This window comes from Physcomitrium patens, chromosome 8 (genome assembly GCF_059467195.1).
Source record: "Physcomitrium patens ecotype Gransden chromosome 8, ASM5946719v1, whole genome shotgun sequence".
Classification (NCBI taxonomy): Eukaryota; Viridiplantae; Streptophyta; class Bryopsida; order Funariales; family Funariaceae; genus Physcomitrium; species Physcomitrium patens.
In genome coordinates this window covers 8,009,031-8,081,119 of record NC_143417.1, presented here as the reverse complement: position 1 = coordinate 8,081,119, position 72,089 = coordinate 8,009,031, and the positions used below count along the sequence as shown (strand labels likewise).

At 33.3% G+C, this 72,089-nt stretch overlaps 6 protein-coding genes across 19 annotated transcripts; 3 read left to right on the top strand and 3 right to left on the bottom strand.

The window, feature by feature from the left end:
- The first annotated feature begins 11,800 nt into the window (after positions 1 to 11,800).
- LOC112285320 (large ribosomal subunit protein uL14x/uL14z/uL14y) lies at positions 11,801 to 13,218 on the top strand. Its single transcript, XM_024526025.3, has 4 exons — positions 11,801 to 11,851; positions 12,259 to 12,543; positions 12,847 to 12,888; positions 13,022 to 13,218. Exons 1-4 carry the CDS (start codon positions 11,839 to 11,841, stop codon positions 13,102 to 13,104), a joined length of 423 nt encoding a protein of 140 aa, XP_024381793.1. The 5' UTR covers positions 11,801 to 11,838; the 3' UTR covers positions 13,105 to 13,218.
- An 18,589-nt stretch (positions 13,219 to 31,807) lies between these two features.
- Positions 31,808 to 33,225, bottom strand: LOC112286175 (large ribosomal subunit protein uL14x/uL14z/uL14y-like). Its single transcript, XM_024527836.3, has 4 exons — positions 33,175 to 33,225; positions 32,483 to 32,767; positions 32,138 to 32,179; positions 31,808 to 32,004 (listed from the first exon to the last, which is right to left on the bottom strand). The coding sequence occupies exons 1-4, from the start codon at positions 33,185 to 33,187 to the stop codon at positions 31,922 to 31,924; spliced, it is 423 nt and encodes a 140-aa protein (XP_024383604.1). The 5' UTR covers positions 33,188 to 33,225; the 3' UTR covers positions 31,808 to 31,921.
- A 541-nt stretch (positions 33,226 to 33,766) lies between these two features.
- Positions 33,767 to 35,688, bottom strand: LOC112286174 (ADP-ribosylation factor-like protein 2). Its single transcript, XM_024527835.3, has 5 exons — positions 35,352 to 35,688; positions 35,098 to 35,208; positions 34,696 to 34,858; positions 34,336 to 34,416; positions 33,767 to 34,193 (listed from the first exon to the last, which is right to left on the bottom strand). The coding sequence occupies exons 1-5, from the start codon at positions 35,414 to 35,416 to the stop codon at positions 34,056 to 34,058; spliced, it is 558 nt and encodes a 185-aa protein (XP_024383603.1). The 5' UTR covers positions 35,417 to 35,688; the 3' UTR covers positions 33,767 to 34,055.
- A 129-nt stretch (positions 35,689 to 35,817) lies between these two features.
- Positions 35,818 to 38,500, top strand: LOC112286171 (DEAD-box ATP-dependent RNA helicase 41). Of its 2 annotated transcripts, none has more exons than XM_090252452.1 (4): positions 35,818 to 36,510; positions 36,639 to 36,815; positions 37,062 to 37,469; positions 37,753 to 38,500. In XM_090252452.1, exons 1-4 carry the CDS (start codon positions 35,818 to 35,820, stop codon positions 37,780 to 37,782), a joined length of 1,308 nt encoding a protein of 435 aa, XP_090108578.1. In that variant the 3' UTR covers positions 37,783 to 38,500. The 2 variants fall into 2 exon arrangements, with proteins under 2 accessions (XP_090108578.1, XP_024383590.1); XM_024527822.3 differs by having other exon boundaries at positions 37,692 to 38,500.
- Positions 38,501 to 39,309: 809 nt separating this feature from the next.
- On the bottom strand, positions 39,310 to 42,413 carry LOC112286172 (uncharacterized). Of its 4 annotated transcripts, none has more exons than XM_024527823.2 (3): positions 42,272 to 42,413; positions 41,036 to 41,293; positions 39,310 to 40,659 (listed from the first exon to the last, which is right to left on the bottom strand). In XM_024527823.2, exons 2-3 carry the CDS (start codon positions 41,250 to 41,252, stop codon positions 39,467 to 39,469), a joined length of 1,410 nt encoding a protein of 469 aa, XP_024383591.1. In that variant the 5' UTR covers positions 41,253 to 41,293; positions 42,272 to 42,413; the 3' UTR covers positions 39,310 to 39,466. The 4 variants fall into 4 exon arrangements, with proteins under 4 accessions (XP_024383591.1, XP_024383593.1, XP_024383595.1 ...); XM_024527825.3 differs by having other exon boundaries at positions 41,036 to 41,296; positions 42,272 to 42,411; XM_024527827.3 differs by lacking the exon at positions 42,272 to 42,413 and adding an exon at positions 41,648 to 42,155.
- Positions 42,414 to 42,574: 161 nt separating this feature from the next.
- On the top strand, positions 42,575 to 45,558 carry LOC112286173 (DNA topoisomerase 6 subunit A). 10 transcript variants are annotated; one of them, XR_002970950.3, is made up of 4 exons: positions 42,575 to 42,708; positions 43,308 to 44,739; positions 45,160 to 45,226; positions 45,381 to 45,558. XR_002970950.3 is itself a non-coding variant. In XM_024527829.3 (3 exons), exon 2 carries the CDS (start codon positions 43,395 to 43,397, stop codon positions 44,691 to 44,693), a length of 1,299 nt encoding a protein of 432 aa, XP_024383597.1. In that variant the 5' UTR covers positions 42,575 to 42,708; positions 43,308 to 43,394; the 3' UTR covers positions 44,694 to 44,739; positions 45,112 to 45,558. The 10 variants fall into 10 exon arrangements, 8 of the variants coding, with proteins under 8 accessions (XP_024383597.1, XP_073391874.1, XP_090108579.1 ...); XR_002970949.3 differs by having other exon boundaries at positions 45,112 to 45,226; XM_024527829.3 differs by having other exon boundaries at positions 45,112 to 45,558.
- Positions 45,559 to 72,089: the final 26,531 nt, after the last annotated feature.

Genomic DNA, 72,089 nt, shown 5'->3' with positions numbered 1-72,089 from the left:
ATATTTTAAGTTACATTTTATTCAACTTTTCTACTTGATCTTGTATTTTCTTTACAGATTTATTTATAATAAGTGCTTCAACATTTTCAAGTGCTTCTACTATGGTTCCAACTATTACTAGTGCATCCCAATATTTTCAAGCTCTTTTATTTCCACCACTGACTGTAGATGGAAATAATTATCTTATATGGATAAAAATCGCAAAAGCAAACTTATTTACAAAATAACTCTCGAATGCCATTATGTTTGAAGAATCTCTTACAATAAGTATTACTATTCTTTTTGCTATTCGTTGGAAAGCACTTCTTCTCCTTTGTCATCATCTTGTACCTACATTACAACATCAATATTTAGAAATGGAAGATCTTGTAAAACTTTGGAAGAATCTCAAATCCAGATTTTATCATCAAAAGACCATTTTCCTTCCACACGTATGTCATAATTGGACATATTTATGTATCTTAGCTTTTCCAAATTTAAATGCTTTCAATAATAAAATGTATAGTATTATCTCACAATTAGGATTATGTGGATAAAATATCTCTTAAGAAGAAATGATTGAAAAAACTCTCTCTACATTTCCTCTTTTATTTGCTATGTTTGCACAACAATACAGGAACATGAAATTTTAAAGTCATTTTGATCTCATGTCCTATCTACTTCTTGTGGAGAAGCAAAATGAGCTATTCTTATGCAATACAAAAGCTTGTCCTATTCGAACTATAGTTCCAAAATCTCATGCACTTAATATTTCAAAGTCTAAGAAAAATTATATAAATATAGAAAACATACTTATAAGTATCAAGGTAGTTATCGTCATGACCATTTCTACCCATATGGAAAGAATAAATGTTCTATTATTAATTTTAGTAGAAAATAAAAATCAGAGATGTATTCTTACTATAAGTATGGAATGATTGGACATTTAGAACATGTGTGTCGTACTTCACAATATTTTATTAAAATATTCTAAAAAAATAAGAAACTACGATCTCAGGCTCATGAAGTTTATACCATGGATGGATCGATAGATTCAATTAGTATTGATGACTTAGAAGCTTATATGAATGACAAAACCTCTAATGATGAATCAAATGATGCGCTCATTAATTCTGCAACAACACATACTATCTTGCAAGATAGATGATTTTTTATTAAAAAATCTTCAACTTGGAAAACTAAAAATATGATGACCATGATTGGAACAAATGCGTTTTGTTTTCAAGAAGGCACAGCAATAGTAAAATTACCTATGGATCCTATCATAAAATATAAACATGCAATATTTGCACCCTCAGCACCTCAAAGTTTGATCAGCTACTGAGAAATGCATATTAATATTTATCACCTCTTAATTATCATTTTAAATAGAAAAGAAGTTTTGATTCTTGCAAAGAACCATAAAGTTGTTGAAAAAGCTTTTGCTACAGAATATGGTTTATATCAAATTATGATTTGGCCTCCTATTATATTTAATTTTACATCATCTATCACAAAGAATCATGTTTTTCTTTGACATGGACGATTGGGACATCTAAGATCTATATTATTTAGAAAGAACATTCCATATGTAACAAGGTACAATTTAAAGCATGCGGATGTAGACTTTATGGAATTATGTCGTACATACATGCAAGGTAAAATGATTACTTGGCCTTCAATTTGGAAACTCCCACAAGAATTACCACCAATGCTTGAAAGATTGCATGGTGATATTTGTAGTCCTATTAATCCAATATCGGGACCATTTTGTTATTTTTTAGTCTTTATTGATGCATCAAATAAACAATCACATATCTCATTATTATCAATTCAAAACATGGTGTTTATTAATCTTATATCTATGCTTATTCACTTTTGGATACATTTTCTTGATTATCTTATAAAAATATTAAGTATAGATAATGCAAAAGAATTTGCATTTTTAGTCTTTTGAAGACTATTATATTACAAACAAGAATTGAATTGATATATTGTGTTCTACATGAATATACTCAAAATGGACTTACAGAGTCATTTATAAAGCATATACAATTCATTACTCGGCCACTCCTCTTTCACACAAATTTACCTACATCTTTGTGGGGTCATGCAGTTTTACATGCTGCAGCATTAATACACCTCCGCCCTTCTTTTCTTGAAATTATTTCACCACATGAGCTCATTTTGGGTCGTGTTCCAAATGTATCTCACTTATGAGTATTTGGTTGCCGTGCTTGGATTCAAGTACCAGAACCTCAACGGCATACCATTGGAACACATTGACAAGATGGCATATATATATTGGTTTTGATTCACCAAGCATTACTCATATTATTGATCTATCAACTGACACATTATTATCTACATGTTTGCAAAATTGTTGTTTTAAAAGAAAATGTATTCTCATTTCTTAAATAAGGAATATTCAATCAACAAAGAAATAAAGTATTCATATTTGAAGCACCAAAAATATTTACAATTAATCCCATTCCTAGGACATCTTTGATAGAAACTAAAGTTGCTAAGATTTTGCATCTAAAACATATTGCAGATGAAATATTTGATTGATTCAGTGATGCACCTAGAATTACAAGTGTTCTTATTAACGAGGCTCAGAATGCACTTACTCAGATTACAGTGCCATTGAGTACAATACCTCAAGTTATAACAACAACAACTAAAAGAACTCGTGGACCAGATAAGCAACTGGATAAGAAGAAAGCTATAAAATTAATTAATCGTGATATTATTTCTGAAGAAATTGCCACTCATCCTGCGGGACTACTAATTCATGATGATATATCCATGTATAATGTACCTTCAATTCCTATGAAAAACAATCTTGGAATTAGAAGGAATAAGAACAAATTGAGTAAAAAATTATCTATTTTGTATTATACTACAGATGATATTTGAGATAGACTATCTATTATGGTAGATGAATCATTTGCATATATGATTATAAAAGCCCTTTCTTGCAATAAAGACAATCTTGAACCTCAAACCATTGAAGAGGCGATGCGTCGCTCTAATTGGTCAAAATAGAAAACTGCTATTGAAGAAGAGTATGCTTCTTTGCATAAGAGGAAAGTCTTTGGTCCAATTGTAGACACTCTTACATCTTGCCCTGTAGGATATAAGATGGTATTAATATGCAAGTGAGATGCTCAAGGTCAAATAACCTGCTATAAAGCTCATCTTGTTGCTCAAGGATTTATTCAATAATTTGGCATTGATTATAAATTCACATATTTTCTAGTCATGGATTCAATTAAATTTTGATATATTATTGGAATTACACTTCATGCTATCCTTGAGATGCATTTGATGGATGTAGTAACTGCATATCTATATGGTTCTCTTGATGCAAATGTTTATATGAAAGTTCCACCTGGCTTAGAAACAGGAACTCTAAATGGACCCGCTTCAGGACAATATCATGGTATTAAATTAAGTAAGGCCTTGTATGGTTTAAAACAATCTGGACACATGTGGTATCAATGCCTTTGAGATTATTTAATTACAAATAAGTTTGTAAGTCATCCACTAATTCCCTGTTTATTTATCAAACGAGATAAAACTAGTTTTGTGATCATCACTGTATATGTTCATAATCTTAATCTAGTAGGTACTACATTTGCATGTGTTACAGCTATTAACCTATTTATCTGTGAATTTGAGAAAAAAGGCTAGGAAAAATAACTTTCTGCATTAGTCTTCAGATTATGCATCTAACAGATGGTAGTAATTTTTTCTACCAACTAACGTATATTAGATAAAACCTGTGAAGATTTAATATGATTGATGCTTATCTATTGTCTACACCAATCGTTGGATGTAGTCATAATGGTCATGATCCATACTATCCATGTAAAGAGGAGAAGGAAATATTGGGAGATCAATATCCATATCTTGTAGCAGTTGGAACACTTTTATATTTAGCTACATCTACAAGACCAGATATTGAATTTGTAATTAGTGTTCTTGCAAGACATAATGCACGTCCAACTCTACAACATTGGAATGGCATCAAATATTTATTATATTATTTAAAAATTACTGAAGACTTGGGATTATACTACTTACAATCTGCAGATCCAAAATTGGTTGGATATTGTGATGCATGATATAAATCTCATACTATAACAACTAAATTTCAAATAGGATATATATTTTTAAAATATGGAGCTACAATATTATAGAAATCAATCAAATAAATAATAACTATAACTTCATCCAATCATGTAGAAATTATTGCCTTATATGAAACATCTCGAGAATGTATTTGGTTACGATCAATTGATAAATTCATTCAAACAACCTATAGATTTTTATATGATGATTCTCCAACTATCTTGCATGAAGATAATAGTACTTGTTTTGCACAGATGCAAGTTGATTTCATTAAAGGTGACAAGATAAAGCATATTGATCTAAAGTATTTTAGTTATATCAATGACTTGATTACTGATCATGCACTTATAATTAAGAAAATTAAATCTATAAATAATCTTACTAATCTCTTCACCAAAGCTCTTCCATTGTGCAACCATCATCGACTTACTTATGATATTGGTATGCAGCAACTTACTTTTTTTGAATAAGAAAGTTAATGAGCTCTTTAAACAATTAAAGAAAATGATGTTATATATTTTTTTCTTCATCTATGGTTTTGTCTTTAAATACAATAAGATTTTCCTAGATAAGGTTTTAATGAGGCAACAATTGTTGATCTTGCAAGATCACAAAAAAGTATAGATCATAATTCTATACAAATTTAATATTATGTAAATATTATGATGAGTGAGGAGGAGTGTTGAGAGTATTAAATGTAGCCAATGTTCTCCATAATATTTATTATAGACTACAGTAAATGCTGTAGCTACAGTATTTAGAGTCTAGAGGAGAAGTATTGTTTATCTTCTCTTCTTTCTCTTCTTGTATACAAGACACAACTAGATCAATAGATTTTTGTATGTGAAGCTCTCTCTCCTTAGAAATCCTCTTGTATGTATGACTTACTACTACTCTTGTGTCTTTCTAAACATTCTCAACAATTTTTAAAGTTCTTTCTTTTTTGTTTTGAGAATCTCAAATATCTCTATGAACCTTCTTTGTAATATTTGAAACTTATTAATAGATCAAAAGTATATAATAAAATAATATAATAAAATATCAATTATAATCTCTTTATTATGATTTTTTATGATATTTATAATATATTTTTGGTTATTTTAAGATTTTTTATAGTAAGTTTTATTTAAAATTATTTTAATTTAATAAATATATTTTATTTCCAACCAACTTATCTTTTTAAGATATAAGTGGCTAATTAATTTGCCTTTTCATACTTACTTTTTTTTAATCCTATTAATAATATTTTTTTCTTCTTTTTATATAAAGGTTTTTCTTCTCTTTTTTATTTTCTTTTCTTCTTCTTCTTTTTATATAAAGGTTTTTATTCTCTTTATTTATTTTTTCTTATTTTTAACTTATTTTTTTATTTATTATTTTTTATTAATAATTTATATGCAAGATTATTTCCTTTGAAGAATGTAAAATCTTGAATATAATTCTAAGGTTAACAAACTTGTTGATCAAGAGTTAAAACTCCAACCAAGCTCTACCATCCATAGAATCAAGTGGGCACATTTTAGGATTGTGGTTTACTTAATATGACTAATTGGTTCATAATAGTCAATTTTGCCCTACACTTTGAGAGTATCAACAAAATTTTGGATAGTAATAATCTTATGTTTCCTCTTAAAGAAATCAAGGAAATATAAGGTCCAATTCTCACTTACAAAGGCATAATTAATATAATCAAGATTTTAATAACTAACCAAAATAAAAGTAGGGGATACATCATCTTTGTAGCAAAAGAAACCTATTTAATAGTTTTTAGATAGAAAATTGAGTTGTATACAGAAATTGTAGACATAATCACTCTACAAAGGTGTGTAGATAATTTAATAAGATAGTTCCATTAAATTTTCCAAAATTATCAACAACAAGCCTATGAGAATTTAAAAGAAACAAAGAATCTTATTTCTAATAATATATTGAAATCTCTTAATTTATTTTATGATTATAATAGAATTAGAATTAATATCTTGTATCAAGTTTAAATATCAAAAAAAGATTTATTTTTCTAAAATTAGATCAAAATGAATCTAATTAATAAAATAATAGCTAATATTTAAAAGATTTATGAATTTAATTGATAGATGATGAATTACTAAATTACAAGGCTTTGGTGATAGAATACAAAGGTTTATTTATATAGTCTTACAAGAATTTCAAGGACATACATTTCAAAGTAGCCTAACATTGGATTCTATTACTTTTAGATTCAATTCTAGTTAGTGTAAAAGAAAGGAAGATGAATCTCAATTTATAAATTATAATGAAGGTAGAATTAGAAAAAATCTTACAAGTAAGATTTATTCAACTTGTAAAAATCATAAATTGGATCTCACATATGGTGTTGATTAAGAAGAAAAATAAAAAAAATATTTTAATATACATTGATAATAAGAAGTGTAACAAGTACATTCAAAAAGTTCACTTCTCTTTTTATTTTATCAATACTATTTTAGAAGATGTAACCAAGTATAAATTATATATCTTCATCAATGGAAATTTAGAATATAACTAAATCTCTATAGCTCTTAAAGATCATTATTATACTGCCTTTACTATACCTTGAAGCACATTTGTTTATATTGTCATGCCTTTTAAACTTTATAATACTCCTCGGACATTTGAAAGGGCAACAACATATGCATTTTTTGATTTGATATATAAATCAATGAAAATATTTATTAATGACTTTAGTACTTAGTCTTTCAAGACAATACATTATGATTGTATAAGGAAAAAATTTTAATAATACAAGAAAGCCAAATTTTCCATTAATCCTGATAAAATATTCTTAATAGTTCAAAAGAAGATCTTACTTAGATATATGGTATCAAAAAGGGATACAAAATTGAATCCAAATAAATTCAAGGTGATTATTGAATTAATTCTACCTTCAAGTATTAAAGAGATACAAAGAATCTTAAATCATATAGAATGGTATTGTGAAGTGATATATAATTATATTACTATTTATATGCCTATTATTAGATTTTAATAAAAAAATAAAATTTTTCAGTGGAGTAAAAAATATCAAGAGGCTTTTGATGTATTTAAAAGAAGATTGAATATCTATCCTATTGTTAGGCCATTTAATTTGTCAATATATTTTTATATGCTATATAATATATATTTTGTAGGTATAGGAAGTAACTTGTACCAATTGATATGAAAAAAAAGATAAAAATTATCCTATAGCCTTTGTTAGTAGACAATTAAACCAAATTTAAAAGAATTAGACTACCAAAAAATGAGATTGCTTACCTATAGTTTTTTAAGTCAAAAACTTGAAATACTATCTTCTTTTAAACCTAATAGTAGTTTTTGTAGACCACATAGGAATTAACTTCTTTATTAACAAGGAAGATTTGACTAACAAACTTATAAGGTAGATATTTCTACTAAAAAAATTTGATTATATAATAGAATATAAGTTTGAAAGGATGCATATGCAAGCCAATCATTTATTAAGATTGTTGAAAAAAAATTGGTGTAGCCTCAACTAATGATATATTAATTGATGACAATATTTTCATTATTTCAACCATGCCTACTTGGTATGAACACACTACTAAATTCTAAACTACTTAAGACTTATTTTTTATTCATTAAAGATAGAATATTTAAAAAATTATATTAATAATAGGTATTTTGCCATAGTAGAGGAAAAATTATATTAATGTGAGATAAATGAGATGTTGATAAGATATGTAATAGAAGAAGAGATTTTAACCATTTTATTGGCATGCTGTGATAATACATATAGAGGTCATTTTTTGAAGACCTTGATAAAGTAACAAATTCTTAGAATATAATATTATTAGCTTATTTTATTTTAAGATATCCATAAATATACTAAGACATATGATGCATGTCAATAATATGCTAGAAATTACTTTAGAATGAACTTAAATTTTCAAGTGTCTTTATCTTTAGTTCCATTTGAAAATAAAGCATTGATTATATTACAGAGGTTCATTCAAATTCCACTAGGGGAATGAAATACATCCTAGTAGGAATAAAATATCTTACTAAATGGATTGAAATAAAGATAGTTCAAGCCAACAATACCAAACAAGTGGCTAAATTTTTGTAAAAATAAATTTTTATTAAGTTGGAATATTTAAAAATCTTGATTAATAATAAAGGTAAATATTTTTTTAAATGATGTGATAGAAAACTTGACTTCATGGTTTAAAATTGATCATAGAAATATTATTCTTTTTTATCCATAAATCAATGGTCATACAAAAAGAATTAATCAAACTTTGATCAATATCAAGACTATTATCACTTTTGTACAACTAGTACTTGACAATTGACACTTCTATTGCATTCTTTTGTCTTAAAATAACTTGTGAGTTATTTTAATGATTCATACAATAGTTAGGCAAAATAGATGTAAGAAATTTAAGATAAAATGATAGTTAGGGATGAAGGAAAAAAGATGATATATTTTCAAACTAATTGTATTTATTTCTAATATAATTAAATTTTATAGTCTTGTATTAAAGATGATAGCTAGTAGTTATTTATTCTTGAATTAATCAAGAAGTAAAAAAAAAGTGAAAAAACCATTCATGAAAGATTTATTTTTCTATTCAAAATCTTCTTTATTCTTAACTAATTCTATCTTTTGAATGAAATCCTTGGATTTTTTAGAAGAAGTTGTTGTAAAGGAACTAATAAACCTCTGTACTACTTTTTTTTTTTTTTTTGTTCCTATTCTAATTTTTGGAGCTCTAATTTTTGTAATATGGCAGTTGAAGCCATTGTTTTCTCATATTGTGGTTGCTATTATAGTGAACATCAATGCTGATTATAATGTATTCCTTATTCTCTAGCAATGGTGTTACAAGCCTACTTAGGTTATTATTGTTAAAGACACTAGGATTTTTATTTTATTTTTTTGTCTTCTTTTATGGACCATAATTTTTGAAGAGTGTAGCAACATTGTGTGAATAATTTGTATAGTACAATGTTACTTATTGTGCAAAGGTAATATCTCTCCTTGTCAATGTCAAAGACAAAACTTATCTTTATCTTCTTATTTTTGTTTGAATCAAAGACCCTTCAATATTTCTGGACTTGTAGTAATATTATTGCAAATTCTTTGTGGTAGTCTATGATTTTATTCTCTTAGCATTGCAATAGAGCATTGATAATCTTTAAAGATAATTTTTTTTCTTCTTAAGCAAAGTCTTAGCTAAATAATTATATTTTGGCCATTTTACATTGTTCAACTACTGGTATCAAATAAATCTTAATTGATATTGTTAATGGATTTGACTTTTGTTCTCATATCTTTAGTCTTGTTCAACTAGAGTGATAAACTATCTTTTATTCTCATATTATGGTTTTGATATTATATATATAGTATTATTCTCATCTTTCTTTATATTTAAATTTCAACAATACTCAAGTGAATTAATTTTTTGTGTAGCAAAACTTGATATTGCAACTAAGAAGTTTGAATACACTGATGGTTAGTGCTCTCTAATTGTGATAAATCTTCTTAGTATTGGATTTTAGCTTATTTAGTGGCTTAGCTAGAATTATAGTTTGAATATCTATTGAATTTTCTTCTTTGTCAAATTGCAACTATGGAGTTGTCATTAAACTTTGCTATCTTATTTTCTATAATTGTAGCTTTATTAAGTAGTATGTAGTAAATCTCAACTAAAATCCATTTTATCAATAAAATCAATTATTTTTTTTATTCTTTCTTTTCATAGTTGACTTTTGTTTTGTTAATTATATTCTTCTTCTTTTGTTGTTAACATGTTGTTGTTAAAGATCTTAATTCTTTCTTGAGATGCTATCTTCTTGTAGACTTGGCTTGCATAGATATTAAATTTTTTATTTGGATTATTTTTATTTCTTAATTTCTATCATCATTGTGACATTCTCAAAAATCTTGTTTCTTATTTGTTAGTCTTAAAGTCACTATTCTTATTGAAGATTGTACTCTTTATTATTAATTAGGTTTTTTCTAGTGTGCTTGATTTTTTTTATTACAGTCAATGCTTTTATTGGACTTTATTTTTATTTTTTCCTTCCTTCTCTAGTGGCAGCTATGTCATCTCTCTTATAAAAGTTCTATAGGATAGTATTTTCCAACAATTGCTTCTAGGTTTTATTTGTTGTAATTATCCATAACATTGGTTTTTCTTGCTCTTAAGTTTTGTGATTGTGGCATAGTAAAAGATCAAGGTAGTTAATATAACTATCACCTTATTTTGATTTTTTTCTCTTGCTACAACCTTGGACCTTCGAGTCGCTGATTGCAAGTGATTTTCATTATTAGCGGCTTCACTCTTTTTAATTGATGTTGTTGCTTTCTCATGCCAATGCTCCATAGCCATGGATTGAACTCTAGATAATTGTCATAGCTTATTTTTTTTTCCTTGCTATTTTGTTGCAAATTCGGACATGATATCTATATTGATTGCATAGTATAAAAATGATAATGTTGCCAAATATATATAGATGAAGTTATATTAATAGATGACGTTATGTTAATAGTTGGATGAACTTATTGATAAATAAAAAATATGATTTAGATGAATTTTGATTGTAGATGAATTTTTATCTATAAATAAATTCTTATTTGTGGATGGATTCTTATTTATGGATTAAAATTCATTTACATATGATAATTTATACTTGAATGAATCTTGATTAATAGATGAAAATTAATAAAAAAAATATATAAAAAATCTTCAAGGGTTGAAAACTTAGAAGTAATTAACTTGGCATGTATGGTAGTTTGTAAAGTGTTTTAGTGATTAATGGAATTAATTGAAGGGACTTAAGAAGTCATTTAATGAAAACTTGAGGCAAGAATCACATACAATTAAAATGTAAGATAATTAATTGTCGTAGACCAAAATAAACTATCAACTAGTAGGGATTTGTTTTAGTTCACAATTAGTAATAGAAAATTGAAACAAAAAAATGCATAAAAAATAATTACTATGTGCACAATATTCTAAATTGTATAAAATAATAAAGTATCTAATTTATAAACTAAAAAGAATAAATGTCTAATAAAAAATGAATATTGCATAATTTTTAATACAATATTTTTTCACTTGATCATATCTACATTTCTCAAAATTGATTGACATAGTTGGGAGCCCATGATGTCCATTGTGAAGATGATGTTAAAGCCAAAGACCTTCAGGCCAAGAATTGTAGCACCAAAATTTGACCAACTCAAGTCATGTTGCTACAGCATAGAGACAGGGTCAGTGGAGACCAGTGATTGTCAAATAATGAGAGAGAGGGTCAGGGGATGGCTGATCAGCAAAGAGATTTGTATAATTGACCATATCACAACAAACCAATGGAGTGTGTATTCATTTACAAATCCATACACAAGTTCTAATATTGCTCACAACTTTCTATCATTAACACCAAACGAAACCAGCACTGAAGCCAGTACAAAATAAATATACACATGCCAGCCGAGACCATCACAGAAGCTTCACCATAAGGTTCTACAGCAGGGTTCATATTCCGAGGAAGTGGTCGCTGATGGATGGGGATTCCGTTGGTGTTCCGCTGCGCTTCATTCATCCACAACTTTAGGTCTGAAGGTTAGGGTTTCTGATGGACCCCCAGACGGGGGGGTTATGAGCGAGACGACGCTCTTTCCAGGCCCCTCTTCGGTTGTCGTTGTCCTCTCATCTGCGGGTTCCGCTGCCAACAACCATGTCGAAACGCGGTATGCTTTCCCCTCTACTCCTTCTTCCGCTGTCTAGCTCATTTCTGCCTTCGTTTTCGCAACCTGGAGCAATCTGTAGGAATTTATGCGTGCGAGAGAAGTCGTGGATGGGAGCGATTGTGAGCAGTTTAGGATCAGGATTGCGGTTAGTGTGGTGCATGGTGATGGTATAGCTGCGTCGATGGGCGCGGCAGCTACATTTTGAGCGATTGAGGAGGTGTGTGGGAGGGGGAGCATGGAAGCGTGTAGGGTTGTGGCCAGGTTGAAGGTGATGGTTTCACTGGCAGTGGCTGGCATGGTGAGGTGTGAGGCGATGGAGTGGTTTCGTTGCATGAGGCGGTTGTCGCCTCAGGTGTGGGGCGTGGAAGTGTTGTGTAGGGTTTTGAATATGCGGTGATGGTGTGCAGGGAGGGGAGGTGCCTCCGGGAACAAGTTCCGGATGTCCCTGGGTCTTCCGGTGGGCGCGGTGGTGAATTGCGCAGACAACACGGGTGCGAAGAATCTGTACGTGATTTCGGTGAAGGGAGTGAAGGGGCGGCTGAACAGGCTGCCAGCTGCAGCAGTAGGAGACATGGTGATGGCCACGGTGAAGAAGGGAAAGCCGGATCTGCGTAAGAAGGTGATGCCTGCTGTGATCGTGCGTCAGCGCAAGCCATGGAGGCGCAAAGACGGAGTGTTCATGTACTTCGAAGGTATGCGGAGTGAGTGGGCGTCGGCAGTGGTTTAGAGTGATGTAGAACGGGGAGTGGCATGGTGAGAAGGATTGGGTTGAGTGACGACGCTTAGAAAGTGGGTGGGGGGTGGCAGTCCGGGAGAGAGATGGACGCAGGCAGGGGGAGGGGGAAGTGCACAAGCGCGGTGTCTTGCATGGTGGGGGGGTTCAGAATGTGAGGTGGGAGGTATGATGGTGAGCGGGGCTCAGATGGTGTTGTAGGTTGTGGTGGGATGGATAATTGTGGAGAGCTAACGTTGAGGGATGGTTTGGGTTTGTGCAGACAATGCTGGCGTGATCGTGAATCCGAAGGGAGAAATGAAGGGTGAGTGTATGCAGCCGGTGCATTGATGGTGCAGTCTGCAGATTGGGATGGGCCTAGGGGGGGGGGGTATAGCTGTAAGGTGGAGGGTGGATTGGCAGAGCTGATGAGGGTTGTGCGTGGTTGTAATGTGCAGGTTCTGCCATCACTGGACCGATCGGGAAGGAGTGCGCAGACTTGTGGCCGAGGATTGCGAGCGCTGCCAACGCGATTGTTTGAGAGGGTAGTTTGGGAGTAGGCAGTGGTGCGACGTGTGTGGCGAGCAATAGAAGGCCTTTGTATGGCGGCAATTTTGTGAAATACGATGGACAAACGTTCATGTTTCTTGGTGAAGATGTTGTGATTTGGAGTGGTGTGCACGACGTGTGGATGGGGTGTTGGACGTGTGGAAGTTGTGTGTAGCGTGTGCAAGCAAGAGCTGGATTGGGGAGGGAGTGGAAGTTGGGGGAGGTCTTGAGTGAGAGTCACATGAATGAAAGGAGTGTCGATGTCGTTGCAATTTTGGACGCGCTTGGGCACGGTAGTTTTGCTCACAGTAGAAGGATATAGGTGGTAATCGGTGGGGATTGAGGTTTTGTTTGTATATATCTGGATGGTGTATGAAAAGGAGAAGCTGACAATGGATCATGAATTTGAGCGGAAGCACTGATGAGGACAATGGTTGTAGGTAGGGTCTTTTATTTGTCTTTCGCGTAGCACTCTTTTACCCGTGTAGGATGGTTTATGGTTTACTTGACTGTTTTTATTGATTATTTTCAAGTTGGTTTCTTGAGGAATATTTTCTCTCTGACTTCTTGTAGCTTTCTGGGTTACTTGAAGCTTTTTAGATTATCTATTGTTGTCCCATTTTAACAGTCATTATAAATTGTCAAGGCTAAGTTGGAATTCGATGGGTGAGAAGCTTGGATTTAATTCTAAGCACCGACATTGGGTTGTGTAGTTTTGTTTTCTCTCATGTAATGCAAGAAGAGACGAATTATCATTTATGCTTATTGCCGTGTCACTAATCAAGACAAATGGGCATGTCACAAATCCTCGAATTGGATGAGTATTCACGAGGAATGTGCTTCTGCACTAAATCGTTTTGCTCTGAGCACTTCTGTAGAACATTTACAATCCACAAATTTTATGAATGGCATAATTGTGTATTTTACATGTATTACATACATGGTGGCATTAGCAAAAACTGCGGTGGTATCAGCACTGCGCTACTTAAAATATAAGTATAGAATTGTATAAGTATAGAATTATATTTTAAGAGAAGAAAAATAGAATTGTGTGTGTATTGGTCAATGAAGAATTTGGCCTTATTTTTATAGCGAGTCCTATTAATTTTTCTTGTTAAATTTAAAGTCGAATTAAAATCATTATTTAATTATTCAATTAGGAATAATGAAGAGGCATTAGATGATCTTGTTGTACCTTTTTTGAGTTGAGAAATTTAAGGAAGAGGATCCATCAATGTAGACCATTGTTTTTGCTCCACACAAAAGTTGTTTGATGTTCTTTTCCAGTTGCAGGCCAACTTATAAAAATCTCATAGCTTAAAATGCGAAGATTTAAAACCATATGCATCATAAAAGTTTAATTTAAATAAGAGAAGGTTTTAATTTTTAAAATTAAAATCTATTGAGTAACCTTATAGTTTAATTTTCCACATTATTTGGAATATGTTTCTAAGAAACAAAGGCAATTTGGTCTTGGATTATTAGTTCAAAGCAAGTGTATTCATTTGTAATTTAGAGCTTTTGTATAAATATTACATGTAGTGCTTAATAAGATTGTAGATTTGTTATTGCTAAAAAAATCTTTGATAATTAGAAATATGATTGAGCCTGTCACAATAATGTGGACAATGCATCTCTATCCATTGATTCTTAAAAGAGACTACAATAACTTGTCTTAATTTTTATCTAAAAAGTTTGAAAATTAAATAACTGTTTTTATTATTCCTTAAATAATTGATGGTGAAAGTACTTGATCAAATTATTACCATTAATCCATAATAAAGGTAAAAAATATTGAAGGCTGAATTAAAATTAAAAGTTGAAAGTTAAAAATTTAAAATTTAAATCTAAAATAAAAGTCAAAAATAAAAGTTTAAAGTAAAAGAGAAAAGAAGATTAAAGGTTAAGTTAAAAATTAAAATCTAAAAGTTGAAATATGAAAGTTAAAAATTATTGTAAAAATAAAAGTAAAAGTGAGATTGAAGAGAGATAAAAGCAAAGGTACCTTGATTACATCCAAGAATTGAAGGCAACAACCCATTTCTACTCCAAATTCTTTCAAAATTTGTTATTAACTCCAAATTGAATGATTTTTAGTTTGTTGAAAAGGCGCTCTTGTTCTAATAAATTTAAATTCAATCCAGTACTTAAACTACAAGAAATGCTCCTTCAAAATTAAATGACTAAGACTACCACAACAGGCAACCTCCCTTTACTTGAAAATTAACCAAAAATTCAATTCATTCAAATTTAGTGTAATTTATGCCATTAGAAGCTCAGCTTGAAGATGTACTTACTTCCAAAATTTCACAATAATCCAATTATGAAGCATTGAGAAATGCCTTTTCAAAGATGGGTAATCTAAATTGTCAAGGGAGCCCACCCCTACTCACTCAAAATTCCACCAAAATTTAGCCCTTACTCCAAATCAAGTGATCCTTATCTTGTTGGAAAACTAACACCAAAAGCTATAACCACAAAAAAAATTTACATCAAAAATCAAAAAATAGAATGATTGATTGAGGGAAATCCAAGGCTCTTGAATCCTTGGGATATTTGGGAGGTCGAAGGAGCTATCTACCACAATGACCTGTATCTTAAAATCCAATGACCATCATTCACTACTCAAGATCCATACATACACAACCACAAGTTTACAATGAGATTAAAAATCAAAAAAAAAATTAAGATTAGATTTTAGGGCCAAAATTCGGCATTGCTTTGTCCTTCATGAAAAGAGGAGAGAGAGAGGGCTTAGAGAACCAAGCCACTCTTATATAATTGAGTGGTGGATTGTGAAAGGGCGGCCACATCTCCACCCTTGATTTCTAAGATCCATAATATAGATCTATGGACTTTATTCATCTAAAAACTAATTTCATTACTAAGACTAATTGCTCTTGTAAGTGGTCAAGAAAGTACCTTTTGATAAATCTTACTTCACCATTGTATTCAAAACATCTTTTATGCTAAAATTGACTACTTGTATGCCTCAATTTATACTCAATTGCAATAATCATAAAAGTTTTTACATACAAAGATTTTGGCAATTCTTGTAAAATCCTTCAAAATGAGAATTTCATTGCTCTACTTGTATTTTGAAGGAGAGTACTAAACTTGTTTTCTTCACTCCACAAAATGAATCTGGTACCACTATTGCATTAAAAAGGCTTCCATTAATTAAAAGAACTACTATACAGCTTGAATTTGTTGAATTGGAGGAAATTTCAAAACTGTCATTACTAAACTTCACTAAATCTTTTAAAAAAATTATAATTCTAACTCATTCTAAATCATGTGAAATGATTGTAGGTGAATTCATAGGCTTTTAGTTAATTTTTATAGTAGTGACTAACAACCATTAAATTATTTAAACTAACTAAGTTACTATTTTAATTTTTTAATTCTTATCACTTTGATCCTAATTAATTTACCTCAAGGAATTAGACTATAATTTATACCATTAAAGGTTGTAATCCTAAAAATTCTATAAAACTAAATTTTATTTATATAAATCCTAATCTAACATGTTCAATTATCATAAAATAAAGAAATAACAAAAATTTAGATTGTGGAGCATAATTGAGTGCTCACAGATGCTTATTATAAGGAACAACCACAATTTAACCTGAGTGATAAGATATAGTTACTCCATTGTAATACCAAGTCTACTTGTCCTTGTAAAATGTTAGACTATTATAGGCTTGAATCTTTTTTTATTAATGAATTAGTCAATTGTGATGCTTATTGATTATTCTAACCAAGTCTATGAAGATCCATTCCATATTCCACGTATCTCTTCTTGAGCCATGTAAGACTAAAAATATCTTGGAAAAAAGACAAATGCCATCTCTTCCTATAGAAGTAGATAATAATCAAGAATTCCATGTGGAAGAAGTCTTAGATTCAAGGCACTGTCAAAATAGGTTGGAATATCTTATTCATTGGTTCAAATATGATATAAGTGAATGTATATACAAATATTACAAATATAGTAAAGAAAGAATCTTACAAATATAGTAAAGAAAGTTGAGATTTTTTTATTGATGATATCTATCAAAATCAAGATTAAGAATTATAAGATCCATGAAAGATGATAACTATTCTTTGTGGAACTTGTTCTTAGAAGGAGGAGTAATATCACGGATATATATATATATATATTTATTTTAATATTTATTTATATAATTAAATAGAAGTAGGTAAAAATAGATTTATTTCATAATATTTTTTAAACGCTATTTTGACTTTACATGTATTTGTATTTGATTGAAAGGTTAGAAACTTAGTCAACAAGTTATTTATGTATTAATAGTTTGCAAAATAAGCTAACTATGTGGTGCACACATAGAAAACTTATCTTACAAGATATATGTCTTGCAAAGTCAACACGTTTTGGAGGTCCTATATGACATTGCCATGTAGCTCTTAGTTAAGAGTATATGTAGAAGGAAGATTGAAGCCTTTTCTATTCTTATCAATACTTTTTTGGTCCTTAGTCTTATTTCAAGACTTTGTAGTCTTCTTGTCTTTGGCAATAACCATTCTACTTTAATATTATATCTTTTCATGTTTTTTTAATCTCTTTGAGTGATACAAGAGTATATTGATATTTTAGTACTTTAAAGTTTATATCCTTAACAAAAATTAAAATTTAAGAGTTGACTTGAAGATAGATTTTTAGGCATTGGTTTCATATCATTTGAATGAATATTGAGATTTTGAAGGATTTTTAAAGCTAGTGATGTTGTTAATAGAATGAAGATTTGAAAAATAAAAATATGTTTATAAATTTGAAGATTTTTTAAGTTTTGTAGTATTTATATAGATGAAATTTGGGTAGTATATTGATATGTTGGTTATAAATACGTTTGCAAATTTTGAGATCAACCAAATAGTTCGATTGATATATATGAAGGTTTTTGTAGATTGAGGTTTACGAAATTAGAATTTAGAAATTAGTGATTGTTTCTAAGATCTATAATGTCAATTGAATTGAGGTGAATGTTTTTGTATAGATACCAGATTCAATTTTTAATACTTGAGTGAAATTTAAAAGCAATTCAATAGTTTAAGAAGTTATTATTAGTACTAAAAGTTTAATATTTAGGATGGAATAAGAGACTATATAACATCCAATTGGATTATCTTGTATTTCTCTCAATTGATAAGTGTAATTTATTTCATCTTTCTTATACTTGTTTCTAACTAAAATATTTAGAAGTGTACAATTTTTGAATTGATATTAATAGTTCGATTATTAGTTGTTGAGGTTTCAATTTGCTATAGGATTTTTTAAGAATTTTTTGAAGATTTATAGTTTAATTAGAATTTGCTTAGAATTTGATTTAAGATTTGCCTAAAATTTAGGATTCATTAGGATTTTATTGGAATTTAACCTAAGATTTCATTAAGATTTAATTAGGATTTTAATTAAGTTTTGACCTAAGATTTGGTTAAGTCTCAATTAAGATTTCAATTAGGGTTTGATCCAAAATTTGATTAAGGTGCATTAGAGTTTTAATTAAGATTAAATTAAAATTTGATTAAGATTTATTTAAAATTTCTATTTTTGATATTTTTTTTGCATGATTATTATTATTTTTAATAGTTTTATTTCTAATATTTTTTCAAGATTACTTTTATTTCTTTAAAGTTTTATTTTTATTTTTCTTTAAGATTTTTTGTTATTTTTTTTATATTAGTTTAGAACTTCTTTATGTTTTTTTATAACTTCTTTGAAATTTATGTTGGATTGATTAAAGTTTCATAAGGATTATTAAGATTTATTTAAAATTTATTTGACATTCTATTAGACTTAATATGATGATTGGTGCATTTCTACTTACCTTCCATAGCTAGGTACTTGATGCATTTTCAAGCAAGAATACATGTAATACAATAATATAATAATATTTAATGTAACAAGATCTCTTTCTAATCTAATTATTTTAAGTGTATCATGATTTGAAAAGTATAATCTTCAAATAGATTAGATTTTTTGTAATCTTGATTTTTTTTTTAGTTAAATCCAAAATTTCATTAGTCAAATAAAAATAAAAAAGTCTAATAGATCTAAATCTTTACTAATAGCTACAAGTGTAGGCAAAGAAAGGTCATCTTTTGTTATATATGCCACACTCATTTCTGATGGTAAAAAGATGTTAAGTAATATTTCTACTTAATATCAAGATTTTTAAGACTTTTTTGAAAAGAAGAATGTAGATATTCTTCCAAAACATTGATCCTATGATTATTCAATTGATCTTCAAGAAAGATCTTAATTGCCATTTGGACCAATCTATATCTTATCACAAAATGAATTAGCTATATTAAAGGAATATATTGATAAGAACTTGGCTAAAAACTTCATATACCATTCAAAATTTCCAATAGGAGCTCTTAACTTATTTGTGAAGAAAAAAGATGTTTTTTTGGATGTGCATAAACTATTGAGCACTTAGTAAGATTACCATCAAGAATAGATACTTCCTATCTCTGATTTTAAGACTTTTTGACCAACTCAAATAAGCAAAGATCTACATATAAATAGATCTACGAGGAGCATATAACTTAGTCCACATTAATAAAAGAAATGAATAGAAGACTAGTTTTAAACTAAATATGGATATTTTGAATATAATTTCATACTTTTTGGACTTACGAATAATTAGTTATTTTTTAACATCTCATGGATGATATTTTTTGTGACTTTTTTTAATGATTTTGTTGTTTGTTATTTAAAAAACATTTTAATTTACTCTAAGAATAAAAAAGAATATAAACTTCATATTTATTATGTATTATGAAACTTAAAGATGCAAGATTATATACCAAGATGAAAAAGTATGTATTTCATACTACTTAAGTTGACTTCTTAGGATATATTATCTCAAACAATGGTCTTATGATAGATCCTTAGAAGATTTAGACTATCATAGATTGGAAGATCTCAAAAATAGTCAAAGATATGCAATGTTTTTTGAAATTTGTAAATTATTACTAAAACTTCATGAAATTTTTTTCTCAAGTTGTAGCCCTATTTATATGTTTAACTTATAAAGCCAAACTTAAATGGAATATATATATATATATATATTATTTGATACTTTGAATAAATAATTTACTTCTACACCAATCTTATATTGTGTCAACTTCTCTAAGAATTTTTTTTATAGAAGTAGATATATTAAATTTTTTCTTGAGTGCAATATTGTCATAAATGGAAGTAGATAAAAAATCCTATTTAGTAGCTTTTTATTCTAGAAAATTTTTAGTACCAAAGATCAATAACAAGATCCACAATAATAAAAAAAAAAAAAAAAAAAACTTCTTGTAATTATGGATTTTATTGAAGAATGGCATCATTATCTAGAAGGTGCTTTCATTCCAATTACAGTGTATATAGATCACAAGAACCTCAAGTACTTTATATTAGTGTGAATGTTGAATCATTGCTAGACTCATTAAAGCATGTTATTATTGAGATTTGATTTTAAGATTACATATTGATTTGAAAAATAACAAGGTTTATGAAATACGCTTTTTAAACATTCTTATCTTGCATCTAAAGAAAGAAATGTAACTTTTTATGAACAAAAAATGGTCATCTTGAAGTCGAAGTAAAATCATCTTTTAGTAATAAAATCATCAATATCTCTTGATTCAATCTTTGTGAAGCAAATTCAATCAAGTATATTCTTTAATCTTCTTATTGATGATATTTAGAATATTTCTTTTCAGTCTCATGATACTTCCAAGTTCTAGTTCAAAAAAAACTTATTCTATTTCAAAAATCACTTATATATTTCACAAAAAGAAGCATGATTATATGTTCTTTATATTATCATTAAGATGATTGAATAACTCTTTTGCCATTGTAAGATTTTGTATATAATAATTTGATATTTTTTTTATTCTATAAGTATATTTATTTGTCAATTATCATTATTATCCACAACTTAATATTCTTGACTTTTCAAAAGTTGATAATCTTATGATAGAAGATTTGGCAAATTGTTTGTTAGAATTACATGGAACAATTAAGGCACAGTTAAAAGAAGCTCAAAAACAACAAAAAATCAATATAAATACCTATTACAAGAAACAACCATAATTCAATAAGAGTGACATGGTATAATTACTTCATCACAATATCAAGACTATCCTTCCTTGTGACAACTTGGATTATCATATCCTTAGATCTTTTCTTATTTGTATATAGGTCAATTGTGTTGTTTATTAATTATATCAATCAAAGTCTATGAAAATCCATTCTATTTTTTACGTCTCTCTTCTTAAATTATATAAGTTAATAAAAAATCTTACAAATATAGCAAAGAATATTGAAGATTTTTATCAACAATGTCATTCAAAATTAAGATAAAGAATAGCAAATCTTTGCTATAAAAGAAACAAGATACAAAGAAGATAGCATATTTTCTTTTATTCTTGTTTGTAGCTTTTGTGTATTTATGGATCTAGAGAGATTGAAAATCAACAACTAGCACATTCAATTCAAGAGCTATTATTTGCTCACTTATACAACAAGACACTGTAATTGTCACAACCTTCAAGAAAATGTAATCTAGATGAAGATCTTCAAGAATGACATATCTTTCTTCAAATAGATGGTGAGTTACAACGTATTTTGGTATTATAACTTTAGAAGAGACATGTCTCTAATATTTTTCCTCCTTTTAGATATAAGTTTTACAAGTTTTATAGATACTACTTTGAATTTATATGTGTTTATAGATTAGAAACTTAGTCAATAAGTTAGCCACATGTCACACAAGTTAGTAGCTTATGGAACAAACTAACTATGTAGCATATTGTAGAATAAGTAGTTATTTGCTGATTTGTAGATACTTAGTTTATAGTGTAAACAGGGATAGATGACTATTGGAAAGGTAGTTCAGTAGTTAAAATAGATGAATAGTTAGGAAAAGCAGTTTTTATTAGAGATGTAGCAGTTGGTATCTCGTAGTAGGATAAGGAGGATGAGAGAGAGGAAGAAAGGGCCATTACTGTGATAGTGTGAGCCGGGGTAAGCTTGGTGCTACCTCTTTTCTTTTGTTGTTATGTTCTTTGAAATAAGAGTATTGAGAGTTTCTGAATATTGTGAAGTGAATCATGGAATGAAAGTGTGAATGGAATTATATGTTATTGAATGAGAAGAAGAGAGATTGAATGCTGAAATCTGAATGTAGTTCAGCAGAAAGAGTGAATCTGTGGTTGTGTGAAACACTGTAATGTGAATGGTAGTTCTGTGTGAAGAATTCCAGTAATTGGAATGAGGATAATTGTGTGCTGAAGCTGTGATGTTGAGGTATTACAGTTGGAGATTATAAGAGTGAAGATATATTGGTGGAAATAACAGTTATTGGTATAACTGAATTGTTGTAAGGAAGAGATTGATAAGGTGAAAGGAGAGATTATAGTTTCCTTGTGTGCTTAGACAATGGAAATAGAGACGATACATTGGAGGTAATTAATTGTGTGACCCTAACGTGAACGCTCAAGCAACTAGTCACTCTCCGTGTTCGAATTTCCCTATACAGATTTATTCTGGGAGGTTTCTTTCAGAATAAGTAAAACGAGTAACCACACATATATATAAAAAACTTGTCTTGTAAGTAAAGACATATGTCTAACAAAGTCAATATGTGTTGGAGGTCTTATAGAACATTGCCATATAGCTCCTAGTTAGATAATATATAAAGATGCAAGAGTGAAGCCTTCTTCACTTTTGTCAACACCTTTCTAGTCTTTAGTCTTGTTTTAAGACTTTCTAATCTTTTTGTCTTTGGCAATAACCATTCTAGTTTAATATTATATCATCTTTGAGAGATTATCTAAACTTTTTGAATAACACAAGATTATCTTGATCTTTTAGTTTTTCAAGATTTATATCCTTGACACTTTATAACTTTCTTCAGATAAAATATTTAGAATATTTTGAAAAATGGTTCTTACTTCCAATAATATCACTAAACATTGGAAGTCTCTTTTATGGTCATAATATCAAATATGTTGTATTTCACCATCTATTCAAAGAAAAACATGTCATTTGTGAGAGTCTTCATCTCTATTGTGTTGTCTTAAGGTTGTGACAATCTTAATGTCTTATATAGTAGCTTAAAAAATAACAATTTTTAAATTAAATTCGTTGGTTGTTGGTTTTCCATCTCTTTAGTACTACAAATATATAAAAACTACAAAAAAAGATAGAAAGAAGAATGTAACCTTTTCTAAATCTTATTTTTTTTATAATAAAGATTTGTTATTCTTTATTTATTTTTTGATAGTTGTTATCAATAATAAAAACATCAATCTTTTTTGATTTATTTTTAAGATTCTTAGTTAATTCTTATTTATATTAACTAATATTATATCTATAAATATAAATAAGATATTCTAATCTATTTTGGTGCCACCTTGAATCTACGACTTTTTTAATTTCAAACTCTTAATTATTATCCTCTTCTATAGCAAGAGGTAGCATTTGTCTTCTTTCTAATATGTATATATTATCTTGTATATCTCGAAAAGAGGTATATGAATATAAGATGGATCTTCATAGATTCTAATAGGTATAATTAATAAACAATTGGATTGATTTGTTCAAAAATAAAAAATAATTCATATCTATAATAATTCAACTTATCACAAGGGCAAATAATCTTATTATTACAAAAAAGTAACCATATTTTATTTCCTATATGGAATTAAAGTTTTTTTTACAATAAGTATCTATATTGATTTCTTGAAATTCCTTTAATTGTACCTCTATTATTGAATATAGCTATAATGAATTATTTTCCAAATCATTTGCTTCAAGATTATCAAGTTTTGAAAAGTCAAAAATATCAAGTTGTAATTGATAATCATAATTGATAAAAATAAATGTATTTATTGAGTAGAAAAATATATAATATTATTATAAGCAAAAAAATTCAATAGAAAAGAATTATCCAATTATGTTTATAATAATTGATGATACTCTTCAAATATTTTTTAAAAACTTGATTTATTTATTTTGTTTCTCCATTAATTTGAAGATAAAAATCTAAAAATAATTTTATATCTATGTTCAATATCTTAAAAAGAATTTTCTAAAATCTAAATATAAATTGTGTCCATCTATTTAATATAATATTCTTTAACAATCCATAATAACAATAAATATTTTCAAAAAAAAGTTTAGTTGTTTCTTTGCTTATGATAGATTTTATATATATATAATAAAAAATGTGTTATATTGATAAAACAATCTAAAATTACAAATATAAAATTATATGTATTTGAAATTAAAAGATCCTTGATAAAATCTATAGAAATAAAAGACCATAATTATAAATATATTAATGATAGTTGAAGAAGTCGATAAGATCAATGAAAAAGAGTTTTTGATCTTAAAAAAATATTATAAAATTGTTCAAAGTCTTTAATTACCTTCCACATTTGAAATTATTAAAAATCTCTAGATATTAGTTCTAAAATCTTATTATATCCATATTGTATTGTAATTAGAAAATTATGATAAGTTTAAAAAATATATGATTATTCTTCACCTTCTAGAATATATAAATACTTCTAAAAATAGAATAGATTATTTTTGAATTAAAACTTAGAAATATCATAAGATATAAAAAAATCATTTTTAATATCATAAAAAAGAAAATTAAAAGGCATATTCAATTGAATTTTCTTAAGAAAGATTAAATCAATAGTTAATATTGATTTCATTGCTTAAAAATGAAATTGCTTTAGCTTCAAGAGGATCATTTTTTTATTTATCAAAAATTATATGTCTTTTTTTTTTTGTAAGATAAAAATTTCTAAAAAAAATGCTTAAAAAACTTTGTTATTTTTTTGGTCAATAAGTGATCTTGAAATCAAAATTTAATAAAGAAATGCTCTAATGAGCTTAGTAATGATTCAAAATATGTGCTAATATGAAATATTTAAGATTCTTGTGATTTGTATATATAGTGATTAGATTAAAAGTGCCTTTTACATAATGATACCATTCTTGAATTGAATCCATAATTATAAGAAGATCATTGTCATGGATCTTGTAATTGATTTTAATTGCTGAAAATTTCTTAGAATAGAAAGCTACTAGGTGGAATTTGTCATTTGTTCCTATTTATAAAAATATTATACTTATAACAAAGTTTGATGCATCTATTTCTATAAAAAAATATATTAAAAAAGTCAATACAATATAAGATTAGTACAAAAATAAATAATATCTTTAAAACTTCAAACAATATTTGATTTTCTTTAATCCATTAAAATTTATCTTTACAAATCAAAGATGTAAGTAGAGCTACAATTTGAGATTTTTTTTTAATAAAGATCTAATAATAATTGGCAAATTCTAAAGAACATTAAGTATTTTTTTATTATTTTTGGAATCTTCCAATCTATGATAGTTTGAACTTTCTTAAGATCTATGATGAAGCCATTATTTGAAATAATGTATCTTAAGAAGTCAACTTGAGTAGTATAAAATACACACTTTTCTATCTTAGCATATAATCTTATATCTCTAAGTTTTTGTAATACACTATGAACATAAAGTTTATATTTTTTTATATTCTTAAAATAAATTAAAATATTATCTAGATAATAAATAACAAAATCATCAAGAAATTCTCAAAAAACATCATTTATTAAATATTGAAAAGCATTTAGTGCATTTAGAAGTCCAAAAGGCATGGTATTATATTCAAAAATATCTATACCTAGTTTGAAACATAACCTTTTATTCATTTCTTTATTTGATGTGTATTATATTGTATGTTCCTTGTAGATCTATTTTTGTATGGATCTTAGCTTGATTTAGTTGATTAAGAAGTCCTATATTAAAGATTAAGGATACTTATTTTGGATGGTGATCTTGTTAAGTCATCAATAATTCATAAACAACTACAAAGATCCATTTTTCTTTTTTTCTTTTTTGACAAATAAGATAAGAGCTCTTATTGGAGATTTGGAATGACATATGATGTTTTTAGCCAAATTCTTGTTAATGTAGTTGTTGAATGCAATCAAATTTTTTTATAATAAGCTATAGATTGGTCTAAATGGTGATTGAGCTCTTTCTTGAAGCTCAATTGAATAATCATAAGAACAATGCTCTGAAAAAATATCTCCAATTTCTTCTCAAAAATAATGTGATAATCTTGATATTGGCTTAGAATGTCACTTGAAGTCTTTCTACTATTAGAAATAGATGTGGTATACATAACAAAAGGTAATCATTTTTTTATAGCATATATGCAAATTTTTGCATCTATCAATAAAGGTTCGGTTGTATTGGATTCATGAATTTTTACTTTGCTAGTAGAATTTCAGGTTATACTGTAGGAAAAATTAAGGTTAGAAGAAATTTAGTCTTTTTGCAGATTATACTTTATAGTAACAATAATTCTAAATAATTAGGTTAGAAGGAAATCTTATCACATTAAATATTATTAAAAGAAATATTTTGATTTACTGATTATCAATTGATTTAACTTAAAATAAATTTATTATCATTTACAAATAAATTAATAAATTGATATCTTATTTTTATACATTTTAAAATATAGAATATATTTATTAATTATATTTATAACATATATAAAATAATACACTTTATATGGTATAATATATAATTAGGATTTAATTATATTCTTAAGTAAATTCTAAAAAATATTTATTTCTTTCTTAAGAATTAAAAAAAAATTAAAATATGAAATATAACAAGTAATAAAATAAAACTCATGAAAATTATTAAAAAAATATTTTTAATTTAATTTAATATTCAAAATACATCCTACCATTTAATTTTTTTAATTAATATACTCACATTATTTTTTCATAATTTTCATTTTTTGCAAGATATATTAATAATGAAATGTAAAATAAAATTTAAAATAAATTATGCTCATTTCTATTAGAAAAATAGAATTTTATTCTGTTTCTTTAAAAAATGAAGGTAAAAATGCCGAAAGAATTATACGATTAACACCTTATCTACATATATATATATATATATATATAAGGTAATTTAAATACCTTGAGTATTAGGTGCTTGGTTTGCAACTCGCGTGGCCCAGAGAACGGAATGTCGGGGACGTCGACGAAAATGAAAACGAAAATGAGGACGACGAGGACGACGGTGGGTTCGGTGGTACAGCGCGTGGTGAGGGCTGAAGCGAAAAGAACGGATGGAGGAAAAGAAAGGAAAGGGAAGGGGCCAAGCCGAATGGAGGGGCAGGCCCTGGGAAGGAGGCACAACACAGCCTAGCACAGCAGAGGTGAAGACCGAGAGAGAGAGGGACAGAGACAGAGAGCGAGAGAGCGGGAGGGAAGGAGGGAGAGAGAGAGGATTGATTGAGAGACTGCGGAGGGAAGCAGCGGGAGAATCAATCGTGCCCACAGCTCCACAGCGCAACAACAGCATATATACCAGGGAAAGGGATAGGAAGGAAGGGATCAAACCACACCACAGACTGTAAGGGAAGGGAAAAATAAGGGAGCGCGGGAGATGTTGTGTTGCGTCGTACTCTGCAACGGAAGCGTCGGAATCAGACCAAGAGGAGGAGAGCAGGGCCCGCATTCAAATCGGAACCGCACCAACACGCTGCTGCTCTGAGCCTCCCTCTCCCTTCCTCTCCCCCCCTCCCCGTGCGCCACCCTATCCTCCGCACGCACTCACTCACTCACCTGCCCTTCTTCTTCATCTGCTTCAGTTTTTGGGTTCTCTTTGTTCCTTTTCTTGTGACGTTTTTTCCCCCTTCTCCACCTCCGGCGTGCCCTTTTCTTCCATTATTAGTTTTTCGTCCGCTCTGCACTGCCCTTCTCTTTCTCGTTTTCTTTAATCTACCTCTGTCCATCCTTTGCTCTTTTGCCTACCTCTTTGCATTTTCGCTCCTTCTACGTTCACTGGAGCGGCATCATTAGCGCTGGATTTACACAGGGGCAGGCACTATTTTGAATGAGGGAGTCAGGGGTTTGAGAGCAGGGTTTGCAAGCCACACAGTGTACAAGTCGCATTAGGGGTGTGGCTTTTCCAGGGTTTCTGGAAAGAGGCCATGGAGCCGAAGAGGCGAGGGTATCGAGAGTCGGAAGGCGGGGGAGCAACTGTACCGCTGTCCTTCATGACACCCCGGAAACGGAGTGCCAGCTCCAGTTTTCTTGCAGGGCCTCGTGTCCTTGGAGCTGACACTGTGTCTAAGCGAGTGTCCATGTTGGGGAATGTTCAAACTATTGTCGAATCTTTTGTGCAAAGGGTGAAAGAGTCAGGTCCCGTTGTGGCGGCTTCTACTGCAACGGCTATGGTCGGAGTGGAAGAACAAGAGCCGTTGCAGTGGCGGGGGGATCCCATAACCACACCAGCACCTGACTTAACCTTTGGTATTCATGGTGAAGATGAGGACAACAACAGCGCCATGGCGGGTCTTCTGGGTGACGAGGGTTGGAGTATAGAACAGAATGCTCCTAAAGAAGTCTTTCTGCCAACGTTATTGAAGGCATACGACATCGTTCACGCCAAGTATTCACGAACTAAGGCCAGGAAGATCGATATTGAAGCTCAATTCGAAGAGCAACGACTTTCTCATGAAAGGTTTCAACAAGTGGCAGATGGATATATACAGGACTTATGTTCCGAAAATCAGGAGCTCAGGAAGACATTAGACGCTGCTGAAAAGAGGATGAAATGGTTGGAGTCGCTATACCTTAAGAGCCAGAAGGACGATATTCAGGGTTGCGAAACAAGTGCGGAGGTAGGATTACAGAAAGCCGGTTGTGAATCTGATGTAGCCGCATCGCCGGCGCGCCCTTTAACACCCACAACTAACAAGTTAGCGGCTGAAGGTGAGCCTGCTCACCTCGAGGTGCAACTTCCATCGCAACAGGTGAGCCAACTGAGAACTGAGGTAGCTGAATGTCGTGTAGGAAACACTGAGCCTCATGAGATTGTGCGGGATAAAGAGATTGAGGAAACTCAGGATATTGGGGGACACCAAAAGATTGCACGCACTGAAGACAATAATGAGCTTCAGGTATCAGCTCCAGAGAATGAGGGACCTCGAGAGAATGTGTTGGACCTTTTGGAGCCCAGCCGCTCGGGAGAAGAGCAGGTCGTTAGTACTCAGAAAAGCGTAGCATCTGTGTTACCTCTGGATAGCTCACTCAAGAACGCACGATCTCCAAAAGGTTCCGCAGCTGCGGACCCAAACAAGGCTATTGTCATTTTTCCTGACCCCATTAGTGAGTCCCTCCCACATTCCAATGAAGCTCAACTCCAGGATTTGCATCGTAGAGAAGATGAGCTTCAAGACTTGTACCGTCACCTAGTTGAACTTCAGGAACAGCACCGAAAGAATGTCGAACTCCTGGACCTGAATCGGAAGGAAGTTGAATTCCAAGATCGTCGGCGTAAAGAAATTGTACTTCAGGATAGGCATCGTAAGGAATTTGAACAACAGCAGCGGCACCGCAAGGAAGTTACAGCATTGATTTCAGAGTCAGAGATGTTACAGAAGATTCTAGGCTTTTTCCTTGATATGAAAGTGGTGTCCGATGAGATTGCTAGGAAGCAAAGGGGGACACCGGCATTGATACTTAGCCACTCCTTTACTGGTTTCAGATTTAGGCTTGAAATTCTCAAGGATCATGATGTTCAAGAGGAAGTAGGCAAGGAACTGGAGCTTTCCTACAGGAACTTGTCATTGGGGACACTAGTGAGGGTAGCTCCATGGTGGATGAAGGAAGAGCTTGTATTCTCTGTTGATCAACTTGTGAACTTCGTGAGAAAGTTCCAGGAGACTGTCACAGGCTGCAAATGATAAGCGCTGAATGGATCACGAGAATGTGTGCTATAGAAATGTACATAGTCATTTCCCCAGTTAATGTAATGAGACAACGGGGCCCAGCGGTGTTGTTAAATAGAACAAACATCAATTTCATCTCGTGAGTTGACGAACAAAAGTGCAAAATGTGAGATTGGTTGCCTTCGTTATGCTATGCAGTGGTTTAATATATTTAAGTGACACTGACGTGTCTCTCAGACTGGGTCAAGTGCATTGAAATTCTGGCAATCCGGGTTGGTACTCATCCATTTCACAGCAAACAACGTCGTTGACCAGCTTACCGAATTATTTGCCAAACCGGGGAGGGAACGAAAAGAAAGACAAGAAAAATTTCATCCTTAATTCACTTGCAATTGATGTGGCTCTTAAAAGACGCTCCTGACCCTGTTGGAACTTAAGCTTTGTTATGTCATGCTTAGTTGATTTGCGGGATGAAAATCCATTTCTCTAATTTTGTATTATCAAACATTATTGAACATATTACAATTACTTTTCGACTCGACTAAGTTATGAGAGAATCACATGCTTAATTGCCCCTGCTGGAGCATCAGTTATTAAGTTTCTCACATGTAGGCAACGGGAATCCTCCCATTGTTTCAAATTACTGGAGGGCTGGTATGAGTTAGCATACCCCTCAGCCGAGCACTTTCCGGATCAAGGACAAGTTCACCCACAACACCCTCGAAGATCGAGGCTTTGGGCAATTGCAGGCAAATTCAGGATTTTCTCCGGTTGTCCAACAGGAAAGCTGGAAGACTACGAGTCATTTGATTCACATTATCGGAATGTGATATGTGTGAGTAGAGGACATACGCGCGTTTCAATGAGGAAGGACTCCCGTTGAGTACACGAAATAGATGTGCAGTGATTATCGAAAGTTGGAAAGAGAGGTCCCCATCACTATTATAGTCTTCTGGAGATTTCTATATTTCAAAGAAAAGAGACGGTTACTCTGTTTGAATATTTCAATTCCAAGTCGATACAATATGGTTACTTCAAAATGACATCGACAGCAACATAATCCAGGTGCTCTAACTCAGGACTGAAGCAGACAGAGATGCTGATGGAGCAGTTGTCTTCATAAAATCGTAGGGCTGCTCTATTAACAGCAAGGAATACTAGGGTATTAAAATATTAATATGAAAATGGTACAGCTGCTACTCAAGACTATCTACCTCTTTAAATATTCGCTAATGGCTGGTTGCCACATATGCTTTGAACGAAGCAAAGATAGGACACACATAGTCGTCGTATTTTGTCCGGAACCTCATGCGTAAGGTGATAATCTACATAATTACACAGCATCCTTAAATGCCCAGGTGACTTTAGAATCCCAGAAAGGAAAATAAATTCACAATCCACATGCATCGCGCAATGGCAATAGAAAAATAGAGTGAAAAAATAACTCATGGAAATCGGACACCGTAATAACATTAATCCGACATAGGTAAACGAGTGCTACGCGAAAGACAAATAAAAGACCCTGCCTACAACCATTGTCCTCATCAGTGCTTCCGCTCAAATTCATGATCCATTGTCAGCTTCTCCTTTTCATACACCATCCAGATATATACAAACAAAACCTCAATCCCCACCGATTACCACCTATATCCTTCTACTGTGAGCAAAACTACCGTGCCCAAGCGCGTCCAAAATTGCAACGACATCGACACTCCTTTCATTCATGTGACTCTCACTCAAGACCTCCCCCAACTTCCACTCCCTCCCCAATCCAGCTCTTGCTTGCACACGCTACACACAACTTCCACACGTCCAACACCCCATCCACACGTCGTGCACACCACTCCAAATCACAACATCTTCACCAAGAAACATGAACGTTTGTCCATCGTATTTCACAAAATTGCCGCCATACAAAGGCCTTCTATTGCTCGCCACACACGTCGCACCACTGCCTACTCCCAAACTACCCTCTCAAACAATCGCGTTGGCAGCGCTCGCAATCCTCGGCCACAAGTCTGCGCACTCCTTCCCGATCGGTCCAGTGATGGCAGAACCTGCACATTACAACCACGCACAACCCTCATCAGCTCTGCCAATCCACCCTCCACCTTACAGCTATACCCCCCCCCCCTAGGCCCATCCCAATCTGCAGACTGCACCATCAATGCACCGGCTGCATACACTCACCCTTCATTTCTCCCTTCGGATTCACGATCACGCCAGCATTGTCTGCACAAACCCAAACCATCCCTCAACGTTAGCTCTCCACAATTATCCATCCCACCACAACCTACAACACCATCTGAGCCCCGCTCACCATCATACCTCCCACCTCACATTCTGAACCCCCCCACCATGCAAGACACCGCGCTTGTGCACTTCCCCCTCCCCCTGCCTGCGTCCATCTCTCTCCCGGACTGCCACCCCCCACCCACTTTCTAAGCGTCGTCACTCAACCCAATCCTTCTCACCATGCCACTCCCCGTTCTACATCACTCTAAACCACTGCCGACGCCCACTCACTCCGCATACCTTCGAAGTACATGAACACTCCGTCTTTGCGCCTCCATGGCTTGCGCTGACGCACGATCACAGCAGGCATCACCTTCTTACGCAGATCCGGCTTTCCCTTCTTCACCGTGGCCATCACCATGTCTCCTACTGCTGCAGCTGGCAGCCTGTTCAGCCGCCCCTTCACTCCCTTCACCGAAATCACGTACAGATTCTTCGCACCCGTGTTGTCTGCGCAATTCACCACCGCGCCCACCGGAAGACCCAGGGACATCCGGAACTTGTTCCCGGAGGCACCTCCCCTCCCTGCACACCATCACCGCATATTCAAAACCCTACACAACACTTCCACGCCCCACACCTGAGGCGACAACCGCCTCATGCAACGAAACCACTCCATCGCCTCACACCTCACCATGCCAGCCACTGCCAGTGAAACCATCACCTTCAACCTGGCCACAACCCTACACGCTTCCATGCTCCCCCTCCCACACACCTCCTCAATCGCTCAAAATGTAGCTGCCGCGCCCATCGACGCAGCTATACCATCACCATGCACCACACTAACCGCAATCCTGATCCTAAACTGCTCACAATCGCTCCCATCCACGACTTCTCTCGCACGCATAAATTCCTACAGATTGCTCCAGGTTGCGAAAACGAAGGCAGAAATGAGCTAGACAGCGGAAGAAGGAGTAGAGGGGAAAGCATACCGCGTTTCGACATGGTTGTTGGCAGCGGAACCCGCAGATGAGAGGACAACGACAACCGAAGAGGGGCCTGGAAAGAGCGTCGTCTCGCTCATAACCCCCCCGTCTGGGGGTCCATCAGAAACCCTAACCTTCAGACCTAAAGTTGTGGATGAATGAAGCGCAGCGGAACACCAACGGAATCCCCATCCATCAGCGACCTCTTCCCCCGGAATTTAAACCCTGCAGCGTGTTATGTTTTAAGGGGCATGGCAATTCACACTCATGCAACTGTCTAAATAGTGCACACGGATGCCAGGGGGTCTATTCGCTGCGTGTGCCCTGCATGTGGATGAATGGAATTCACAAAATGGCACTGGCATGGCATTGGTTCGTAATGCTCGAGGCATTCATAGCAGTCGAGACGCAGTCCGCAACCTGACCAGGAGACACATTGAAAGTCTCAGAATTCTCATTTTGCTGCAGGGATGCTGAGTCGGAAACCCTCGTTTTGATGGGGTTCGGTTGTTTTGTGAAAACGTATTAAAATGCTTAGCATAAGCATCTCCGACAAAAACGATTGATGATAGTTGCATCATGATCCTGAGGACGTGAATTTTGAAGGAAGAATTAGGTCTTGATTTCCATACTTCTCAAATACTTCAGTAATGTGGACCGTTACGGTAACTAGAAATCTTCCGGACTTGGTTCTATCTAGATAATGTGGCACAATCTTCAAGGCTGCTGCAGAGGAGTTTGTAAATGATATGAAGGATGCGAATGGTGTTTCCTGATTGGCATTGCCAGCATGTTGTGATCCTGATTGATGGTTGTGAAAATATTTCACGTATGCCATCGATGTTGTGTCCCACGTTAGGCTGAAATGCTAGTGCTATGTTGACAAGTTAATCTAGCATGTAAATGCGAGAGGCAATATCAGACACTAGCCAATCGAAGCCAGTCAGCAAGCCCTCTCCTGTTACCGCACTACAAGCCACAATTTTCCAGTGTCGGCTTGAATCCATAACCTCCAGTTGAAGGATCTGTTTCAAACATGTAAAAGTGGAGTTACAGCGCTGCACGTACTAGATAGCAGGACAAACCTTAGTTGCCGGGGTCAAGTCAGCAGATTATAAATAGTGGATATTACACATGGGACTTCTTTGATTAAGAAAGATAATTTACCTTGGCAAGTTCCTCTGGTTGTATTGCACCTTTGATGTCTTGTTTGTTGGCTAGAATCAATAGCGAGGCTCCCATAAGTTTCTGAACCACAATGCGAAGAACGAAGACATAATCATACAACTCGAAATGACATGCTATACTAGGTGCATGCTAATGCAACAGTCCTGCTACGTACGAAAAAACAGCCAGTTGATGAAGTATGTAGTTCGCAGACGGAAAACAAACATCACACAAGTTCTGAATTTTTTGGCCGTGTACCGGTGTTTTCGTTTTTATTAGTCACGTTAGCTTCTGCAAAATTGTAGTTGTTGGCTATGATCTATTCTAAATCTAATGTAGACCTTATATGTGAAACTTTACCTCCTCTTTCAGAAGTCCGTGTAGCTCATGTCGACAGTCATCCAGTCGTCGAGAGTCTGAGCAATCAACTACCCATACCATGCCATCTGTTTGCTCATAGTAGTTTCTCCAGTAAGATCGCAAAGTCTTTTGCCCGCCAATGTCCCAAATGTTGAGGCGGAAACTATTTCAATTTCATATGGAAGTTTTAGTGAATAAAAGACTAAAATTTCAAGCAAAGAGCTCGAAAGAACCATGTAACAAGCAATAGTGAAAACAGGTCCTTAAGTACGATTTTACAGGCACGAAAAAGAGAGACCACTCCACCTGCAATGAATATCAAGGAGAGAATAATCAAGAGAACCGGCACGTTAGGACAACAAATCGCTCTTAAGGAAGCAACGAAAGGGCCGACAAACAAACCTATTGTACTGCATGGTTTTGATATTGAATCCAAGAGTAGGGCTAATTTTACTTGTATCTTCTCCATTAATCCGCTTCACAATGGTTGTTTTTCCTGCATTGTCCAACCCTCTGAGGCACACAAGAAACGTCTACATCAAACCCACAGCATACCAACTGAGAAATGAAGACATCAACCAGAAATGAATTATCAACCCGAACCTAGAGAACAGGGACACCGATCACAAGCTGAAACAGCAGAGTTGAACACATACACCATGAAGATCCGCATCTCCTTCTCCTTCCGCTTCACTTTCCTGATGATCGTCAGCAACCCCATGATCGATACCTTCTTGCAAATTTCAATCCGAGTTATACCCAGATCAATCGAATTCAACCCTAACTTACTTAACGATTCACTATGCGTTACAAGTTCGAGCTGATGAAACTCAAACTACGATCACTTGGACACTCATCAAGCTCAAGATCTCAAACCCTAATTTGCGGTGAATTGAACGATCCTTGCAAATGCAGTGCGCTGGCAAACTGCCTTTGAACCAAGACATTCATCAGCCTTGATTTGGATGAAGACTTTAGATGGATGATTTCTAAGGACAATAATGTTCACAATGAGATAGGTTATGTCGGAGAGAGACAGGAGTGATTATTAGGGTTGATGTTTCAATGCAAGGAATTCGTTTGTGTTTAGATTCATAGGTTTCTTCAGTACTGAATTGTACTATGTCTGCTATCGATGGACCGATTCCCCCTGCAGAAGACCAAGCAGTAAAGCAGAGGAGTTCTCAACAGCGGCAGCCGGAGCCAGGGGAGCCAGTTTGCGTTGTCTGTTGTCGATATGGTGAATACATCTGCGATGCTACCGATGATGATATATGTAGTTTAGAATGTAAAGCTGCAATTCTAGCTGAAATCAATTCTACTCCGCAAGCTGCGTGTGATGCTCCTAAACCAGAGAGGAAGGTGGTGCATCTGTCAACGGAAGGATTGCAAGATGAGTGCATAGTGGTTACAGATAAGGGGAATAAATTACCTGAATGGGCACCGGACGAATCCGTTTCAAGATTGTCAAAGGAGCAAGTTAATGCCCTACTCCAGGGAATTGAGGTATCTGTAAAAGGCGAAGATGCCCCTCGACCTATCTTGCAGTTTGCGGACTGCAAATTTTTACCAAAACTGCAGGGAAATCTTGAAGCTGCAGGGTATGAAACCCCCACACCAGTTCAAATGCAAACTATTCCTGCGGCTCTCAAAGGACGTGATGTTTTGGTGTCAGCAGAGACGGGCTCTGGGAAGACTGCTTCGTTTTTGCTTCCTATAATCATGCGGTGTTGCCTAATACGCATCCATGGATTATCAGAGCGAGAGAAACCCCTAGCCATGGTGTTGGCGCCTACGCGAGAGCTCTGTGCCCAAGTCAGTTATTTGTTTGTTTTAAATTAGCGTATGCATCAGAATTGGAGTTTTGTTGCAATGTCCGCCACAGCTGACTCTATTACATAAGTTGCGTAGTTAATTGTCGTAATTGTATGTCACGGGAGTAGGTGGAGGAGCAGGCGAAGGTGTTAGCCAAAGGTTTACCGTTTAAGACAGCTCTGGTCGTAGGTGGCGATGCAATGCCCCAACAGGTGCACCGCATTAAGCAGGGTGTGGAATTGATCATCGGCACCCCAGGACGACTCATTGATCTCCTTTCAAAGCATGATGATCTGACTTTGCAGGTACAGGGTTTTATGTGTCTTTGTTGATCCCTCACAGAATCTCTTTGTTGAAATCTAGAAATCATGAACTATTGCTGATTTTCTTGATGTTTTCGCTGTATATTGCTTACATTGTTTAGTTTTGAAGTTCAGATTATGTTTTTGGAAATTCCTTATCGGCTGTCATTTTTTGATGGCTTTGAGGGACCTGCCTGCCTAAAATAACCGGCAGATTTTTTTTTGATAAACGTTGCTATTTGTATGAAGGGTGTGTGCATTTTAGCACTTGATGAGGTGGACTGTTTGCTGGAAAGCGGCTTTCGAGATCAAGTATTGCAGTTAGTCCAAGCCCTGGCGATGCCGCAGATTCTAATGTATTCAGCAACAATTTTACCCGCCATTGAGAGGTTTTCCTCGTCGCTGTTGAAAAACCCTCTAATAATATCGGTGGGAACTCCAAGGCAGCCCAACCGAGCTGTGCATCAAATAATATTATGGGTGGAAACCAAGAACAAGAAGAAAAAGCTCTTCGAGATTCTGAAGAGTCGAGTGCATTACCGACCTCCAGTGGTGGTCTTTGTAAACTCAAGAATGGGGTCTGATCTTCTAGCTGAGGCCATACGGACTGTAACTGGCATACAAGCCAGGTCATTACACGGGGAGAAGTCTATCAAGGTGAGACTTTGCTTTCATTGAGTTCTGTCCTGAAGTTACTAATAGTCTTACAATATCATCACAGAATGTCGAATGAGACATGTACCTGTCCCGGCATATTGTGACTTCCTTAAGACCTAATCCTTATTTTAAAAGGGATGACATTCTCTTGGGTTTTGTGCTTTTGGAAACTATGCTACTGAATCTCCTCACATTGTATTTATTGTGTTACGTGGATGTTAGGACCGTCGGGAAACATTGAAAAACTTTCTTATGGGCGAAATACCAGTGATTGTGGCTACAGGAGTGTTGGGACGGGGCTTGGATCTGTTAAGGGTCACACAAGTGATAATATTTGACTTTCCATCCTCGATTGAGGAGTACATTCACATGATCGGAAGGGCTTCACGGCTTAGTAATGCAGGTTCTGCAATGGTATTTGTTAACGATGAGAGTAAAGCTTTGTTTAAGGAGCTTGTTGCACTCCTGAAAGCCTCAAGGACTGTGGTCCCTCGCGAGCTACTGAATTCGCCGTATTTGCTCTCTACCTACGCGCTTGCTTACAACAGAAAGAAGAAACGAAGAAGAAAAGATGTTGACTCGGATAGTGACTGAACAACACGTCTTGCTAAAGATTCTTGTCGATGATTTTTTACCGAAGGTACATGAAATTCGTGTGCTCAATGGGTCTTGCTTCAAGATCAATTGTACAGTTCCATACTCGTAATCAAGGGTAATTTTCCAGCTATTTCAAACTATTTAAGCGCTGACGAGCTATCGAAACCCTTCAACAAGAGTATTCAGGAGCTATGACTAATCCATCTACAAAAGCAGTAAGACTTTCAATTAAAAGCCCACATAGATCTAGACTACTGTCAATTGCAGACAGATTCTCGATTTTATCTTGTTCACTTGCAAACAGAATATTGGAATGCCAAGTGATACTCTACTGTGTTACAGCATGCTATGTGTGACCTGCGGGCACGTCCGCATTTTTATAAATAGATCAACTCCCATTGAGCACTCTGTAAGTGAGAAGTGCTTTACATTGATATTGTTGCAAACAAGAGAGTCCACATCACTATTTATGTTATTGAAATCTTGTACGTGCTAAACCTGGAAAGTTCTCGTTAAATTTGACTGTTTCAATTTACAGTTTACATGACCTGATTTAGTTCCAACCTTTTAACAAAAGAGTTCATCTTCGTAAGACTGGCCTCCTGGCGCCTTCGCACCCAATAAAATTGTTTGTACAGGAGATTGTAAAACTTTAATAGCTATGGATATGAAATAAATGGGATGTAGACTTGAAAATTCGAAAAAGCATGCTTAGTGTGTGTTAAAAAATAATTTAGAACGCTTACGAATCTGGAAGACTGATGCTTTGAGACTGAAAGCAGCTTTAATATTTTTTTAACATTTCATTGATCGGACGACACACAATTCTGTGTTAACAATGGACTATTAGTTGTGGGAGGTCAAGGATGAAGCTCATCAACTTCCTTCATTTCAACGTTCCAACGAATGGAGTAGCTTAATTTGTGCACAATTTCTAAATTCCGTGAAGTTTGAAGCAGGGCTAAGTTCTCCATGCATTAAACTCCACATCACTTCGCATGTGAGCTCCAAATTTACAGAACACTTGAATTACCAAAATTGAACTTCAGCACTGCATTCTCATAGCACTATGAAACACACAATGCTATAGTGCAACTTCATATCATCCCAGCTAAAGATCATTAACACGAGCTTGCAAATAGATAAACTAACTCTACAAAAGGCAGCATTATGAAGCAATTTCAAAACCAAAGCCTCAGCGAATTCAAATGCATATCATTTCAGAATACACGCGAGCTCGGAGTTGAACGAATGTTAGGAAAACCCAGTTGAAAAACCTCTGCTAACCTTACAATGTCGTTAATTCATAGTTCATAGCACTGTCCAAATCAAAACACATAAGCTCAATCTACTACTTCGTTGTCGTACTCCCTCTCGGCTCTGCTCTTGAATCGCTCTTCTCAGCGATATTCTCTGCGCTCTTTGTGCCTACGATCACGACTCCCTCCTCTACGTGACCTCCTCTCGTCCCGATCCTTCCTACGATGCCTTTCATCACCATCTTCACTGTCTTCCATCCGTGACATTGTACTCTCGACTCTCTTGTCCCTTAGATCTTCGAAATCACTGTTCTCAACGTCCCTTCTCTTCTCGGATCTTTTATCTCTCTGATCTTCAAGGTCATTGTCCACTTCATGTCTTCTCTTCTCGGATCTTATTTCTCTCCGATCATCAAGGTCACTGTCCACATCATGTCTTCTCTTCTCGGATCTTATTTCTCTCCGATCATCAAGGTCACTGTCCACATCATGTCCCCTCTTCTCGGGTCTTTTTTCTCTCTGATCTTCAAGGTCACTGTCCACATCATGTCTCCTCTTCTCGGATCTTTTTCCTCTCCGATCTTCAATATCACTCTCTACGTCATGTCGTCTCTTCGCTACTCTTTCTCGTTGGTCTTCAATTTCACCCTCCTCAACATCCCTGCTCTTCTCAACTTTCCTTTTCTTCCTGTCATCATGATCACTGTAATCAGCATCTCTTTTCTTCTCTGACCTCCTATCTTTGCGATCCTTGAGGTGTCGACCCTTGCTATGTCTGTGGCGAGATTCGGGTTCTACATCACTGCTGGGATCGGTATCAGAGTCATCCTTAGTACGCCTTGACCTGTGTCGCCTACTGGAACTCTTTTTCTTTGACGAATGCCTGTGCTTACGGTGTCGTTTCCTGTCCCGAGAGCCGTCCGAGCTCTCATCACTGAATTCAGAAGAGGAGACATGTCTTTTCTTTTTTGACTTCCTTGATGAAGATTTCGAATGTTTCGATTCTGATAGTTTCCGATCAGGTACAGAGGATGATCCTTTCTTACTTCTTCCCAATTTTGCCAAAGCTCGTTCCATCTCAGAGTCCTCGTCACTATCAGAAATCTCGGACTCCTCTGAGGACGACGATTCCGCAAGCAAGTTCCCAGCGCCTTCAAACTTCGCACTGTTTCGTTCTCTCTCTAGGGCTGATACTGCAGCAGCGGCGGCTTCTTCTTTAGCAGTAAGAAAATTTCTGCATTGGAACGTCAAGTGACCCACTCTTCCACACTTTTGGCAGGAGCCCCGTGCTTCATCTGCATTTGAACCCGTCAAACGAGCCAACGCAAGGAGACCTGTATATCGTTTTAAAGACAAAAGGCATAAGTACTCCCAAAGTATCGATGGAGCCCCACCACAAGTACATGAAAGAATACGACCACCATTGCTCAACACATTAAAAAAATATAAGAAGGTCCAGAGATAATAAGAACTCAGAGCTCCACAATGAAAACTCATAATGCAACAATTTTAAAAAGAAGAATACAGATTAACAACAATAGGAATTAGGAAGCAGCAGCCGTGCACAGCTAGCATATTTGACATGGGCAGAAGTTCGCACCTCTATGTAAGTTCTTATTCGTACACAGATGAGAACCAATCAATTGAAGGGTTAGATGCAAACTGGCAATTAAACATGAAAATGTTCGACATCGTGGTAAAGCTTTTCACCTTGAAACGAATCATATGCATTTTGCTCATCAGCAGCACTTGCACCCCCTCCAGCAGCTGGATCTGGTACGCTTCGGTCATCTTGACGCTGCACTTTATCCGGTGCATAAGGGTCATACCCAATAGCGCTCTGCCAGATACCATGAGTCTGAAGGGCGGCACTCGAATGCACCCGATTGTTTGCGGGCATGCGCACTCGGCCTGCCGTGGCCGGCATCTTGCTGTTTTCAAGACTTAACTGCTAAAAAGTTCTGCAACCTGCTGCACCACCATTTCAGGATCAATCCTTGTAAAAACCATCGAAAAGATAGTGGTGCTAGGTTAGTGGACACTGCCGTGGCCAACGCTGGTGTAGCACGGAGCATGTGACAGGATCAAAAACACGAAACGATGGAACAGTACAAAGACGCGAACAAATGTGACCACCCCAACAGACAAATTGGGAAATGAAAGAAAATCTTTAAATGACTCAGCAGGAATCCTCCCCAGACGAGCAAGAAGGTGGAGAGAATGAGAAAATAAAAGCATTTGAAAGTAACATGGAGAAAATGGCAAGTTCCATGCAAGGACGATCCAGATGAGCGAGGGATGAAAGACGAGTGGGAATGGTACCTGTGACCAAGTATCGACGAGACGTAAGCAAATACAGCAGAAGAGCCAGCGCAATAAAGCACCAAATTAGTAGGCCTCTCTAATACCTACTCGGACTCGGGTGGAATCAGAAAGCTAAATTTACACTCCTCGAAACCCTACTCAAACTACAAATCGTAAACCACGATGACTGGGTTCTCATTACAATACCCTAACTTTCCTGAAATACAAATTCTCATTTATGCTACTTAAGCGGTGACAACCTCATGCTCCTCGTTTCTAAACATCACAAATCTGGACGCACAAATCCGTATTCTCTAACTCAGGTTGAACCCTTGCACAATTGTCCCCAAGATAATGAGCATTTGCAAACTTTCCCGCATCGTTTATCAAAACCCTAGATCACTTCGACGAGGAGATGAAAGCAATTGAACCCACAATCTGCATCCTATTACATCCGACAGTCTAAGTCGGAAGCTGAGGTAATCAACTGCACATCCAGACACTAGTTGCGGAGAACCACAACTCTGCAAAACAAAGATACGGGCAATCCTACGAGCCAGTACAAATATGCAACGGAAAAGGTGGAACGGGGACAAGTGAGCTGATGGGAGCGAGAACTACAAGTTCAGTGTGTGATCGCACCTGTTACTCGGAGTGGGCAGCACGTTCCTGAAATTAATCACTCACTCATCCACGTCAAGCAAAACGAAATTGTGTCGGAATCTGAAATGCAAGTCAGTGTATTCTCGGAAAACTAAAGAGACTTCTAGGGACCCAGAGACCCTATGTTGCTCAAAGGACTTTCCAACAACATGGAGCCTTTCAGTTTCATCCGTCAGCATTAAGCCCCATCAAACCCTACAGATGATGAACGACGTTACCGGAAGGTGGGAACCACATTCCTGTCGACAACCACGTATAGTAATTCATCCATTTCTGTGACCTAGCGGAGCTGCAGTAGCTTCCCGTTCGTTCCCACACGCAAGTCCGTGTTGGTATCCGAAAGCCACTGATTTGGCGATTTCGTGTAATTACTCTTCTGCTGTATTTGCTTACATCTCATCGATACTTGGTCGCAGGTACCATTTCTACTTCTCTTTCCTCCCTCGCTCATCTGGATCGTCTTTACATGCAACAGCCCGTTTTCTCTATGTTATGTTACTTTCAAATGCTTTTGTTGCCCCATTCTGTCCTCCTCCTTGCTCTTTTGGGGAGAATTCCTGCTGAGGTTTTGTAAGATTTGCACCCATCTCACATTTCTGTCTGTTGGAGTGGTCACATTTGTTCGTGTCTTTTTACTGTTGCATTTTTTCGTTAATTTGATCCCGTGTTATTCCAGCGTTGACCATGGCCGTGTTCACAAACCTAGCACCACTTACGTATCAGGGCTTTGCTAGTTTCAGGAGAAAATTTGTGACTTTTTGTGCTGTTGTTCCCATACCATTCAAATTAAATGCGATTCACCCTGCCGAATTTTGTTTGAGATTTTGATCACCCTCAGTTCAAGGTGTCGAATTATACTTTAACATGTTCTAGTTCATGCGTTTAGTGCGTGCTAAATAGAGAGACTAATGGTGAAGTAGGAATGCCGATCTATTTTCAGTTTTTGCAGTTTGGCTGCGACCTGAAGTTCTATGTTTTCAAAGTTCCTCTCTGAATTTTCAGGCGGTTGCTCTAGGTCTTGCAGTCAACCCTGGACGTTATTGTGCTTCGAAGCGAAGTCTATCCTGGTGCCTAGAAATTGAGTAGTTTCCTCCCTGAGGGAATGTCGGACAAGCGCAAAGCAGTTCGGGAGGAGGAAGTCGACGATGATATCCTGGGAATGTCAAGTGATGGTCCGAGAAAGCAAACGCAGGCTGCACTTGCTTTCAAGAAGAAGCTCAAGTCTGACCCCGATATTCTTAAAATCGTGACCAAATTTGCCGAGGCTGCGAAGGAGGCAGACGTAGAAACACGCACTCTTGCAGACCTAAATCTTGCTAATAGTTGCAAGGAGGTAGTCGAGCTCAACACTCGAAGTGTTGTACTTGAGGTTGAAAAGAGCATCTTGGCGATCGCTAAGTCTATTCTTAGTGGCAATGGCTTCGGGTATCTGATTCCTTCACGATCAAGTGCGAATCAGCTGTATGTGCCCGAGTTGGATCGCATTGTGCTTAAGGACAAGGCCTCATTCCGTCAATTTGCCAATATTGCGAGCGTTCGAAAGACGGCCATCACCACTCGAATTTTACAGCTTGTCCATCAGCTCTGTACGAAACAAATCCATGTTACGAAGCGTGATCTGTTCTATACTGACGTGAAGCTATTCCAGGAGCAAGGGCAGAGTGATACTATTCTCGATGATGTCTCATGCATGTTGGGATGCACTAGGTCAAGTCTTAACGTTGTCGCCTCTGAGAAAGGAGTTGTAGTGGGACGGCTAATATTTATCGAAGATGGGGATCGAATTGACTGCACCAAGATGGGAGTAGGTGGAAAGGCAATTCCTCCTAACATAGACAAGGTTCAAGGCATGGAGAGTGATGCTCTCTTTATTCTTCTTGTAGAGAAGGATGCTGCCTTCATGCGTTTGGCAGAAGATCGATTTTACAACCGTTTCCCTTGTGTTATACTCACTGCAAAAGGGCAACCGGATGTGGCAACACGGCTGTTTTTGAAGAAAATGAAGACCGATTTGAAACTCCCAGTACTGGGTTTGGTTGATAGTGATCCTTATGGTCTCAAAATTCTCTCGGTTTACATGTCTGGATCCAAAAATATGTCTTATGACAGCTCCAATTTGACTACTCCTGACATCAAGTGGCTCGGCGTCCGGCCCAGTGACTTGAACAAGTACAAGATTCCCGAGCAGTGTCGTTTGCCCATGTCAGACCAGGATATAAAAACCGGGAAGGATATGCTTGAAGAAGATTTTATCAAGAAGGATAAGAACTGGGTTAAGGAGTTGGAACTGATGGTTAAGACCAAGGAGAAGGCGGAAATTCAAGCCCTTAGTTCCTTCGGATTTCAGTATCTCTCCGAGGTGTACCTGCCTCTCAAGCTACAGCAAGAAGACTGGATTTAGTGGTGCACAACATAGGTCTAGCTTCCCATATTCGTGCCTGCAACGGGTGGGTCAGGATGCTTTTTGTCTTACTGGACTTGAAACATTTCACCGCTGTTTATTGATGCTGCAGGGTGCATCATTGGCCTCAAAAGACTACGGTAGACTGATGTGTTTGATCTGTATGCTATTCCTCAGCAGCTGCATTTAGAAGCCCATACTTGGCATGATGTGCATACAAGGAATTTTTAGCCTGATTCTGCGTTTTTTTAAACCAGGGTTGTCATTGGACATCAGTGAACCACACTCCGCATTCCTCATCAGAACATTAAGAGTATGATGCAGATGATTAGGTTGGATATCGCTTGAACGCTCCAGATGTCGTAGCTGTGTATGTGCTTGCATTAGGTCAATACTAATTGCTTCTGAAGTATGACAGATGCAGGTCCTTATCTACTGTTCATCTGGTATGTTCACTACTATGCAGCAAAGACTGGAGTCTACAGGCGATGCAGTTGTATTTTCGTTGCAACCATCGAAGGATACTGTATCAAGTGAGTCTCTTGGTTGAATTTATGCATGTGCAGCATGATGTTGCAATGATGTGACTCGGTTTACAGTTATTTGATAGAATGAAAATTCTTGCTGCCACATTTGGTCATTGCTTGTTTGGAGTATTAATTGCCCTCTCATTCTCAACGTTCTCAGAGTGGGGCAACTCATTTGCCTTCTGCTTGCCGCCAGCCTGGAAGAAGTGCATAAGACTTCTATATGCATGATCATATCTGGAAATAAAAGTGCATTAAATTTGTTTATTCGTTTGTAGATATTTACTAATGTACAAGACATTGGAACAGCTTTAGCTTGTTTGAAACGTTGGTATAAATGTGTTGTTTGTGATGAAATTGTCAGCAAATATTTGTGGTCATGTTTGTAATCATATTATCGGTAGATAGTTAACATTTCTTGTTTTATTAGAATTTTTGTGATTTGGTTTTCATGAATGAGACTGTTTTTTGTACTGAATGAAAACTGTTTAGATCATGTGAAATTATCAATTTTAAAATTATATAAACATTTGAGTTTTTGTTTCAATTGAAACAAAAATTTATTATTATGAAAAAAACAAAAAATAAAATAAAAAACAAAAAAAACAAAAAAAAAACAAATGTGTTTATCATCTTAAACCAGAAATAAATGTAACATGGCAATGTTTCTTTTTCCATCAATACCTCAACTTCAATGACTTTATTAGTAAAACATTTTACTAGTAGTTGGATTTTATTTCAAAGCCTACTTATCCAATCAGGATTATATTATAAAAGTATCAACATTTAGCATGAGTTTATGAGGAGACTACTCGCTTATATACAACATGTTTAAATATTTTAAAAGAACCATTTTTGCTTCTTATGCTATGTCAACCTTGTCCACACTTTAAAATTCTCAATTTTTTCTTAATATTGCTTCTAATGTTTCTTTTTATTTATTTATTATAGAAATTTCATCATTACAAGCAATCAAAAATAACATATTTTCTCCAAAACTCCTTGTCTTTTGTGCCAATCCGTCTTCTAAGGTATGTCTTATCAATTGAATCAAAGATTTATAACTCACCTAAGAACATGCTTGGTGGATAACCAATAGCTACGAGTTTATTTTTACCAAGAGCAAAAAACCAATTCAAAAATGTTTTATCTCCAAACTTGGCATAAATAGCATAAGCAACAATTTCATAAATATTTTTTTGTAAACATATCTCTATTGGTTAGACTTCTTTATTGAAGATGACACAATCTCTATTCTAGTTCTTTTTGGAATCACCGTAAAAACTTATCTAAAATCACTTGACATCACTAAAAAAATGAATCTAAATAAATCTTTTTTTCTTTATTACATTCTAAAATATTCTATCTATGCTTTTAATAATTCTAAATGGATGGAAATTCAAACAAAACTTCTAATTGTCTTAACATCAAAAAATTGACATGACATAATTAGTTGAATATTCAACCTTAACTAACAAAGCTATTGTTACGAACATTCAACAAGAAGATTTTTTAAATATTTTTAGAATATTCTATTAGATTCTAAAATATTTTTAGAATATTTTAGAAGGTTCTTAGAATATTCTAATAAACTCTAGAAAGTTCTAAGAGTATTAAAGAAGTTGTGTAAGAAGCTTCTTAAGATTGTTTCATCTTCAAGCAATATGAAAAATTCTCAAGAAACTTCTTAAAGTTGCTTCATTTTCAAACAATATGGGAACTTCTCAAAAAGCTTCTTAATACCTAATATATATTGGAGTCAATATTGATGGAATCCTCAATCTCAACAACACATCTCTTGGAGTTGTAGATTACCTTTCATAGTGTTGTTTTTGTACTCATCCGATTTAATCAAGTTCTTATTAGTTTTTTTGTTGAAACTCTTTTGTTTAATTCATTTTTTAGTCTCCCGTATAGTGTATGCATGATAGTTTGTCAAGATTGTTCTCTTATCAATATTAGAGCTTAATCCTTCTTGATAGAAACTACATTATCTTTCTTTTTGAAGTCATGTAAGCATTTTAGAGATTGCAAAGTACCTTCTTTTAACTTGGTATTATTTAAAAACTCTCTTTTTCCTTTTAAGATGGTTGGAGGTAAAGATGTTAGTGTAATTGAGTCTCTTGAATCTAAGTTTGATATTATTATAAACATGTTGAATGCTTTATTTCATAGAACTACTGAAATTGAAGGATTTTTTGCAAGATTTCATAGTAATGCAAGTCTTAAAGCACTTTTGCTTATGATACAATATCAAGGACATGAATCTTGAAGAAAGAGAATCCTCAATACACTCTTCTATCACTGAAGGGAACTAGAAAGTCTCTCAAAAGGTGATGTAAAATTAACTAGAATGGCTATTATTAAAAATAAGAAGTCTAGAAAGTCTTAAAACAAGACTAAGACTAGAAAGGTGTTGACAAGAGTGAAGAAGGCTTCACTCTTGCCTCCATATATACTATATAACTAAGAGCTACGTGGCGATGTCCTATAAGACCTCCAACATGTGTTGACTTTCCTAGCCACATATCTTATCTTGAAAGGTAAGTTATCTATGTATGTGCCATGTAGTTGGCTTGTTCCACAAGCTATTATACGGAGATAACTTGCTCCACAAGCTATCAATACATGGTTAGCTTTTTGGCCAAGTTTCTAACTTATAAATACATCTAAAATCAAAACCGTGTCTATAAAGCTTCTAGGAGGCTTCTCTAGAAGACTTTATGAAATTATTCTATATTTACCTACTTCTACTTAATCATATAAGTAACTATTGAAGTAAATATATATTTTTGTGACATTACCCCCCCTTCTAAGAACGAGTTCCATGAGGAGCGGTCTTCATATGTTGAGGAAGTCCAAGATGCGGTAAATTATATTTGCTACATACTCTGATCTTTGCTCTCTTTGAAGATGGTTGATTAGTCTTATCAACCATCTATAGTGTCTCATACCAGGGCAAGAAGACCACCCTATAATTTGGTTATTGTTGAGGCCTTCATAACTTCCTTCAAATAAAACATTTAGAACACTATTAAGAATTGTTGCTACCTCTAATAAAATCACTAAACATCGGGAGTCTCTTCCAAGGTCGTGATATCAAACACATTATATCTTATCATCTATTTGAGGAAGGACATGTCGTTCTTGAGGATCTTCATCTTGATTCTATCGTCTTGAAGGTTGTGACAATCACAATGTCTCGTTTGGTAAGTCTGCAAATGAAAGCTCTTGAATTGAATCTACTAGTTGTTGGTGCTCTATCTCATCACAAATACACAGAAACTACAATGAAAGATAAAAGATAGAATGTTATTTTCATTTGGTCTTTTTTCTTTTATAGCAAAGGTTTGTTATTCTTCATCTTGGTTTTGATGGATGTCATTGATGAAAGACTTCAACTTTCTTTGCTGCATTTACAAGATTCTTTGATGGCTGCCATGTGCATTCACTAATATCATATCTGTGCTAATGAACAAGATATTCCAACCTATTTTTGTACCACCTTGAGTCTAAGACTTCTTCCACCTCAAACTCTTGGTTATTATCCACTTTTATATGAAGAGGTGATATTTATCTATTTTCCAAGATATTCACTGTTTTATATGGCTCTAGAAGAGATACGTGAAATATAAGGTGGATCTTTATAGACTCTAGTAGATGTAATCGATAGGCAACAACATTGATTTATTCACAAATAGAAAAAGGTCCCAGCCTACAATAATCTAATTTATCACAAGGATGAGTAGTCTTGATATTACGACAAAATAACCATACCTTGTCACCCATACTATATTTTGGTTGTTTCTTATGTTAGGCATCCATGTTGGTCTTTTTTCGTTCTTGAGCTTCCTTTAATTATATCTTCATTCTTGTATATAGCTCTGAGAAGTGATTTACTAAATCTTCTATCGTAAGATTATCAACTTTTGAAAAGTCAAAAGTACCAAGATTGGATGATAACCATAATTGGCAAAGAAAGGTATTTGTTGAGTGGAAGAATGTACCAAATTATTATATGAAAACTCTGCCAATAGTAAAAGAGTTGTTTAATCATCTTGATGATAGTTGATGGTATATCTCAAATACTGCTCCAAAACTTGATTTATCCATTCTATTTGTCTATTAGTTTGAGAATGAAAAGTTGAAGAAAGCTTTATATCCACCTTTAGAATCTTGAATAGATTTCTCTAAAATCTTGATAAAAATTGAGTCCCCCTATCCGATATAATATCCTTTGGCAATCTATGATAGCGATAGATATTGTCAATACAAAGCTTAGTTGTTTCTTCACCTGTGATAGATTTTTTACATGATATAAAATGTGTCATCTTGATTAAACAATCTACTATCACGAATATAAAGTCATAAGAACCTAAGATTGGAAGATCTATGATGAAATCCATAGAAACAGAAGACCATGATTGTTTTGAAATGGATAACAACTGAAAAAGTCCATAAGGTCGTTGACGAGGAGTTTTTGATCTTGAGCAAATATCACAAGTTTGTACAAAATCTTTGACTGCCTTCCATATTTGCAGCCACCAAAAATCCTTAGATATTAGTTTCAAAGTTTTATTATGCTCAAAATGTCTTGCTGCTGGAAAGTCATGATGAGCTTGAAGAATAATTAATTGAGCTTCATCTTCTGGAACATATAGGCGTCCTTCGAAATATAATAGATTATTCTTGAATTCAAACTTGGAAATATCATGGGACTTAGAAGAAGTATCCTTGATATCTTGAAGAAGAGGATCAGAGAACATGCTTGATTGAATTTGCTTCACAAATATTGAATCAACAGTCAATGTTGATTTTATAGCTTGAAGATGAATATGATCGGGCTTCAAGAGAATTGATCTTTATTGATCAAAAGATGCATCTCCTTCTTTTGATGCAAGATAAGAATATATAGAAAGAGCATCCAATAGGTCTTATTATTTTTCAGGTCATTAAGTGATCTTGAAATTGAATCTAGATAAAGACATGCTCCAATGAGCTTGACGATAATTCAAGATACATACTGACATGAAGTACTCGAGGTTCTTATGGTTTGTATATACGATAATTGGACTTGAGGTGCCTTTTAGATGATGATACTATTCTTGAAATGAATCCACGATTACAATGAGCTCTTTGTCTTGGATCTCATAAGTAATCTTGGCTGCTGAAAATTTTCTCGAATAGAAAGCTATTGGGTAGGATTTGTCATTTATTCCCATTTGTGACAACATGGCACCTATAGCAAAATTTGACGTGTCTGTTTCCATAAAATATACCTTAGAAAAATCAATGCAACATAAGATTGGTACAGAAATAAATTCTTTTTTTAAAGTATGAAATGATGCTTCTGCTTCTTTATTCTACTCAAGTTTGTCTTTACAAGTCAAACGTGAAAGTGGAGCTGAAACTTGAAAAAAGTTCTTGATGAAGATTTGATAGTAATTAATAAAGCCCAAAAAGCATTACACATCTTGTACTGTTCTTCGAATCTTCCAATCTATAATAGTTTGAACTTTCTTGAGATCCATCATAAGGCCTTCATTGGAAATAATGTACCCTAAAAAGTCAACTTGAGTAATGTGGAATACTTACTTTTTCAACTTGGCATATAATCTTGCATCTCTAAGTTTCTGTAACACGCAACAAACATGAAGTTCATATTCTTCTGTGTTTTCAGAGTAGATTAGAATGTCGTCTAAATAGTAAATAACAAAATCATCTAAAAACTCACAAAAAATATCATTAATATGATGTTGAAAAGCGGTCAATGCATTCGTGAATCCAAAAGGCATGACATTATATTCAAAATATCCATGCCTAGTTTGAAAAGCAGTCTTCCATTCATATCTTTCTTTGATACAAACTAAGTTGTATGCTCCTCATAAATCTGTTTTGGTATAGATCTTTGCTTGATTGAGTTGGTGAAGAAGTCTAAGAATTAAAGGCAAAGGATACCTATTTTTGATGGTGATCTTGTTGAGTCCTCGATAATCTACATATATTCGCAGAGATCCGTCTTTCTTCTTCACAAATAAGATAGGAGCCTTGGCTGGAGATTTAGAATGGTGTATGAAGTTCTTTGCCAAATTCTCATCAATGTACTTCTTTAATGCAGCCAACTCATTTTGCGATAAGCTATAGATTGGTCCAAATGGTCGTTGAGCTCTTTCTTATAGATCAATTGAGCAATCATAAGGTCGATGCTCGAAAAGAATATCTATATTTTTCTTGTCAAAAATGTCTTGGAATTCTTGATATTGCTTAGGAATACCACTTGACATTGTTTTACCATTAGAAATGGATGTAGCATATAAAGCAAAAGATAATCCTTCTTTTGCACTATGCATGAAAGCTTTTGTACCTACTATTAAAAGTTTGGGAGTACTGGACTTATGTAATTCTACTTTTCTAATACAATCTTGGATTATATTATTAAAAAATTTAAGATTACAAGAAATCCAATCTATTTGAAGATTATATTTTTTTAGCCATGATAATCTTAAAATAATCAAATTAGAAGGAAATTTTATTACATTAAATACTACTATGTTATTATGATCTTTAATTGCTATATCTAAAGGAATAGTTTTATGGATAATATTTTCAAAAGACAACGAACAATCATCTATGACTTCTACATATACAGATTTAATTTTCTTCACTAAAAGTATTTTCTGATTTTTGGCAAAATCTTCATCTATAAAACATGCTGAGGGTCCTGAATCTAACAAGGCAAAGACTTTGTGATTATTAGGTCCTAAATATACTTCTATTATAAAATAAGATGAGGGGTCTAAGGAGAGGACAAGACCTTTACTAGGTATTACTTATGATTCCAACTGCATGGTTCCTATTGTAGCTAGAGAAACTCATTTTTTGACACATTATCTTCTTTGGTAATTATACTCCTCATTTTGTAATTATGTTGCTTTTTTAGATAATATTGAGTAGTGTGCTTAGCTTCTCCATAATATAAATATAATCTTTTTTTGGTGACGTCAAGTCTTTTCTTCCTTCGTGAGAGGTTTAAAATGTATCATATCAATTTGCATTGGTTCTAGCTTTGATGAATACATTTCAGAAAACTTGGGAGTTGCCGCCATTACATGACTTGTTCTTTTCCAACCAATTCTTTGTTCTGGATGCCTTTCAAATAAACAATTGTTACATGCAATGGCTTGAATAATAAATTATTCCAAAGATTCTATTTTTGGCATTGTTAATAATAAATCTTTGATGTTATCTTTCAATCTATATCAAAATTGGTTAATAACTGCTTTATCGTTTCAGTCCACGTCACAAGTAAGATTTTGGAATTTGACAGCATATGTAGTAGCTGATCGTGATCCTTGTCGTAAGAACAAAAGTTTGATCTCTGCTACTCGTTCTCAATCACTTTTTCCAAATGTGGCCATAAACACTTCTATGAATGAATTCAAATCATAAAAGAGTCGTTAATCTTTTTCCATTAAATGAACAAACTGAGAGAGAGCACTTCTTCAGATAAGTGCCCCTATAAATCCAACTTGAGTAAATCCATTAGGATATTGAAAAGGGTACAACTTTAGATAGAACTTGACTTGTTGCAAAAATCCTTGAAATTTTGATCTTATTCCATCAAACTTTTCATGCATACTATCATGAACATATACATGTAAGCCACTAATTACATGTATAAATAGATAGAAGTAAGTAAAACTAGATAAAAGTAAGTTAATTCTAAAGTATTTGGTATAATAGCTTTTTAGAAGCTTCATAGACGATTTTTTGACTTTATAGGTATCTTTAATTGATTTTTTGGATTAGAAACGTCGTCAACAAGTTGGCCATGTGCCACACATGTTGTTAGCTTAAAGACCAAGCTAACAATGTGGCCCACACGTAGAAAAACTTGTCTTCTAAGTCAAGGCATGTGTCCTACAAAGTCAACACATATTGGAGGTCCTATAGAACATCGCCACATAACCCCTAGTTAGATAGTATATATAGAGACAAGAGTGAAGCTCTTTTTACTCTTATCAACTCTTTTCTTGCTTCTAGTCTAGTTTCAAAGATCTCTAATTTTCTTAGCTTTTGGCAATAGCCATTCCAGTTTCTTTCTTAATATATATACCAAGTTATTTCTATTTTATCATCTTACTTTGAGAGAAGTCTCACTTGTTTATTTGTCTTTATCATATTCTTCTCTTTGACAGATTGACAAGAGTATACTTATAATATCAAAGCTTTGTCTAATCTTAATTAAGAGTAGATTATCCCTTTTTCTTGATATGATACAAGCATATTAGAAGTTGCAGATTACCCTCTTCTAAATTGATATCGTCCTGAGTATTTTCTTTGTTCTTAAGTCCTCTCTTCTATTTGTCTTGAGCAATATTAGACATATTCTCTTTTCTAAGTGTTATCATGGCAGAACTTATTGAAATAAAGAGTGCAATGGCACTAATGCAAGAGCAATTGAAAGAGTTAATGCTTGCGATGCATCAACTCAATTTACCACCACAAGGAGCAATAAGATTGACAAGAACTGAAGATATAGAAATGATTGGAACTGCTTCAATATCTGTACCAAATCATGTCCTTTTTCCTATGGTGGAACACCCTTCCAGTGTTAGAGAACCGAGAATTGTCCTACTCGAGAAGTTTGATGGCACCAGATCCAAGTTTTGAGGATTTATCAATTAAGTACAATTTATGATTGAACTTCAACCCTAAAGCTATCCAACTCTAGGATCGCAAGTTAGATTCATTGGTATGCTTCTTTCAGGTTTAGCACTATCATGGTTTTTATCTTTTTTTAAACAACGAGATCTAATATTGGATAATCTAGAGGCTTTTTTGATGGAGTTTTGATCCATGTATGAAGAACATGATGTAATTCGTGTTGCAACCAATAAGATCCATATTTTACGACAAGGCAATCAATCAGTAATATTGAATGCTTCACAATTTTGACAACTTGCAACTGATATCAAGTAGGATGATGCAGCGCTTATTAGCCAATTTCTCTATAGATTATAATATAAAGTAAAAAAAATTAATGCTCAGCTTATATGATCCTCAAACATTGAGTCAAGCAGTTGACTTTGTTATGAAGTGTGATAATCACCTTTTTGAATTTCAATCTGAGAACCATATAAGTATACCTCAATGTTACTATAATTCAATGGCAATACCAATACCTCTTTAACACATACATTCGAAAGTAGAGGATATGCAAATTGATGCAATACATTTCAAACCTCTTATTGAGCAAAAAAAGACTCGTTGTCATCAAGAAAGATTATGTTTATATTATGGAAAACCAAAATACACTGCTCAACATTGTCCAAAGAAAAGACGCAACCACAAAATGAGGAGTATGGCTATGAAAGAAGACAATATGTTAAAAAATGAGTTTGTCCAACTATAATAGGAATTGTGCGGTTAGAACCTTGCACAACATCTAGTAAAGGTCCTATTCTCTCCTCAAAGCACTCTCCTTGTTTTACATTAAATATTATTTTAGGACCTAAATATTACAAAGCCTCTACCTTTTTAGATTCAGGAGCCTCAGCGTATTTCTTAGATGAAGAATTTACTAAAAGATATAACATATCTTTAATAAAGAAAACTAAACTTGTTCATGTAGAAGTCATAGATGGTCGTCCATTGTCTTTTAGAGATATTACTCACGAAACCCTTCCTATAGAAGTAATAATCAATGGTCATAATAGCTTTGTAGTATTTAATATCATTATATATCCTTTTAATCCAGTCATTTTAGGTTTATCATGGTTAGAAAAATACAAGCTTCAAATAGATTGGATTTCTCAAATTCTTACTTTTTCTAAAAGTATTATTAATAATATAATTAATCAAGTAGAGAGTATTAAGTCAAGTTCAATTAAATCCGTGTTTATAGGTGCAAAAGCTTTCTTACATGCTGTTCTGAAAGAATCACCATATATTATTTATGCTACATCCATTTCTAATGGTGCAAAGACTTCACATGGCATTCTAAGTCAATATCAAGAATTTCAAGATGTATTTGAAAAAAAAGAATGCAGATACAATCCCAAAACATCGAACCTATGATTGCTCAATTGACCTTCAAGAAGGAGCACAACTGCCATTTGGACCAATCTACAGTTTATCACAGAATGAGTTGACTGAACTCAAGGAGTATATTGAAGAAAATCTAGCCAAGAATTTCATACGCCATTCTAAATCTCCAGTAGGAGCTCCAATTCTATTTGTGAAGAAAAAAGATGGATCATTATGGATGTGTGTTGATTATCGAGGACTCAACAAGATTATCATCAAGAACAGGTATCCACTACCTTTAATATTTGGACTTCTTGATCAGTAGAATTAAGCTAAGATCTATACAAAAAAATAGATCTCTGGGAGGCATACAATCTAGTATGTATCAAAGAAGGAGATGAATAGAAGACTGCGTTTCAAACTAGGTATGGACATTTTGAATACAACGTCATACCTTTTGGACTTACAAATGCACCAGCAGCTTTTCAACATCTAATGAATGATGTTTTTTGAGAGTTTTTGGATGATTTTGTGGTCTCTTATCTAGGAGATATCTTGATATATTCTAAGAATCTAGAAGAACATGAACTTCATGTTCATCGTATATTACAAAAATTAAGAGATGCGGGACTCTATGCCAAGATAGAAAAGTATGTATTCCATACTACTCAAGTCGATTTCTTAGGTTACATCATTTCAAATGATAGACTTATGATGGATCCTAAAAAAGTTCAAACTATTATAGATTGGAAGATCCCAAAAATGATAAGAGATGTCCAATACTTTTTAAGATTTGCCAACTACTATCGGATCTTTATCAAAGACTTATCTCAAGTTGCAGCTCCACTTACATGTTTGACTTGTAAAGACAAACTCTAATGGAATCAAGAAGCAGAAGTTGCTTTTGAATCTTTGAAGACAACGTTTGTTTCTGCCCCAATCTTATATTGTGTTGATTTTTTCAAAGCATTCTTTATGAAAACAAATGCATTAGACTTTGCTCTATATGCGCTTTTGTTACAAATAAGAATAGATAATAAACTTCATCCAGTAGCCTTTCATTCAAGATAATTCTCAGCAGCAGAAATCAATTATGAGATCCATGACAAAAAACTTTTTACAATTGTGGATTCTTTTTAAGAATGGCGTCATTATCTAGAAGGTGCTTCCAGTCCAATCACCGTATATACGGATCACAAGAACCTCGAGTATTTCATATCAACATGCATAATAAATCATCGTCAAGCTTGTTGGAGCATGTCTTTATCAAGATTCGAGTTCATCATCACTTATTGATCAAGAAATCAACAAGGTTTGTCTAATGCCTTATCTAGACATTCTTATCTTGCACCAATAGAAGGAGATGTAGCTTTTGAGTAACAAAGAATAGTTCTCTTGAAGCTGGAGTAATTTTATCTTTGAGCAATAAAATCAACATTGACGATTGATTTAACTTTTCTCAAGCAAGTCCAGTTAAATATGTCTTCAGATTCTCTTATTCATGATATTAAGAATAATTCTTCTAAATGTCATGATCCCTCTAAATTCGAGTTCAAAGACAACCTATTCTATTTCAAAGGATGCCTATATGTTCCAGAACAAGAAGCATGTTTATGTATTCTTCAAGCTCATCACGACTTTCCAACAGCGTGACATTTTGGATACAATAGGACTTTGGAGCTGATATCTAGGGATTTTTGGTAGCCTCAAATGTGAAAGGCAGTCAAAGATGTTGTACAATCATGTAATGTTTGCTTATGATCAAAAACTCCTCGTTATCGACTTTTTGGACTTCTTTAGACATTACCCATTTCAGATCAACCATGGTCTTCTATTTCTATGGAGTTCATCATGGATCTTCCAATCTCAGATTCTTATGACTCTATATTCGTGATAGCAGATCATTTTACCAAGATGGCATATTTTGTACAATGTACAAAATCTATCACATGTGAAGAAACAGCTAAGTTCTTTCTTGACAATATCTATCGCGATCATGGATTATCTAAGGATATTATATGAGATAGGAGAACTCAATTTATATCAAGATTTTGGTCGACTCTTTTCAAGATTTTAAAAGTGGATATAAAACTATCTTCAGTATTCCATCTTCAAACTCATGGACAAACGGAGCTTGTTAATCAAGTTTTGAAACAATATTTAAGATGTACCATTAACTACCAACAAGATGATTGGACAACTCTTTTGCCATTGGTAGAGTTTGCTTATAATAAAATAGTATATTTTTCTATAAAATAAACACCTTTTTTTACTATTTATGGTTATCATCCATGACTTGATACTTTTGACTTTTCAAAAGTTGATAATCCTGCTGCGAAAGATTTGGTGATTCATTTGTTAGAGCTACATGCATTAATGAAGGCGTAATTAAAAGAAGCTCAAGAACAACAAAAGGTCAATGCGGATGTTTATCGAAAGGAACAACCACCTTTCCACATGGGTGATAAGATATGGTTACTTCGTCACATGTCAAGACCACTCATCCTTGTGATAAGTTGAACTATCAAAGGCTGCGACCATTTTCTATTTCTACACAAATCAATCCAGTTGCATATCGTTTACATCTACCAGAGTCAATGAAAATCCATCCAGTATTCCATGTGTCTCTTCTTGAACCATACAAGACAGTGCATATATCAAAAAGAAGATAAGTTCCACCTCCTTTTATAGAAGTGGATAATAATGAAGAGTTTGAAGTGGAAGAAGTCTTAGATTCAAGGTGGCACCGAAATAAATTAGTATATCTTATCCATTAGTACGGATATGATATTAGTGAACGCACATGGGAGCCAGTAAAGAATCTTGTAAATGCAACAAAGGCGGTGGAGGCTTTTCAATGATGACATCCATCAAAACCAAGATAAAAATCTTTTTTATAAAAGAAATAAGATCTAAACAAGATAATATTCTTCGTTCAATTCTTATTTGTAGCTTCTTTGTAGTTGTGACGCTAAGGAGATGGAGAACCAATAATCAGTGGATTCGACTCAAGAGCCTTCAATTGCTGACCTGTCGGACGAGATATTTTGATTGTCACAACCTTTAAGACAATGCAACGGAGATGAAGATCTTCAAGAACGACATGTTCTTCCTTGAATAGATGGCGAGATACAACACATTTGGTAACACGACTTTGGAAGGGACTCTCGATGTTTGGTGATTTTACTAGAGGTAGGAACAACTCTTCATGGTGTGCCAAATGTTCTATTTGAAGGAAGTTATGAAGGCCTCAACAATGATCAAATAACTAGGTGGTCTTCCCGCCCAAGTATGGGACACTATCAATGGTTGATAGGTCCTATCAATTATCTTTAAAGAGAACAAAGATCAGAGTATGTGGCAAATATAATTTGTCCCATCATAGATTTCCTCAACATATGATGATCACTCCTCGTGGAACTCGTTCCTAGAAGGGAGGATAATGTCACAGATATACTCATGTAAGTTATTAATTATATAGGTAGATGTAAGTAAAAGTAGATAAAAGTAAATTAATTCTATAGTATTTAATATAGAAGCTTCTTAGAAGCTTCATTGATACTGCTTTGACTTTATAGGTACCTTTAATTGACTTTTTGGATTAGAAACGTGATCAATAAGTTGGCCATGTATCACACATGTTATTAGCTTGAAGACCAAGCTAACAATGTGGTCTACAGGTAGAAAAATTTGCCCTATAAGACATGGCATATGTCCTACAAAGTCAACACTTATAGGAGGTTGTATAGAACGTTACCATGTAGCCCCTAGTTAGATAGTATATATAGAGACAAGAGTGAAGCATTCTTTACTCTTATCAACTTCTTTCTTACTTCCAATCTAATTTCAAGGGTCTCTAGTTTTCTTGACTTCTGGCAATAGCCATTCTATTTCTCTTTCAATATACATACTTGTTTTATTATATTTTATGACTTTTCTTTAAGTGAAGGCTTACTTGTCTGAATTTCTTTGTCATCGAGTTCTTGTCCTTGACACAAATCTATTTTCACTTCTACTAAGTGTATCATCTATGATTTTTTCTTCCATAAATAACTCAAATGAATTCAAAAGTTAAATAAGAGAAAGGTAATCCGCAACCTCTAAAAATAAATTCTACAAAGAGGGATAATCGACTCTCTTTAAGGAAAAGATCAATGTTAAAAAATAAGATTTTTTGTTTAAAGGTAGGTAGTCCACAACCTCCAAAATACAATAATAGAAGTGGGATTATCCACTCACTTCTAGAACAAAACAGAAGCAATATATTAGCACTCTTATCAAACTTTCAAAGACATGAACTCCAAATAAAGATAATCTCAATACACTCTTATGTCACTCAAAAATACTTAAAAATCACTCAAAGGTGATAATATATTGAACTAGAATGGCTATTGCCAAAGACTAAAAAACATGAAAACTCTTGAAACTAGACTTGAAATAAGAAAGGACTTGACAAGAAAAAAAATGGTCGCTCACTTTTGTCTCTATATATACTATGTAACTAGGGGCTACTTGGCAACATTCTATAGGACCTCCAATATGTGTTGACTTTGTAGGACACTTGCCTTGACTTACAAGGCAAGTTTTTCTAAGTGTGGACCACATAGTTAGCTTAGTCTTCAAGCTAACAATATGTGAGGCATATGGCCAACTTGTTGACCATGTTTCTAATCCAAAAGTCAATTAAAGATACCTATAAAGTCAAAGCAGTATCTATGAAGCTTCTAAGAAGCTTCAATACCAAATACTATAGAATTAATTTACTTTTATCTACTTTTTCTTACTTCTAGTTATGTAATTACTAGCTTACATGAGTATGTCCGTGACAATTTTTGTACGGATTACAATATGAGGTAAAAAATTTAATGCTCAACTTACTTAATCCTTAAACATTGAGTCAAGTAATTGACTTTGTTGTAAAGTACAACAATTGCCTTTTTGAATTTCGATCTCAGAACCATACAAGTAAACTTCTACGTAACTATAATTCAATAGCAACACCAATATCTCTTCAACACACACATTCGGAAGTAGTAGATATGCAAATTGATGCAATATATTTCAAACCTCTTACTGAGCAAGAAAAGACTCATCGTGGTCAAGAAAGATTGTGTTTATATTGTGGAGAACCTAAGCACACTGCTCAACATTGCCCAAAGAAGCGACGTAATTATAAAATGAAGAATACAACAATCAAAGAAAATAGCATGTCAGAAAACGAATTTGTTCAGTTACAATAGGGACTATGCGACTGGAACCTTGTACAACACCTAGTGAAGGTCTTATCCTCTCCTCAAAATCCTCTCCATATTTTAGAATAAATGTTATTCTAGGATCCAAACATCTCAAAGCCTCTACCTTACTAGATTTAGGAGCCTCAGTATATTTCTTATAAAAAATTTGCTAAAAGACATAGCTTATTTTCCGTAAAGAAAACTAAACTTGTTCATGTAGAAGTCATCAATGGTCGTCCATTTTCTTCAGGAGATGTTACTCATGAAACCCTTCTATTAGAAATAACAACTAATGGTTATAGTAGCTTTGAATTATTTAATAGGATTAGATCTCCTTCTAATCTAGTCATTTTAGGTTTATCATGATTAAAAAAAATATAATCTTAAAATAGATTAGACTTCTTATAGTCTTGACTTTTCTAAAAGTATAACTAAGAGTGTAATTAACCAAGAAGAAAGTCATAAGTCTAGTATAATTAAACTTATACTTATAGGTACAAGTACTTTCTTGCATGCTGCAAAAGAAAAATTACCTTGTGTCATTTATGCCACACCTATTTCTATGGGTCGAAAGACTTCAAGTGGCATTCTAAGCTAATATCAAGATTTTGAAGATGTATTTGAAAAAAAAAAAAAAATGATACTCTTCGAAAACATTGTTCCTATGATTCCTCAATTAACCTTCAAGAAGGAGCACAACCGCCATTTGGACCAATCTACAATTTATCTTAAAATGAAGTGGCTGAACTCAAGGAGTATATTGAAGAGAATTTGGTCAAGAACTTCATACACGATTTCAAATCTCTAGTATGAGCTCCAATTTTATTTCTGAAGAAAAAAGATGGATCATTGCGGATGTATGTTGATTATGGAGGACTCAACAAAATCACTTTCAAAAACAAGTACCTGCTACCTTTGATATCTAGACTTTTTGATCAATTGAATCAAGCTAAGATCTATACAAAAATAGATCAACAGATAGCATATAATTTTATATGCATCAAAGAAGGAAATGAATGAAAGACTACGTTTTGAACAAGGTATAGACATTTTGAATATAACGTCATGCCTTTTGGACTTACAAATGCACCAGTAGCATTCCAACATCTAATAAATGATGTCTTTCGGGAGTTTTTAGATGATTTTGTTGTTTGTTACCTAGACGACATCTTAATCTATTCTAAGAATCTAAAAGAATATGAACTTCATGTTCGCCAAGTATTACAAAAACTAAGAAATGTAGGACTCTATGCCAAGATAGAAAAGTGTGTATTTCACACTAATCAAGTTAACTTCTTAGAATACATCATTTCAAATATTGGACTTATGATGGATCTTAAGAAAGTTCAAACTATTATGGATTGGAAGATCTCAAAAATGATAAGAGATGTCCAATGCTTTTTGGGATTAGCCAACTACTATTGGATCTTCATCAAAGACTTCTCTTAAGTTGCAACTCCACTTACACATTCGACTTGCAAAGACAAACTTCAATGGAATCAAAAAGTAGAAATAGCATTTGAAGCTTTGAAAACAACCTCTATTTTTGCACCAATCTTGTATCGCATCAATTTTTCTAAGTTATTTTATATAGAAACAGATGCATCAAATTTTGCTTTGGATGCCGTATTATCACAAATGGGATCAGATGATAAACTTCACCCAATAGCTTTTCATCCCAAAAAAATTTCAGTAGTTGAGATCAACTATAACATCCACGAAAAAAAACTTCTTACAATCATGGATTCGTTTCAAGAATGGCTCCATTATCTAGAAGGTGCTTCTAGTCTAGTCACACTATATACGGATTACAAGAACCTTAAATATTCTATGTCTACACATATTTTGAATTGTCGCCAAGCTTGTTGGAGTATGTCTTTGTCAAGATTCGAATTCAAGATCACTTATCGACCAAGAAAACAACAATGTTTGTCAGATGTACTCTCTAGATGATCTTATCTTATACCAAAGGAAGGAGATGCTTCTTTTTATTAACAACGAATAATTCTCTTGAAGCCAGAGCATCTTCATCTTTGAGTAATAAAATCAACACTAACTGTTGATTCAACTTTCATTAAGCAAGTTCAGTCAAATATGTCTTCTGATCCACTTATTTGTAATATAAAAAAAAATCCTTCAAAGTCTTTGGATACTTCCAACTTTGAATTCAAGAATAATCTATTATATTTCAAAGGACGCCTATATGTTTCAGAAGGTGAAGCTCAATTAATTATTCTTCAAGCTCATCATGACTTTCTAGCTGCAGGACATTTTGAGTATAATAAAACTTTGGAACTAATATCCAAGGATTTTTGGTGGTTGCAAATGTGGAAGGCAATCAAAGATTTTGTACAATCTTATGATATTTGCTTGAGATCAAAAACTCCTCATCATCAACGCTACTGACTTCTTCAGCCATTACCCATTCTAGAACAACCATGGTCTTCTATTTCTATGGATTTCATCACGGATCTTCTAATTTCAAATTCTTATGACTCTATATTCGTGATAGAAGATCGTTTTACCAAATTGGCATATTTTGTTTCATGTATAAAATCTATAACAGGTGAAGAAATAACTAAGTTCTTTCTTGACAATATCTACCGCTATCATGGATTATCCAAGGATATTATATGAGATAGGAGAACTCAATTTGTATCAAGATTTTGGCGGACTCTTTTCAAGATTCTAAAAATACATATAATACTATCTTTAGTATTCCATCCTCAAACTGATAGAAAAATAGAGCATGTTAATTAAGTTTTAGAGCAGTCTTTAAGATGTACCATTAACTACCAACAAGATGATTGGACAACTCTTTTGCCATTGGCAAAGTTTTCTTATAATAACACGGTTCATTTTTCTATAAAACAAACACCTTTCTTTGCTAATTATGATTATCATCCACGACTTGATACTTTTGACTTTTCAAAAATTGATAATCTTATTGCGAAAGATTTGGAAATTCATTTCTCAGAGCAACATGCAAGGATGAAGGCGAAGTTAAAAGAAGCTCAAGAACAACAAAAGGTCAACGCGATTGTCTATTGAAAAAAACAACCACCATTCCACATGGGTGATAAGGTATGGTTACTTCATCACAATGTGAAGACCACTCGGCCTTGTGATAAGTTGGACTATCAAAGACTTGGACCATTTTCTATTTCTGCACAAATCAATCCAGTTATATATCGTTTCCACCTACCGGAGTCAATGAAAATCCATCCAGTATTTGAAGTGTCTCATCTTGAACCATACAAGACAGTGGACATACCAAGAAGAAGACAAGCTCTACCTCCTTTTATAGAAGTGGACAATAATGAAGAGTTTGAAGTGGAAGAAGTCTTAGATTCAAGGTGGCACTGAAATAAATTAGAATATCTTGACCATTGGTACGGATATGATATTAATAAATGCACATGAGAGCCAGTATAAAATTTTGTAAATGTAGCAAAGGCGATGGAGGCTTTTCATTGAAAACATCCATCAAAATCAAGATGAAAACCTTCTTTATAAAAGAAACAAGATCTAGACAAGATAACATTCTACTTACAATCCTTGTTTGTAGCTTCTTTGTAGTTGTGATACTCAGGAGATGGAGAACCAAGAACTAGTGGATTCAACTTAAGAGCCTTCAATTATTGACTTACCAGACGAGACATTATCATTGTCACAACCTTCAAGATGATGCAATCGAAATGAAGATCTTCAAGAACGACATGTTCTTTCTCGAATACATGGCAAAATACAACGCTTTTGGTATCATGACCTTGGAAGGGACTCCCGATGTTTGGTGATTTTAGTAGAGGTAGGAACAAATCCTAATCGTGTTTCAAATATTTTATTTGAAGGAAGTTATGAAGGCCTCAACAATGATCAAATAACTAGGTGGTCTTTGCATCATGGTATGGGACACTACCGATAGTTGAGAGGCCCTATCAATCATCTTCGAAGAGAACAAAGATGAGAATATGTGGCAAATACAATTCGTCGCATTATAGATTTCCTCAACATATGATTACCACTCTTTGTGGAACTTATCCCTGGAAGGAGGGATAATGTCATGGACATACACATGTAAGCCAATGATTACATGTATAAATAGATAGAAGTAAGTAAAAATAGGTAAAAGTAAGTTAATTCTATAGTATTTGGTATACAAACTTCTTAGAAGCTTGATAGATGTCGCTTTGACTTTATAGGTGTCTTTAATTGACTTTTTGGATTAGAGCCGTGGTCATTAACTTGGCCATGTACCACACATGTTGTTAGCTTGAAGACCAAGCTAACTATGTGGCCGACATGTAGAAAAACTTGCCTTATAAGTCAAGGCATGTGTCCTACAAAGTCAACACATATTGGAGGTCCTATAGAACGTCGCCACATAGTCTCTAGTTAAATAATATATATAGAGACAAGAATGAAGCCCTCTTCACTCTTATCAACTCCATTCTTGCTTCTAGTCTAGTTTCAAGGGTCTCTAGTTTTCTTGGCTTTTGGCAATAGCCATTCCAGTTTCTTTCTTAAGATACATATACCAAGTTATTTCTATTTTATCATCTTTCTTTGAAAGAAGTCTCACTTGTTTATTTGTCTTTATCATATTCTTGTCCTTGATATATACTAATCATTGTCCATGTTATATTTATAGAAGTAAAACTCCCCAGATTTGGTTGTAAGATTTATCTACTTGCTACTTTCTAGTGCACAACTTCTTACCACAGACTTTGAACTTCTTCCATAAGTGTAGGCATAGTACTTCCATGATTCAGGTTAAAAATATGTAAGATTTTTACTCTTAGAGTGTTGTAAAGCTCATGAAGATCTGCCATAGTTGCAAATTTATTCTCACTTCTATTGAAAATAGCATCCATAATCTTTTCTTCCATAGATAACTCAAACGAATTCAAAAGTTAAATTAGAAGAGGGTATTCTGCAACCTCTAAAAATAAATCATATAAAGAAGGATAATCCACTCTCTTTAATGAAAAAAATCAGTGTTAGAAAAGAAGATTTTTTGTTTAAAGGTATGTAGTTTGCAACCTTCAAAATACAACAATAAAAGTGGAGTAGTCCACTCACTTCTTAAAGAAGACAGAAACAATATGTTAGCACTCTTATCAAACTATCAAGGACATGAATCTCAAAAAAAGAGAATCTTTAATTCATTCTTCTATCACTGAAGAGAACTAGAAAGTCTCTCAAAAAGTGATGTAATATTAATTAGAATGGTTATTGCCAAAAACAAGAAGACTAAAAAATCTTGAAACAAGACTAAGACTAGAAAGGCATTGACATGAGTGAAGAAGGCTTCACTCTTGCCTCCATATATTCTATATAACTAAGAGCTACATGGACCTTACTCATAAGATAAGCTTTATTTTTATTTGATCCTTTATTTAAAAAGAGATCTTCAATCTCTAACAACTTTAAAGCTTTCTTAAAAGCTTTTGCTAAGGCATTAATAAAACATGATAAGGCTTAATAGGCAACAATAAAGATTTGCTTATTATGTCAAAGGTCATGTTCTACATCAATTTATGCATTTGATTTCAAGCAATTGGCTAGTGATATTAATTGGAACAAATAAGCTTATATGATGCAAATCTATTAGAGACTAAAGAAAAATATAAAAGACGTATTATTATCATTATTTGATCCTCAAATACTTAATGAAGTTGTCAGCCAAATTGTGAAGTACGATAATGGATTATCTCAACACTATCAAGATCTATGCTTATGGACTTTGAAAAAGCAATGCACTTAAAATTTGTACTTTATTGCTTCAACAAATATATTACTTCTACACTTTAGAATTGAGGATATGCAAATTCATATAATATTATTCAAAATTCTTATAGCAAAGAAAAAAAAAATATTTGAATAAAAATTATGATTGTATTATAATCATAATAATAAATAAAATGAATAAAATAAACAAAATCCTTAAATTTAGGGATTATCTAAAAAAATAACTTATGACTAGAATTAGGAGTATAATTGTTCAAGAAAATAAAGAGGACTAGTGACAATAGAGACCATTGTTGTGATGTAATAAAACTATATAGTAAAATTATAATCAAAATTAAATTTTTAATTAATATCTAATTATCTTAGTTTAATTATAACTTGAGGTATCTAAACATGGCTTTTATAAAAGCCTCTTAGGTTATTTTTTATCTTAATAATTAGTAGGTTGAAGGTTAGTTAGTAATTTTACCTTCTAGGTTGTAGAGACTCTTCTATTACATTAGAAAGACCATAAATTGATGAAATCAGATTAGAAGAGGTAAATAATTAGTATAGTTGGTACTAGGATTAAGTTGAGAGTAGGGTTGGGCTAAAAAAAACCTTAGGATAAGATAGATTGATACTCGGGGATCGACCATTTGTGAGACAAGGTCGAAATCATACCTTTGGCCACTAAAATGACAGCCTAAGGCAAAATAGGGTTTCATTCAAAGATCGAGAGTTAGCATTTGAGAGCTAGATTGAATTTTATTCCAAAGACATAAGAATTGTTTTGAGAGGATTTTGGTAGACTTAGAAATTGTTGTTCAAAGTCAAGGTTTATATCAGTGATTTAGATTTTATATAATATAATTAGGGCTAGCAATTTTGGCTAATTTATGCAATTGACATGTCATCTATAGTTAAAAATTTAATATTGTGTGGATTATTATATGTGCTAAGTGTATACAAAATTTTGTAATAATCTAACGGCATGGTTTAGAGATATCTAGTTTTTAATACAAGAGGGTTTCAGAAGGTTGCAGTTTGAGGTTGGATAGGGTTTCTATAATATCTGAAGATTTATTGGTCGGATTAAGGTGAAAATTGGCATAGTGTTGGAGGACTTAAAAATCAAGCTACACACTAATTTTGAAAAAAAGTTAATGGTTGGAGAAGGAGAAATCATTGCTAGGATTTCTGCTTTACTTTTCAAGTTGGCGGCCAAGTGACATTTGTACAATTTTTGGAGGTTTTCTCACAATTTGTTAGTTGGATTGGGCTAAAAATTCTTGAGCATTTAGAAGACTTGCATTTATAATTTTATGCGAAATTCTACATGAAGTGGACGGTCGGATTGGATGTTACAGCTTGTTAAAGCTCATTGATTAGGATTGGGATTTACAAGAAAAATCTAAATTCCTTAAATATGAAAGTAACAAGGTAATTGGGATTTATGCATGGTCAAGACTACTAAAAAGAGTGTTTTAAGCACTTTTGAATTAAAATTCAGATTACATTCTTCTCACATGGATGAAACCTATTAGAGTTTCTTGGCTACTTGTGAAACATAATCTCACTTTCCACATCTAAGTGCCCAGTGCATTCTTGAGCAAAACAACACATAATACGACACTGTGTCTTTGGACATTTCAATACATCAAATTCATTAAGATCCCTTTTTTTTAATCTAACTTATTTATTTTTTTATTATATATTTATTTCTTAGTCTATAAAAACTTCAAACAAGTATCTTATTAGATTTAAGAAAATTTGCTTACTTTTTAAATGAGAAGTTTTTCAAATTTCATAAAATTCCTTTAATACAAAAGTCAAAATCTGTTTATGTAGAAATAATAGATAGTCAGCTTTTATCTTCAAGAAATATTATTCATAAGTCTATATTACTAAAAATATTATTTAAAGGCTATAATAATAAAATAACATTCCATATTATTAAAATTCTATTCAATTCTATTATTCTTAGACTTTTGTAGTAAAAAAGATATAATCCATATATAGATTGGAGGCTCTAAAAGGTAAAATTTTCTATTAAATTTCTTCTAATAAAAAACTATCAAAAAATCATCAACAAAAAAGCCCTTATTTCTTTAAGTAAGAACTTTTATGAAGATGGCTAAGAAAGAAATGCCATTTTTTATTTATGCAACTCCAGCTTGTTAAGAAGCAAGCTTGCTAATAGCTATTCCAAAGTAGTATAAGGAGTTTTAAGATGTCTTTGAAAAAAAAATGTTGATACATGACCAAAGTATTGACTATATGATTGTGCCATTGATCTTCAAGAAAGAATTCAGCCACCATTTGGCCCAATCTACAACCTATTACAGAATGAGCTTTCAACATTGAAGGATTATATTTACAAAAATCTTATAAAGAAATTTATTTAGCATTCCAAATTTCCAACATGTGTATTAATAATTTTTACAAAAAAAAATATGGATCTTTGAAAATGTATATTGATTATTAGAGCATCAACAAATTTAAAGTAAAGAATTATTATCCTCTACAATTGATATCAGGGCTTTTAAAACAACTTAGTTAAATCAAGATCTACACCAGAATAGATCTTTGTAGAGTATATAATTTGGTATAGATTAAAAAAGATGAATAGAAGACAATATTTCAAACAAAGTACATATATTTTTAATATAATGTCATGCCTTTTAGATTGATAAATCCTCCAGCTGTATTTCAATATTTAATGAATAATTTTTTTTTAGAATTTCTTCATAAGTTTGCTGTCAGTTATCTTAATGATATCTTAATTTAATCTAAGACTTCTAAAAAATATAAAGAGTATATGAGATTAGTCTTGTAAAAGTTACAAGATATAGGATTATATACCAAATTAGAAAAATGATTATTCTATCAATCAAAAATAGAGTTTTTTGGATATATTATATCCAATGAAGGCTTATTGATAGATTCAAAGAAAGTTCAAGCTGTAATGGAGTAGGCAACTCCAAAGTTAATATGGAATATATAATGTTTCTTAAGATTTGTTAATTTCTATTAGATATTTATGAAGGATTATTTCCAAATTGCTATTCTTCTCACTGAATTGACATCCAAAAATAAATTGAAATAAAGAATTCAAGTACAAAAGGCTTTTTAAGATTTGAAGGCAACTTTTATTATAATATCAATTTTAATGCATCCAAATTTCATGAAGGACTTCTATTTGGAGACTAATACTTTTGACTTTGCATCAAGAGTTGTAATATTATAAATTTAAAACAATGGAAAGCTCCACTTAGTTGTATTTTATTTTAGAAATTTTTCAACTAAGAATATTAATTATGAAATTCATAATAATGAGCTTCTTACAATTATAGACTCTTTTTAGGAATGGTATCACTCATTAAAAGGTGCTACATATCATGTAACTATATATACATATCACAAAAATTTGAAGTATTTTATACCAAGTCGAATTTTGAATTACTACCAAGCTTATTGAAATATGTTATTATCTTTTTTTAATTTTGTAATTATATATCAATTAAGAAAATAATAAAGACTATCAAACGCTTATCAAAGAAATTATATTTTACTCCAAAGAAAAAAAAGTAGTATTTTAATAATAATAATATACTACTATCTTTAAGATAAAATAATTTTGTCTTAATATTACTTCTATGATTATATCTGTTAATTTAAGTTTTTTTGAAAAACTTTCTATAGCATCAACTAAAGATTCATTAGTTTGTAATATCAAGTAGCATCTTAATAATAACAATTCAAGTTCCTTGAAGATCTTTTGTATTTTGAAGAGTACATATATATTCCAAAAGGATTGATGCAACTTTGGGTTCTTCAATTTTATCATAATTTCCGAGCTATAGGATATTTTGGATTTAATAAAACCTTGGAACTTAACTCTTAAAATCTTTAGTAGCTTCAAATATAAAAGACCATGAAAGACTTTGTATTCTTGTATGATATTTATTTAAGATCCAAAAAAAATTAATATTGTCTTTATAGACTTCTATAGCTACTATCAATTTCAAAGCAACTAAGGTCTTTAGTATCAATGGATTTCATTACTAATGTGTCGCCATTAGCTATATTTGATGCTATCAACATTATTGTAGATCAAATCTTCTACATTATTGTGTGAAAGAATAATTTAAAAAAAAAAAAAATAAGATTCATTCTTATATATATATATATATATATATATTATAGCCTATCTAATGATATCATTTTTTATTGAGAACTTCAATTTATATCAAAATTTTATAAATCTTTTTTCAAGATATTGAAAAGAGATATGAAACTTTCTTTTGCTTTCCACCTTCAAACCAATAGTCAAACAAAAAAAACCAATTAAGTTTTGGAGTAGTATTTGCAATAAAACAATCAAATATAAATAAGATGATTGGTCCTTATATTTACCTTTAGTATAATTTTTTTATAATAATACTCTTTATGCTTTAATTCAAAAAATACCATTTCATGTCAATTATGGTTATCATCCAAAGTTTGATTTGTTAAATATATCAAAGGATAAAAATCCATCAACTAAAGATCTTGCAAAATGATTTTCACAATTCTATACAACTTTAAAGCTTTATTTATAAGCAACTTAAGATTCTTACAAAGTATCTTCAAACAAATTTAAAAAATAATCTTTTACTTTTCAAGTTGGAGATAAAGTATGGCTTCTTTGATATAATATCAAAACCAATCAAATTTGTGATAAATTGAACTACTAAGGACTAAAGCCATTTTATATTCAAAAATAAATCAATCTATCGACTTATTTATTGAAATTATATACATCCATGAAAGTACATCCAATCTTTCATATTTCTTATTTAAAAGCTTATTCAGAATCAACCATTTTAAGAAGAATACAACTATTACCTCCTTGCATTGACATAGATAATTATTTGGAATATGAAGTAAAAAAGAAATTTGATTTTTGGCAAAGAAGAAGCAAGTTGAAGTATTTTATATATTGGCACAGCTACAATATCAATGAGCGTATGTAAGGACTAGAAGAAAATCTAATTAATGTGTTCTAAAAGATACATGAGTATCATTGATTTTTCTTTGTTATTATCCAAGCATCCATAATAAATTCTTGTATCAACTCTCTACCACATAAGATAGTTGAGTACTTGTTATATCACAAAAACAACTGATATGAAAAAAACTCCATTTGAGTAACTCGTACAATCCATAATACTACAACACATAAGAGATTCCATCACTTCCTTGGTGCCAACAACATCAATCCACATCCTTGGAAGCTAGTACAACAACATGCAAAAGCCTAATAGCAATCTCTATGAGCTAAGCAATTATCCAATTACCCAATTACTTTAGAATAGTTTTTTGTGAGATATAGATAAATATTTATAGAAAAAATATTTTCATTGCTTATAAATAAATTTAGGATGTTTTGTACAGATACATAAGGTATATAGTTTAATAATATTTATTTGTAGTAATATATTAATAATATAAACTGACCTAAAATCAAAAAAATTAAATCAGTGCTAATTTATCTTATTCAATAATTTTTATACTCTATTAAAAAATCATTTATCAAGAAGAAGTTCAACCTTTTCAAAGATTGATGTTTAGAATGAAGATTAAAACCAATCACAATGAATGTTTTTTCTCAAAAACCTAAAGTTATTTTAGAATGACTTTTCTATGAAGCTACTACTAGAATGTTGTATGTAATGAAGAAAGCAAATATGAAATTGATGCTCTTCATAGAATTTAGAATTAAAAAAAGATGTGATGATATAGACATTCATCGAGAAGATTTTTAGAATATTTTATTTAGTTTTTAAAGATTCTTAAAATACTCTAATAGAAGATTTTTAAAGATTCTTAGA

Coding starts and splice junctions, on each gene's coding strand:
- LOC112285320 (XM_024526025.3), top strand. Junction 12,544..12,846: donor AGTGTTCATGTACTTCGAAG/GTATGCGGAGTG, acceptor GGGTTTGTGCAG/ACAATGCTGGCGTGATCGTG. Junction 12,889..13,021: donor TCCGAAGGGAGAAATGAAGG/GTGAGTGTATGC, acceptor TGTAATGTGCAG/GTTCTGCCATCACTGGACCG.
- LOC112286175 (XM_024527836.3), bottom strand. Junction 32,180..32,482: donor AGTGTTCATGTACTTCGAAG/GTATGCGGAGTG, acceptor GGGTTTGTGCAG/ACAATGCTGGCGTGATCGTG. Junction 32,005..32,137: donor TCCGAAGGGAGAAATGAAGG/GTGAGTGTATGC, acceptor TGTAATGTGCAG/GTTCTGCCATCACTGGACCG.
- LOC112286174 (XM_024527835.3), bottom strand. CDS start 35,416: ATGGGGTTGCTGACGATCATCAGGAAAGTGAAGCGGAAGGAGAAGGAG. Junction 35,209..35,351: donor GAGATGCGGATCTTCATGGT/GTATGTGTTCAA, acceptor TGTGTGCCTCAG/AGGGTTGGACAATGCAGGAA. Junction 34,194..34,335: donor AACCAGAGGAACTTGCCAAG/GTAAATTATCTT, acceptor TGTTTGAAACAG/ATCCTTCAACTGGAGGTTAT.
- LOC112286171 (XM_024527822.3), top strand. CDS start 35,818: ATGTCTGCTATCGATGGACCGATTCCCCCTGCAGAAGACCAAGCAGTA. Junction 36,816..37,061: donor ATGATGATCTGACTTTGCAG/GTACAGGGTTTT, acceptor ATTTGTATGAAG/GGTGTGTGCATTTTAGCACT. Junction 37,470..37,691: donor ACGGGGAGAAGTCTATCAAG/GTGAGACTTTGC, acceptor CGTGGATGTTAG/GACCGTCGGGAAACATTGAA.
- LOC112286172 (XM_024527823.2), bottom strand. CDS start 41,252: ATGCCGGCCACGGCAGGCCGAGTGCGCATGCCCGCAAACAATCGGGTG. Junction 40,660..41,035: donor TGCATATGATTCGTTTCAAG/GTGAAAAGCTTT, acceptor AACGATATACAG/GTCTCCTTGCGTTGGCTCGT.
- LOC112286173 (XM_024527829.3), top strand. CDS start 43,395: ATGTCGGACAAGCGCAAAGCAGTTCGGGAGGAGGAAGTCGACGATGAT.